At 43.2% G+C, this 72,089-nt stretch overlaps 4 protein-coding genes and 3 non-coding genes across 7 annotated transcripts; 4 read left to right on the top strand and 3 right to left on the bottom strand.

Moving 5' to 3' along the window:
* Positions 1–6,157: 6,157 nt before the first annotated feature.
* Positions 6,158–6,918, bottom strand: LOC136546160 (calcium-binding protein CP1-like). Its single transcript, XM_066538133.1, has one exon. It carries the CDS (start codon positions 6,780–6,782, stop codon positions 6,255–6,257), a length of 528 nt encoding a protein of 175 aa, XP_066394230.1. The 5' UTR covers positions 6,783–6,918; the 3' UTR covers positions 6,158–6,254.
* Positions 6,919–12,640: 5,722 nt separating this feature from the next.
* On the top strand, positions 12,641–12,714 carry LOC136512128 (small nucleolar RNA R66). Its single transcript, XR_010772985.1, has one exon. It is a non-coding gene; the product is annotated as a small nucleolar RNA R66 (small nucleolar RNA).
* Positions 12,715–12,781: 67 nt separating this feature from the next.
* On the top strand, positions 12,782–12,869 carry LOC136512423 (small nucleolar RNA snoR118). Its single transcript, XR_010773086.1, has one exon. It is a non-coding gene; the product is annotated as a small nucleolar RNA snoR118 (small nucleolar RNA).
* Positions 12,870–12,986: 117 nt separating this feature from the next.
* LOC136512356 (small nucleolar RNA snoR109) lies at positions 12,987–13,073 on the top strand. The gene has a single exon (XR_010773063.1). It is a non-coding gene; the product is annotated as a small nucleolar RNA snoR109 (small nucleolar RNA).
* A 6,063-nt stretch (positions 13,074–19,136) lies between these two features.
* LOC136500168 (UPF0481 protein At3g47200-like) lies at positions 19,137–20,553 on the top strand. The gene has a single exon (XM_066495554.1). The coding sequence runs from the start codon at positions 19,163–19,165 to the stop codon at positions 20,480–20,482; it is 1,320 nt and encodes a 439-aa protein (XP_066351651.1). The 5' UTR covers positions 19,137–19,162; the 3' UTR covers positions 20,483–20,553.
* Positions 20,554–51,288: 30,735 nt separating this feature from the next.
* Positions 51,289–62,110, bottom strand: LOC136500177 (uncharacterized). Its single transcript, XM_066495560.1, has 16 exons — positions 61,822–62,110; positions 61,095–61,289; positions 60,943–61,017; positions 60,685–60,849; positions 59,989–60,152; positions 56,165–56,383; positions 55,434–55,560; positions 54,291–54,479; positions 53,637–53,723; positions 53,344–53,498; positions 53,075–53,194; positions 52,738–52,963; positions 52,265–52,324; positions 52,006–52,179; positions 51,805–51,914; positions 51,289–51,709 (listed from the first exon to the last, which is right to left on the bottom strand). The coding sequence occupies exons 1-16, from the start codon at positions 62,002–62,004 to the stop codon at positions 51,544–51,546; spliced, it is 2,415 nt and encodes an 804-aa protein (XP_066351657.1). The 5' UTR covers positions 62,005–62,110; the 3' UTR covers positions 51,289–51,543.
* Positions 62,111–64,339: 2,229 nt separating this feature from the next.
* Positions 64,340–66,922, bottom strand: LOC136466477 (probable enoyl-CoA hydratase 1, peroxisomal; the record flags this gene model as incomplete). Its single annotated transcript, XM_066464906.1, has 4 exons — positions 64,340–64,604; positions 65,008–65,238; positions 65,485–65,536; positions 66,501–66,922. Coding segments are annotated over 4 exons (807 nt in total), but the record flags the coding sequence as incomplete, so codon positions are not given.
* Between the last annotated feature and the right edge of the window lie 5,167 nt (positions 66,923–72,089).

Raw genomic sequence — 72,089 nt, forward strand, 5'->3', positions numbered from 1 at the left:
GCTACGATAATATTTTATATCGGTAGGAAGAAATCTCCGATATTCATTTATTTCGTGCGCCAATAAATTCACGAATAAGTTCCGCCGTATCTCCATACCATCTTGTACACAGGTTCGAGTATATATGTAAATATTAATGCCTGTCACATGGGTAATACTATGTGTCTTGAAAAGTCTATCACAAAACCTAATAACAAAGTATGTTATACTCACCGTATAAATATGTGTGGCTTTAGGATATTCGGCTGATCGGGGCGGGGCAAGGACGACGGCGTGGGTGTGAACGACGACGTCGAGCGAGGGCCTTCTCGGCGGTCCTTCTGCTTCTCGGCGCTCCGTCGGCGGGCCTTCTCCTTCTCGGCACGGGCTTGCGGCGGCAGCATGGCTTCGCGACAGGGAGGGAGAGCAGACGGTGGCGTGGGCAAGCGCGGAGGCGCGAGGGAGAGGGATCATGGGGACAAGAAGGGAGCGTGATTGGACGCTAATTGTCATGTGGCATTTTCTAAGAATCACTGAGGTGGGGTCGGCAGGGAGTGGCATTTGGAGGGAAGGGGTCGCAGGGTTCGACAGATGACCCGAGGGATTTTTTTCGCACGATAATGTTGTCCAACAAAATAATACAATGATGATTCAAGTTTGAACATGTATATCATTCTCACAAAAAAATCTCCTAGGTAGATGATACCAAATGTCTATATTCCCTCGTAATAAAGTGATATGCTGAGATTTTAATTTGTTCTCATATAAGACAAATTCCATACCAACACCGCTCTTCTTAACCCTAGATCCACATGTTTGCATCTCTAACAGAGCTCCACCCTCACCACGCTCGTGTACTCGTGTCTTAGTGTTGCGCCGCCTTGCCATTGCAGGATTGCAATCTGGACCTACTTAAGATGAAGTCAAAAAATGTGTTAGAGAAGGAACATCACATATGTTCTTCTGAGTTTAAAAACTTGTATCGTTACCTTTCTAACATTATGACAATACGAGAAATAGCCCCATGCATGATTTTATTTCAACACACCCATTAGGGGTAGCAAGCAAAAACATTTACAATGGGTACATGGCACAATATGCAAGTCCATTATATAGCGACTCTACTACCAAATTAGGCATTAAAAAACTAATTCTCAACTCAAACATATATCGAGCAGGGTTTATAAACGTGGTTAAAACAATATAGTGGCTCATTGGATGATTTCCTAGAGCCAACCGTGGTAAAGGGTGAAAGGCGGTGCACTACTATTTCTCTCTTCCAAAATTGTCTTTTTGTCAAAATATAAGTGGTTTCATAATATTATTTTAATTTGACAAGTAAGGTCATTGCCGCATGTTTCATTAATGGAGTTTGCTGGTTTACTAGATCTTCTCTTTCTCTTATCCTGATACCTTAGCGGCACATCAGTTAGTCGTCATATACATGAATTAAATAAGAATAAATTTAAACCCAAATTTCCTAGCAGCCTGGTACCTTAGCAGCACATCAGTTAGTCTTCATATACATGAATTAATCAAAAATAAATTTAACCCCAAATATCGCAGAAGCACTGCTAGTTAATAAATCAATCTTGTAAACCAAATCATAGTTGGAATTTGAATGCCATAACCACATACCTCACTGTGGATTTTGCAGGCTGGCGTAAATCTAGAAATAATTTGCATTGCCTTGAAGCAGATTAAAACATGTGATTCATGATTACAATTGCAATCCTTCTGAACACCTAGGACTGGACACGGTGCTCGGATTCACGGGGAGTGCGGATGGCATGATGGGGTCACCAACTCTAGCCACAGTTGTTCATAATGCTGTGCTTGAACAAAAAAATACCATCTCAACAGTCACTGGCTATTGGGATGACACCGCCAGTATGTCCGCATAGCTGGTCATGATCTGCTATTTTGACAAGCTTGCATAGACTGCTGGTTGCAATCAGCGACCTTAGTTTCAGAAAGGGAATAATAATAATAATAATAGCTGCACAAGTAAAAACAAGGATATGACAGTGAAAAAATAATGAAACAAATAAAAGCTAATGAAAAGGAAGTTAGATACATATTAGTGAATCTGATGGTTAGCACATTTGTATTACTCTCAGTATGTTAATAAGCTTCAATTTAACAGTGAGAAAATTAATATACACCCTCTCCAACCGAACCAAATATATATAGATCTCTACATAACCTTATTTTGCACAACCAAACCATCCAATTTAGCAAGGAAAACACTCGTACCATCACATCCATTCCAATGAAACTTAAAGGCTCTCTATAATCATTATTTAGCTGTGTCAAAAACACTAAGCTACATCCATTTATAAGTGATCCAAATTTCTTTTTTAACTGATGTATATAACAAATAAAACTAGGGATGGTGCTCCTAATTTTTCATAACCATGCCTTTATGGATCAATAAAGATGGCTAAAAGCTCACTCTGTTGTGTCACCAAAAGCATGAAGGAGCCATCAAGGATGATATCATGCATGTTTCCAGCACCCTCCAGGAACACCACGACCCTGCATGTGTTCATGCCAGCATTTCATCAAAGAGGAACTGCTCTTGCTGATCCTTCGGGTCTTGTATTGGAAAAAATGCAGATTACCAATACTATTTCTATATAAAGTAAATGCCAATACTATCTCTACATAAAGAAAATGTAGATACGTACTTATGAAGCAAGAGTTACAGTTAAAAAAATTAGTGTGTTAGTAAAGATGATCTTCACACTTAGCAGCAGCCAAAAAAATATTTGAGAACTCATATACGAAATACTAATCGCAATGATTGTTTTCTTCAAATGGCACAAAAAAATACAGAGTTTAAATGAAAAATTGTGGATTCGGAAACTAAATGCTCAATACATCATAAAATTTCACCTCCACTAAAACAATGCATCATAAATAGTCAATCCATACTATAGTTAATTTTTTAAAATTACTATCAAAATCAGAAGTACCTTGAGAGGTAGGTTTTAGTTTCACTCACAGTAACCGTTGTGAGCTCATAGATTGGGTCCTAGCAGGGGCATCCTTGCTCTTCCATGATTGGAGATGTCAGCGACCTTGCTTGCAGGCTTGACCTCCTTTCAGGTTCATACTGCGTCAGCCTCCTCGCTCAGGGCCACCTTCAATCCATCCTACTCGAGGTTGTAGTTGCAAACATTACATATTACCTTTCCTACGAACACTAACGGTAGCAGACGTCTAGACACTCTAGTAAAAAATGAAATATGTACTTTTATAAAAACCAAAACCACTATCTAAAGCGATGTTTTGAATTAAATCAAATTCAATACTTATCTTTGTGTATGCATACCTTTTCTGGATATAGTTTTCATATTCATTCTACTTGGTACTAAAAAATAGAATAGCTGATATCTTGACACGAATGAAGTTTTAAAGGATAGAGTCACAATACAAGCAACTACAGATTTGCTAGTGTATTTCACGAAATCTGAATATGCCATCTTGCTTGACAGTATGGCACTGAACCATGTGGTGGAGATGGTAGTTAAAGGGAGGGGTGAACTGGCACAAACATGTGTTCTAAATCAGGAGGGTTAATTTAGCATCTAGTTATGTGCGGTCATTTTAACAAACCATAGCAGGTAGAATGTAGCTTACACTGCACTTGGCCACAGCTCCGACGTTCATATGAGCACATAAGAAACAATCTTTGGAAGTGCATCTGAAACTATCTGTGCACTATGGATGAAAATGCAAGAATGGGCAGTGTCTAGCAGCAAGTATAATCTGTGCACCCCCAAAATAGCTAAACGAAACAACCAGACAAGCATGGTCAGGTAAATTCAGTAGCAACCTAATGCAGAAGTAGAGGTGTGTCCAAAAGCAATAGCTCCTGGAGCTTTCAAGCACCAGCTAAGTGTTGTGCTGTTGTCTTAGTTGCTAAAAATAACTCTAGGTTGCAGAAGAACAAGTTATGACATGACCTTTCCATAGCATCATAGATTCCAGCAAGGTTAATGTACACACCAATAGTATCATGATGAGAAGCACCGCACTCCTACTTTAGAACTGCCCTTGCCTCCTCCAACAACTATGCAGCCTCAACTACTGATAAACATAGGTGCTTATCAAAACTAGAAATCATAGTGGCGGCGATACTAAATGAAAACTTTCGAGATGTTAGAGATGCTGCTGCTGGTGCTCTATTTTCCTTGGAACAGAAGATAAGTACTACTTCCTCAAAAAGTAAATAGAATAATTACAAAGGAAGTTGTATCATGACCAGAGTTATTAAACATCTAAGCACCACCATAAAATAAATTCTTAATCTAGAATATGTGCTTACCGATGTTGAATTATGGTTTGATTATCACTAAGCGATTCTATCTCCATGAGGTAGTATTTTTCTTTTTAGGAACCAAAATCTTATTGTGTAGCGTCAACAAATTCATAAAGCATCCAGTCAGACATCTTCTAAAACTAACTCACAAGTTTTATCTCAGAGAACTTTCTAATACAGTATGAGGCAACCTGGCAGGCATCTTCTAATCTAAAACACATTATTTAGATGAAGATGGAGAGAGATTTGTTTTATTTTGCACACTAAATTATGAAAGTTTAGACCAGAAGTCTAATGATGCCAAATTAATTAATTAGCAAGAATACATACATAGATGGTGAAATTATAGTTGAAATCTTATATGGTTGTATTTCCAAGACCATAAAATAAATTCTTAATCTAGAATATGTGCTCACTGATGCTAAATTCTGGTTTGATCAGCACTAAGCGATTCTATCTTCATGAGGTAGTATTTTTCTTTTCAGGAACCAAAATATTATTGTGTAGCGTCAAACAAATTCATAAAGCTTCCAACCATACATCTTCTGAAACTAACTCACAAGTTTCATCTCAGAGAACTTCCCAATACAATATGAGGCAATCTAAAACACATTATTTAGATGAAGATGGAGAGAGATTTGCTTTATTTTGCACACTGAGTTAGGAAAGTTTAGACCAGAAGTCCAATGATGTCAAATTAATTAATTAGCAAGAATACATACATAGATGGTGAAATTACAGTTGAAATCTTATATGGTTGCATTTCCAAGACCATATCCTACCAAACCATATGGTTGCATCTATGGTGAATCTATGAAGAATATGATTTCTAAGATCAATGCAGGCGGCCAAAAAAAGATTCAAAATACTGAGCAATAAATTAATAAACATTGATAGTGAACAGTGGTATTTAAAGGATTTGAGTTCTTAAAAAAACTAACAAGCAACAATTATGATCCATTCAATATTAAAAATTATGGCTAGATGGAGGTGGTGGATCTTGACGAACCTGCTCCCCGTCATCGTTGGGCTCTACAGCCACCGCAAGCCACGTTGTGCAGGGGAAGGCAGCGCGGAGGGAGAACGACGGCGGCCACTCGACGGCAAGGACCGCCGGCGACGGCGAGGACGGCGCGAGACCGTGGCGGGTGAGGGCGACAACGGGGAGGCGGATGAGGACGACGGCGAGGACGCAGGCCGCACGACGGCGAGGACCGCCCGTGACGACGAGGACGACGTGAGACCATGGCAGGAGGTGAGGGCGACGACGGGGAGCCGGGTGAGGAACTGCACGTGACTGGCTCACGCGCGTGATTGATTTTCTTTCTGATCCGTAGAGGCAAATCACACGGCCGATGCAAGGGACGGGCATAGGGATACGTGATCGTGACAGACAGAACTATAAGTCCATGGGCTTGTTCGGCAGGACTGAAAAATAAGCCAAAATACTGTTCCAGCTGATTGTTGAAAAAAAAATACTATTCTGGCCGCGAGAGGCTGAGCAGCCAGCCGAACAGCCCCATGTTAAAATGTCACATAAAAAAATATTTCTATTTTATTTTTTTTAGCCGTAAGAGATGGCCCTCGAACCGGCCAGGCCATTCAACAACCACATACAATCGATAGCCACCGCACGTCTGCACCCCCCCACCAACTGAAAACACCAACAAAAAGAATCACCACCGTACAATACTAATTCAATCAATGGAGCTCTCAAAGGGCGATGCCTTCCGAGGCGGCGATTTTTTTTAAATGGTACTATAGCACTTTCGTTGTTATTTAACAATTAGTGTTTAATCATAATTTAATTAGCCTTAAAAAATTCATTTCGTGAATTTTATCTAAACTGTATAATTAATTTTATTTTTTATTTATATTTAATGCTTCGTGCATGCGTCGAAAATTCGATGTAACGGAAAATCTGAAAAATTTTACAAAATTTTGGAAACTAAACGGGCACAAAGTCGACCGCGAGCACTCTGGCGAGCGCCTCGAGCCCCACGCCTTCGTCGCCGCCGTCCCCTCTGCCGGCGACGCGGATCATGGCGCGGACCTCGTCGTCCGCCGCGGGCATCCCAGCCCAGCCGAGGTAGTCCTTGAGGTCCTCGAACCCGACCTTGCCGTCCCCGTCCAGGTCCATGAGCCGGAAGGCGTCCTCCATGGCGGAGCGGCGCCCGGCGCCTCCCGCGGCGGCGGCGGCGCGGCCGGCCAGCAGGCGCTCGAACTCGTCGTACTGCACGAAGCCGTCGCGGTCGGCGTCGGCGGCCGCGATCATGGCCGTGAGGTCGTCGTCGTCGAACCGCTGCTCGCCGGCGGCGGGCCCCGCGGCAGCGTAGAAGGACTTGAGGTCCTCCCGGCTGATGCGGCCATCCCGGTCCGCGTCAAGCACGTCGAACGCCGGCCTCAGGTCGCCGCCAGCGCCGGAGACGGCGGTGACGGAGAGGTCGAGCCCCAGGTACTTGCCGGTGGGACACATGCTCGCCTGCTTCGCCGGGACTCGGGAGGAGATGACAGGGGGAAAACTCGGGAACAGTCTGGACCTCTGGATCGGAACGGAACTTGCGCTCTGCTTTTTCGCTGCTAATCGCGGGCTTGTGCTGTTCGTATCTCACGGGAGGCCGCTATTTATAGGCGCGGGGGGCGGACTCTCCCGTCATTGAGGACGTTTTTCCCGTGGACCAGGTCCAGGATCGGTGGACGCAAGCCCATCGCAATGACGCCGTGGGGCCTGGTGCTTTTGCGGTTTCACCGCCAAGTCCGGTGCAGCGTGGAGTGGTGGACGAGGTGTTTGGGACCGGCCTTGGGAGACGGTGACATGTCAACGCGGCAGGAGATACTTGAATAATAATTGGGGCTTGTTTAGATTGTAAATTTTTGTAATCTGAACATTGTAGCATGTTTCGTTTCTATTTGACAAACTTTGTCTGATCATGGACTAACTAGGCTCAAAAGATTCGTCTCGTGATTTACAACCAAACTATATAATTAGTTATTTTTTTATCTACATTTAATACTCCATACATATGTCCAAAATTGATGTGATGGAAAGAAAGTAAAAAAACTTAAAATTTTGAGACAATCTAAACAAGGCCTGTTGGTTTGAGATCTGTGATGAGCTTGCGACGCACGGAGCCTCCTCAGCTTGACGGGCAGCTGGGGTCACCGTAGTCCGTAGGTTGGACCAGGACAAACTCGAAGACGTGTTGGGTGACGTCTTTGCTGGCACACTCCGCCGCTGCAGCTGGGCGTCGCTCTCCGGCTGAGATCTTCCGTGGCGTCAGCCGCCGATTCCACCGCCCCGCGCGCGCCTGTGCAATTTTCTGAGGCCGTTCCCGTGCGCTGCTACGAGTTTGCTGCTGTAGCCTGTAGCTAACACCGAGCACCAGCACGTGGGCATATAAAGAAAAGGAAAGTTGCGCGGCCACATGGACCCTTTAATAAACATATTCACGTCTTAAACATACATACGTACGATATTATGTTTAGCATTTTCCAACTTACTCCTTCCGTCCAGAAAAAAACGCAATTCTAGCTTTGAATGACATGCGTACGGAAAGAGTAGCTAAATTCAAGGATTTTTTTGCTGAATCTGTTCAAAGCCTCAACGCGGTTTATATATAGCACAAATATAAACATGATTCTCCTAATGTTACCACAGCTCATTCACGTTCTAGACTTCATCAAGTCGACACCATATGGTTTCCCATTTTGAGCAATGTCGCTGCGCGGAAAGAAAAATCCGGATTCCAATTTCCATGGAGGTGGAATCCGGTGGTCCAATACCGACGGTCGAGAAAAAGATAGCTTTGATTTCACGGTTTGGAGAATCGTGAAATGCCCGGGATTACATTCGCCCACAGGCCACAGGCTACGAACGCGGGGTGCCCGGCGCGCATATATTCCTGGACGAGAAGGACGCGACGTGGCGACGTGGGCACTTGGCAATGGCAGACCAACGTGTCGGGAGAGCATCTCCAAGAGTTTACTATCTTAACTTGGTATCCATATAATTTTAGCAAAACAAGAAAAATAGTCTCCAATAATTTGGCAAAACAACTTGACATCAATAGCAACTTGGCAAATCTTCCCTCCGCGCACGCAAATATACGCGCGCGAATACAGCTAGGCATTCGGGGCTCTTTATTTCTTAGCGGGGCTCTTCGTTCGCTTAGTGGGGCTCTTCGTTCGCTTAGCGGGGCTCTTTGTTTTGTTAACGAGTTTTTTTTATTTTACCAAGTCAAAAATGCCAAACTTTTGAAGATGAATTGTTTTTTTTATTTGGCATATAATTTTAGGAGTTAGTAAATCACAAGATTTACTGAGTAAAATTTGACAAACTCTTGAAGATACTCTGACGAGTCGTGTGCCCGCCATTTGTTTGAACCTTGGAGACAGCCAGCCGCTGACACATGCCATCAGCTACGCGACAACCGTCAGTCTGGTCCAACAGCTACGCGACAACCGTCAGTCTGGTCCAAATCGATATGGTACGACGCTAGTCGCTAGTAGTGGCCTGGCTCACTGTAGGACGGCGGTAAGCCGGTAGGAGTACTGGTAGCAGTGCTTGTTTAGGGTGGGTTTAGTGCGTGAAACGAAAATTTTTAGATGTCACATCGAATGTTTTGGGATATCAGGAAAGATTTTTGGATACTAATAAAAAAAACTAATTACATAGCTCGTCTAGAAACTACGAGACGAATTTATTAAGCCTAATTAATCCACCATTAGCGCATGTTAGTACTGTAGCATTTATGGCTAATCATAGACTAATTAGTCTTAAAACATTCGTCTCGCGATTTTCAACCAAACTGTACAATCAGTTTTTTTTCCGTCTATATTTAATACTCCATGCATGTGCCGTAAGATTCGATACGATAGTTTAGAGTGAAAATTTTTAAGAACTAAACCAGGCCTTAGTTCAAAAAAGTTTCCCAAAAAGTGCTACAGTAGCCATCACATCGAATCTTGCGATACATGCATGAAGCATTAAATATAGACGAAAAAAACTAACTGCACAGTTTGGTTGGAAATTACGAGATGAACGTTTTGAGCCTAATTAGTCCATAATTGAACACTAATTGTCAAATAAAAACAAAAGTACTACCGTAGCCAAATTTCTAAAATTCGCGAACTAAACGTAACCGTAGTAGATTTTTTTTAGATGAAATGTCACATGGCTGGCACAGAGCGGTGAGCCGGTGAAAGGAGGTTGGTGAGCAACAAAGCCGAGCACGGCTCGTCACTGATTACTGATTAGGGAGGGCGCTATCCTTGTATTCCCTCCATCAAAAAACAATGGAAATCTTGAGGAGTTAAACATAGAAATTTGACTAAATAGATAAAAAATATATTAATATATTTACACTAAATAATAAGTATAAGTATCAATAATTATTTATGAAGCATATTTTTATCATAAATTTATTTAAAGTTAAAAAAATATAATATTATTTTCTATAAATATAGTAAAACTTACGATTATTTGATTTCTCAAGAAACGAAATTTTCATTCTTTTAGGAGCAGGGAGCCTTGCGCCGGTAGCAAACTAGCCTCTACTCGCTCTGTCCTAATTCCAAAAAGATACAAATCTCGACATGAATCTGGGTGCCCATTTTTTTTATGGAGTGTACTTTCTAGCAAGTCCAAAAGGAGAATACTTCTACTCCCTCCATTCAGAAAAAAACGCACGTGTCCATGTTCAAAACTAGAATTGCGTTTTTTTTCTGGACGGAGGGAGTAAATCAGATTAAAAGAAATTATTTTAAGTTTGAATAGACTTATAAAAGTAATATCAACAATTATAGTTCTAAACATGTTCTTATTTGATATCTTAAATATTTTTTTTGTAGAACTTTGGTCAAAAGGAAGATTGCTTGGCTTAGTATTGTAGCTACAAGTGTACAATAGAGAGGAGTGGCTTAGTATATGTGCACTTGAACTCGCCAGCGATATATTGTGCATCACCTCATGACAATCTGATGCTATGTAATACTAGTATTTTGCCTAGTTGCAATCAGCCGCTAAACATAAGGCCTCTTTACAGGCCAGCGCTTCCAGAAGACCATCACACACACACAACAACACGACATAGCCCCTTGGAACTTACTTACCACTCTAATCCTTACTAAGAATGTAAGTGGGTTAGCCCATGAGCCTGTGTATTAATTCCAACCAAATTTCCATCAGAAAAATTATATGCAAGACATGGCCTTCGTTGACCGTTTCAAAGTGCGCAATGCTCACCATTTTTTAGACAATTTTAGAAACATGTAACGCGCCTCTGAACCTGAGTGTGGACCTAGGTTAATGTGAGTGAGGACATAAGCTGTCACTTTTTTTTAAAAAAAGATATAATTTGCAAAAAAAAAAAACTACCATATGTGCTCCTTCTCAAACAATTTCGAATGCTCCTATTTTTATTTAGTAAGAAAACCACATGCTAATTACTTACTCTTGATGTGTGCGGTGTGCCTCCCTCATTTTTTTTCAAGGCTTGCCCTTGTCTGAACCTCTTCCTTTTGTATCTACTAGCAAATAAATCTCGTTGTTGTAAAAAATGCCATATCATACTATGGACAAGGTGTACAGATAAATTCGAGAGCAACATCTCAATTTTCACATGACTTTTTGAATCTTTTCTGTAGATCTAAAATGAAGAACTTATGGAATCTTCAAAAATCTGTAATTTTTAGGAAGATGAAAAGATCATTGTTTTTGACATCGTAACTTTTGCATTTTTATAAAACAAAAAATTCGCAGAATGTTATATTAAGTTTCGATTAAACTATTTAGTCCCAACATATATTCCAAAAATCTATTAAAAACATGTGGACAATGGTATTCTATCATATAATTCTCACCACATGTGCTCCACTTTCCTTAATAAAGCATATGCTCAAAATTAAATTTTATTTTCAAACTCAAATACAACAATCTAGAAAGAAATTTAATTTTAAAAACACAAAAGCTACGATGCCAGATCTAAGCAAAATGCATCGTGCTGAATTAAATGATTTTTTAGTTTGTTTTGGATTAAAAGAAGATGCTGAGATGTAAATGGGAAAGATTAGTCGGCGATCAGATAGCCGATAGCCGATAGCCGATAGCCCGTGCTTTGACCCAATCGACTGTTCAAGGTCCGACGAATCAGATAGCCGATTAGTACTTGCTGCTTGAGCTCTTTCGCCCTTTTCACCGATCCAGCAATCAGATAGCCGATAGCCCGTGCTTTGACCCAATCGACTGTTCAAGGAATCAAGGTCCGACGATCACAGATAGACGATTAGTAGTTGCTGCTTGAGCTCTTTCTCCCTTTTCACCAATCCAGATCTCACCTCCATCTCTCAGCGCCCTGCTTCTCCACCGAATCTCGGTCTCTCTCAAATCTCAAGTTGCCAGCGATATTTCTCTAGCCGAGGTGCCCAACGACATGTGCATGGCTCGGGTGAGCTAATGCTGCAGGCCGCCGCTGGCGACCACCACACCACCTGATCTACTCTGCAAGGGCATCGAGGACAGCGCGCGGGACCTCCTCCTCGTGACAGCCGCGTCCTCTGCACTGCCGTTGCCCCGACGTCGATGACGAGCAGCGCCTCAGCACTTCAGCAGTCGTGTGACTCTGCCGTCTCCCTCCTTCCCGTCTCCCCGGGCGGGTGCCCCGTGGCCGCTTACGACCCCTTCGTCCACACTCCTCAGCTTGTTAGCATTGCTATAGACTGGTTTACTGATGACCAAACGGAAACGTTTACAAAACGCATTCAACGTGTGGTTTGCACCTTGCACACGTCATCAACGTGTGAGGAATGACCACAAACTAGCCCAAGGGGCGAGAAATCTATTGGCCCCTGAAGAAAAGAAGCCCAGTGTAAAAGTAGGCCTAAATTCTTCGACTACTCTTCTGAACTATGGGAACAAAACAGCCCATACAGCACGGCCCACCAAGAAAAGACACTGAAAACCCTAGCCTTTGTAACCTCAGCTCCTATAAAACGCAGCGCCGCGAGACTACGCCCCCACCACCGCAGCGCCGCCACAGGTAAAGAAGAACCGCCTACTGTTTCCCCTTGTTTCTTTCGTGTTTGATTGGTGCTTGATTCCGTGATGAGAAATCCAACGAGACTCGAGCCCCTTGATGAGTCGATCCCTCAGATATTTCTCTCCGGGGCTCGAATTTTCCAGTGGGGCGAGATTTCCGGAGATCTTGAGTCGCTTCGCCTACTGACCACCGTGAGGCGCAGCGAATAACATTCTCCCAAATTTGCCCGCAAAAAAGTTCTTCCAGATTTCTGTTCGTTTATTTTTGTTGTTTTTTGTGCTCGATCCGGTTGTGTGAGCCCCGTGATGGCACAATCTTTGAGACCTGAGATTTTCTTCCTTGATGAATATCAAAAGCATGATTCCTGAGGGCCACAGATGAGATCGATCACCTTTTCTTACGCTTTTGTATTTAGAGCCTAGTTTCAATTGATCTGGTTGTGGATGATGAAATGCACTGGGCTCCGAGCAGTGAAATTCGCTGTGTTTTGACGGAGATGCACTTGCCTAGAAAGCATTGTCTGACATGCGCAATATAGTTTTCGTCAAACAAATCGTTGCTTTGATGAGTAAATCATTGAAGAAGGCTGCATTGTACCAAGATATGGGCTCAGTTTCTTTACCCTCGTCTTGAATTTGCCGATTCGGCTGCAGCCAAATTAACGAGGAAGAAAAACTGGTCGGCTTGCCCTCTATTCAATGGGTTATCCGCTTACCGATCTTCCCATATGATGCCAAATCTAGCTTCGTTTTCTACCACTTCACTCTGTTATCAAAACGAGGTGATAGTGGAGGGGGATGGCGTATGTTGTAGCCATTCCTGTAGAACACCTCGAGCAGCAATTTCGTGCCACTGTCTTTCTCTTGCTTTTGATTTTTAGTGATCCCGTCTCCTCATGGTCGTTTTAAATCCCGCGAGGAAGACGTGGCCGGTGGTTCATCATCCGGGCAGCCTGATGCCATGGTCGCAGGCTGCGTCATTGATGTCTACATTTTTTGCGTTATATCTGCAAAGCTGTGTATGCATGATAGTACATAACGGAGGGACTGAGATTCAGCTTATGCTGATGCTGAAATGTTGGTTGCCAGAGGAAAAGACTGTTTCAGGGCTGAAAATGGCTGAAAAGTAGGCTTGAATAAGCTCAGCGAACAGGGTGAAATCGTATTGCAATTAGTTCTGAATTACCCTAAGAAATTCAAAATCTTGACATAATTATCTTGACGTAGCTGTGATGGGCTGCACTTCTGCAGCGCTGCTGTTGCTGCTCACTGCGGCCACACCACTCTGCAGCTATTGAACAAATCAAGCGGCCAGCAGCTGCTGTCCGAACTCCGAAGTGCAGCCGAGCACACCGTTTGATATCTCCATGCTTGATCATGGTCAAGAAAAACATGCCAATAATTGTTGGAAGAAAGCCTGGCCTGAATCTGGTTCTGAAATATATGGGCATGGTATTTGTACGTTTTGATTGAAATCTCTTAAGGACCATTGCCAATGGTCAGCTAACATGTTCGCTTCAGGTCAGGTATTTCAAATTGATTAATTACCTAAATCTGACCTGAATCTTTGTTTTGTTCTTGTACGTAAGTTCTACTGTAATACAACTGTAGCTTCATATATACAAAAGAAAAGATCTATGGAATCGGCTTGGTGATAAAAAGGAGAGGAACGTGAATAGTGGTTCCTTTCTCTCCTGAAAGTTTTTTTTTCTAAAATGTCAGCGAATATCTGATAGGTTTTAAAATCATGATGAAAAATATCTGTAAGCGTTTTATTTATTTTTTTTAAATGAAAAATACTAGAGATTTTTATAAGTTTCTTTTTTATTTAAAAAGTCTGCTAAATATCATATGGGGTTTTAATATCATGAGATAGGTATAGACATGACAAACCCTTTGCCTGGTCATGGAGGGACACTTGGGGCGTGTTTGATAGGGTGGCCCGTGGGCCTGGTTGCGTCCTAGCGCTGCAATTGCGTGTGTTTGATATGTTGGGCCCATGAGCGAGCTGGGCCAGCTGCGTGCAAATTCCACACCCCCCCCCCCCCTCTCTCTCTCTCTTGGTCCCGAGGAAACAAAATTAGGCTTCGTTTCTTGGCGGCTTGGCTGGCTTCGGCGCGTGAGCGCACGCTCGAGTCACTCCCGCAGCCGCACGCCTTGGTCTCCGTTCGCGCTCGCCGTAGATGCCAAGGCCGCCGCCGCAACCCCCATCGCCATGGCCGCCGGTGCCAAGCTGGTGCGGGCGCGCGTGCGGCCGCCGCTGCCGTGACCCCCATCGCCATGGTCGCGCCTCTGACCGCTGTCGCCTTGTTGCCATGGCCGCGGCCACCTGTTACTTGTGCTGGCCGCCGTGGTGGCAACGACGAGTGCCTCCTCCTCACGGCCGTCATCTCCAGGAGCTCGCGAACTACCTCCACCATGGACGACCGTAATTCATTTGTACAGGCAAACAAACACCATCTGTGCTCAGCCTGGCTTATTCTGGACGAGTGAAACAAACATACAAGGTTGCACCATCGAAGCCGTGCTCAAGCTGGCCAAAGCCAGGCCAACCGGCCATGTTGGACAGGGCCAAGCAATCAAACAGACCCTTGGCCACCTGGGGCTGGGTCGAGATGATTCACTGATGATGGAGCATCCGCGTTGGAGTCGAGGCTCGATGTTTGTTTCTCGTTTGTGCCTGCAGTGTAGCCACGATGGATGGACTCCATTTTCATCACTGCAGTATGTCTCGTTTGTGCCTGAAGTGTAGCCATTGATGGTTGGACTCCATTTTCATCAATCATCACTGCAGTACAATTTTCTTTTGTCTATCTTAGATCTCCTGCCAACTAACATCATAACTTTGGTCATCGATCCATGTAAAGGCTCCAGTGCTAGAATTTGGAAATTGAATCATGTATAGGCTCCAATGCTAGATTTGGAAAATAAAGCATCGTTGTGCAGTGTTGGCATCAATGCTTGGACGCTCTCTCATTCCCGAGCATCGTCTTCCAAGCACCGTGCTGTGAGCAGCAACAACATGGTGCTGGGATAGGAACTAGGAAGGCGGCGAAGCTCAGAAGTTGCAACATCATCTCCTTTGGTAATTTCCTTTGATTGCCACTTGTTGCATTGACCACGTGGTTGTCATTGCACTCGACTGTTGGCAAACTGCAATGAGCACATTGTACGATAGCATTGCCCGATCTCATTAATCAAGAAAAATGCTTGCCTAGTCCTAGTGTAGAGATCCAGAAAATTCATGAAGAGATGAGTTACCTGACACATAAGGCGCACTGCCAAATGGTTATCTAACATGTGAGGCCAATGCCTATGTAGTATGAAACAACCATTGAACCCAGTGAGGCCAATGGCTGTCCCTTGTTGACGGATCTGAATTCTGTATCGGGTGAACACTTCACCATTATTGTGGTATCATGCCGCTAATAAAATTTGCTTTTCATAAAAAAAACCTAGTGAGGCCCTGTTTGATTTCTCTTAGAACCAAGGGAAATGAGAGGGATTGAGGGTGATTAAATTCTCCTTAATCCCCTCCAATCCCCCCTCAATCCCCATGGTTTAGGATGAAACGAACAGAGTCTGAGGGGTGTGATTTGCACGACATTAGATTATAGAGGTGCACAAATATGGTCTTGTGGTTGGTGTAATATGAAACAACCACCCTACCGGTGTGATTTGCACACCATTAGACAATATAGGGTCATAGGGTGCAATAGATCTGATCTTGTGGTTAGTGGAGAACCGACTTTTTTCGGTTTCGGTTTTGGCTTCGGTTTGAGGAGGTAGAAAAACCGAGCAACCGCAGAACCGAACAAAGGTTACAACCTATACAGGCAGCCCACATCCCCGTCTCCCCATGGCCCAAACAAACAAAAGCCCAATTGCCCTGCTGGCCACGTTGGCTCCCCATCCCCATCCCCACCATGGCCAGTCAGTCCTCACGGCTCACGAGTTCCTCAATCCCTAACCCTAGCTGCGGGGGGCGTCGGCGGTGCGAGGAGACGTGCACGGCAGCGGCGACGCGAGGAGCCGTGCACTGCAGCGGCCGCGGCGCGCGGCTGTGGTGCGTGAGCAGCGGCGGCACAAGCAGGATCGCCGAGGCCGAGCGGAGCGCGGGAGCAGCCGTCACAGGCTCGCGGCGGCATTCGCGAGCTGGACGAGCGCAGGGACGCGGCCGTCGCGAGCAATTTCGGTGGGTTCGGTTTAAACTGAGAAACTGAAGCAGAAAACCGAACCCAAAATTGTCTGTTTTCATTTTTCAACCAGACCGATCGTTTGCTGTTTCTGGAAAACCAAATTTCTGTGAAACCGAATAAACCAAACCGAATTTGCTGTTTAAACCGAATGCCCAGTCTGATATGGCCAGGGAAGTACTCGAGTCGCACATCTGGCCTACGACGCGAGCGGTACTTGACTGAATCTTCACTGGGGCCGTCGGCGGCGGCCGGCACGCAGGAACAGGATGAGGACCCAACTCAACTCAGCTGGTTCCTTTTCCAAAAAGTAGTTGGCATTTTCCATTGACGATTTGTGCCTGTGCGTCCAAGAATGCAAAAGACACGCATGCCATCCAGGAAATCAACGTATACCATGACGAGAGTAAGCTGTGCCTGTGCTTGTAATGTCTCCTCCCAGGCCAGAGAAGTGCAGCGCACGGTCTACAAAATGACACCTCCCCGCTTGACGTGAGACCCAGTCCGACTCGGCTCAGACTGTCTCAACGATGAGATTCTAAACACAACACCCATTTTCTAGTTTGGGTTATGCACAGAAAAAAGAGTTCGCATCTAAAATTTAGCTTCTCCAACAGCCAACGCAAATCACTTCCCCGTCATCTACAGTACACCTGTGAAAATATCTCCTCCTCTCCTCTCTCTCTCTCCCCCCTCGTCACTTCTCTTCCCCTCCCTCCCTCTTCCTCCCGATCTCCCGAAACGAACAGGGCGGCGACGCGAGCGCACCTCGGCGCGGAGACGGCCGCCCTCGCGGGTGGCACGCTGGTGGCCCCCTCCCCCTCCCCCTCCCCCTCCCCCTCCGCCTCCTTCCTCCCTCTCTCTCTGCTCTCGACCTCCTCTCTCTCTCTCTCTCTGCGTCTCTCGGTCTCTCCCCTTGCCCTCTCTCTCTCTCTTCCTCGCTCCTCGCCCCAAACGCCACCGATCCCCGCGTTGCCCGCGCGGTGACCTACCCTGGCACGTCGGCTAGCCGGCCGGCCCCTGGCGAGACAACAACGCCGGCCTAGGGTTTCGCGTCTCCATCGCTCGGCTGTCCCCGGATCGACCAGGGCCCGGCATGGGTGATGTCGTGCCTTCCGCCTGTGGATGCCCTCGTCGAAGGCGCCACCTCACCAGTGGCCCGCTCATTCGCTCCGCCGCCGCCGCGACGTCCAGTCGCCAGATCCGCGCAGGGGGAGTGGCGGCGGGCGCCGGAGGGCTCGCCCGGGGACTCCGTGAGGCTAGAGACGGAGGAGGAAGGGAGTGGTTCCGCGGTGGTAGATCCGACGGTCCTGTCGCCGAAGATGGACTCCTCCGTCGAGAAGGTGAGCTCTAATCCGTGGTCTCCCCGCTTGATCTGTGTCCCGGATGCGGGGTTGGTGCAGGTGTTTATTAATCGTGCTGTCTGTTTCATTCTTCTGCCGACGCAGCAGGGGAGCAGGGCGCTGAATCCGGACGAGGGCCCGCCGGCCTCCGGCGAGGCCAAGGCCTGCACCGAGTGCCACATCTCTGAGCTCGAGTACTTCCCTCTTCTTTCCCCTCCCGCGAAACGGTTGTGTTGGCGCGGCAGAGAATTGGGTCGAGGAGAGAGACAAAGGCATATTTGGGTTCTCACTCGACTCCGATGCAAATTGAGTCTTTGGTTTGGGTACTTCGTTGGACCGTCGTTTTTTCAACTAAAGCAACATGGACGACGTATATTTGGGTTTGGGTGCCGTGATGGCTGGGCTGTTGCCTGTTGGAGACAGTCTCACGCTTGCCAGCCGTCGCGAGCAGTGCAAACTCCGTCGGATGCTTGGAAAATCCCGGCCGGATTGCTTACGACGTGCCGGGGCGGCGTCCTGGACCGAGCGCGATGTGCTTTTCTACGTTTTCTTGCTGCTAGGCTCAGCAGTTGCCATCTGCCCGTGCTCGTCTAGACCGCGTCCATGCTTCAAGCTCCAACAGGGTTTTACTAGTATTTTCCATGACATCTTTCGCTAAGCTCGTAACTGCATGTCTGACATGCCTGTGATGGGGATTTGTCGAATAACATATATGGGGCGTTCGCAAAAAAAAATAAGAATAACATGGGGCATATATGGCTCTCCGATAAGAGCTGCGCTGTAGACCACTCCAAGCATATGGTATCCCTTCTTTCAATGTCCAGGCTAACTAAAAAACTGTCCATGGACAGGCCCATTTCATTTGTGCACCAAGTAACAATCCACTAGTTTAAATAGAAAATAACACTTTTAGATTCCGACACATACAGGTGCGCTTTTGGAATCCACAGTAATAAGCAGAAATTTACCAGGTCAGATAGACAATATTTTCCCAACATTTCCAGTCCAGCTTACCGGTACGACATCAGTGAAAAACCACGGCACCTAACTCCGTAGACCAAGCGCCGGACAGCTGCAACTTTCTCAGCCAATCTGCGTACGTACTCGGCAACACGCTCCACAGGAATATTAGCGTACACACACCAGAGAGGCAGAGACGGTGCCGCCGCGTCAGGTCAACTCCTGTAGCCGCGCGTTCCCGTCCTTCAAAATCTCCGTCCCCTCGGGCCTCGGCACACGTTTCTCCCCCGCGGGCGTCTGGTGTCGTGTCGTGTCGCCCACCATGGAGCGGGAGACAAACGGCGGCGCGGCGACCGCGGGCGAAGGGAACGGCTTCTTCTGCCACGACGACGCGCAGGTGGAGGCCATGCAGCGGCGCGTGGACGCGGCGGCGCCCTTGGCCGACGACCCCTACACCATCTTCCGCCTCCCCTCGGCCGTGCGGGAGCGGCACCGCGACCTGTACGAGCCCAAGGTCGTGTCCGTGGGCCCGTACTACCACGGCCGCGCCGGCCTGGGCGCCGCGCAGCAGCACAAGTGGCGCCTCCTCCGCGACTTCCTCTCGCGGGGCGGGAAGAAGCAGGCCGCCGCCGGTGGCGGCCTCGGCGCGTACGTGCGCGCGGCGCGTGAGGTCGAGGCGGACGCACGCCGGTGCTACGCCGAGGGGGTCGGCCTGGGCGCGGACGAGTTCGCGGAGCTGCTGGTGCTCGACGGCTGCTTCGTTCTCGAGTTCTTCCTCAAGAAGAGCGAGGGGCAGCTCGCCGCGCCCGGGGGCGCCAAGTGGGCGTGGCACCACATGTACCACGACGTCCTCCTGCTGGAGAACCAGATACCCTTCTTCGTCATCGAGAAGCTGCACGGCGTCGCCTTCGCCGGCGACGACGGCGGCGCTGATGAGCGCGACGCGCTCCTGGACATTTTCTGCAAGGCCTTCGCCGGCGACCTGCCGTCGAGCCGCGTCATCCGGCCGCGCAGCGACAAGACCATCCACCATCTGCTGCACCTGCACTACGAGTGCAACGTCCGCAACCCAGCTGCCGATAGCGACAAGGCCCGCCGCAACAGCATTGGCGACGCCAACGGCGCGTCGCTGGCCATCTGGAAACAGCCGGCAATCCCGTCGCCGCGCTCCGGCGAGGGCGCCGGCGCCGGCAGCAAAGGTCGTCTGACGTCGATGATCCCGCCGGCGGGCAAGATGGAGGAGGCCGGCGTGACGTTCAAGCGCAAGGCGACCCCGCGGGACGTGTTCGACGTCAGCTTCCGGTACGGCGTGCTGCACGTGCCGGCGTTCGTGCTCGACGAGGGCGCCAAGGTGCTGCTCGCGAATCTGGTGGCGTTCGAGCAGGGAGGTGGCCGCGCGGCGCGGCAGCTGGACGAGGGCAACCTGGTGACGGGCTTCGTGGCGCTTGTCGGGTCGCTCGTGAACTCGCGGAGGGACTTGGAGGTGCTCCGCCGGTGCGGGATCATGCATTGCATGCTCGCCGACGACGACGCCGTAGCCTACTTCAACCACGTGGTACAGTACACGACCATGGACTACGATCGCCACCTGCTGGCCTGCCTATTCAGGGACGTTAGAGAGCACTGCCATTGGAACAGATGATCGCTCTGCACTACCGTGTTCCATTTGGCATTTGTGTAATTATTTATTTGGAATTATATATTGATTTTGTATCCATCAAACTAAAGACATCTACTCATTACTTCATGCACTGACAATTTAAATGGGGAAAACTAAAGAATAATTGATTTATTTAGAGAGGACAAACCATTTATTTTTCTCTGAACAAGAGAGACGGCGCCGGCTTCGATGGACTAGTGGGCAACAACAAACTGACCCCTGCAGACCATAGCTTGGTGGGAGGAGGCCACACGCAAAGCGCCTAGAGCGGATCGACAGTTCAATATATGCTCCCTGTTTATTTGGGTTTGTTTAGCTGATAAGATATGACTGAAAGTATTGTTGGCTGATTTGGTGTGAGAGAAAAATACTATTTGTTAGCTGAAAAATACGGTTTATAAGCCAAACAAGCCCAAACGAATATGGCGATGGTGATAAACACCTTCTGAGGCCTCTGGAAAGAGGTTCAAAGGAGAATCTTCGTCAACACTACAGAAACAATGTTGTAGGTGGCTGTTAGAATTAAAGATGACATAGAGTAAAGAAAGGGAGCATTCGGTTAGGGGTTGCTTCATCTTTTGAGAAAAAAGGCTTTTCTCACTAACGTGTCTCCTGTTCTTGGCCTCGAGGGGCGTGTTGTCTTTGCTTGTACATAAATACCTCTTTCTAACTCTTATCTTAATTGAAAGTCAGAGCTCCTGCAATTATTATTTTTAGGTAGTCGATTAAGCGGAGTGTGGACAAGGACGCTAAAACGTCAAGAGATTGGCGTGCTATGACTATGAATCATGCGGTAGAGGTACATAAAAGCAGGAGGAAGAGAGAGACGGTGCCGTTACAGATAACTAGATGATATGTTGTGCATTGATGTGGGATTTTGTAGAGTTGGATGAAAAGAGAGATTATGGACACTACGTAAAAAACGATTTTTAGCAACGGTTCGATTTTTTTGTAGGGGCGGCTGGTGATGGAGCCGCCCCTACAGTGGCGTGATCGGGTGCCCAGACACCAGCCGCCCCTACAAATGGAACAGCAGGAGCGGCTGGTGTTACGAGCCGCCCCTACAAATGAGGTCTGATTTGTAGGGGCGGCTCAATCATCAGCCGCCCCTGGAAATGCTATTTGTAAGGGCGGCTGGTGATTGAGCCGTCTCTACAAATAGCCCCGTATTTATAGCACCGATTTGTAGGGGCGGCTCAATCACTAGCCACCCCTACAAATGCCCCCATATAAAACAGATGCATCACCTTTTTTCTCCTCGGGTCACTCACTCCAACCCGTGAAAGAAAGGTGGGGAGGCCTTTGGCACCTCCCAAAAATTGATCTACTAAGGGGAAAGGTTTTGGTCTCAAATCCTTTGGTGGAGAGGTTGTAGAAGGTAAGAAAATGCTATTCCATACTTTTTTGAAGTTTTAATGGTTGGTTAGTGAGTAATTAGAATTTTGTTTTTCTCTCTCTTCTATGGTGCTTGAGCTATTTATGAAGCAAATTAGATCCAACTTTTAAATGTACTAGGGTAAATTAGGGAGGGGAACAAGATCATACCCTTATTTGGTCCATGTTTCTTGATTTTAGTGAACAATTAATTAGTTTTATGGATGTTTTATGTGCATGTGGATCTAGATCTAGGGTTTGGTTTTTTTATTAATTTTGTTTTTGTAAATTTATGTTTGATGAAATTGGACTAGGGTTTGTATGAAAGATATTGGGTAAAGTATAATTGTTGTTAATTGTTGTCTTTGAAATTATTTATTGTAATCAATAAATATGTATTTTAATTATTTATGGATAAATGGGCCGTTAATTAATTTTCTTTTACCATGGTATGTTTGTATGCTTCATGTGATTATATTAGATTTATATTCATATATATCTGAAGTATATACAATTATTCTCAAGTAATTATTAATTTGTTTCATTTTTATATATATCTGAATAAGTACTCCTTTAATGTTTGTTTTGTTGTTGTTGTAAAAGATGGAGTACAGGAACTCTTGGATGTATGGTTCGTTAAGGTTCAAGGCAGGTTTCCGTGAAGAGGTGGATAAATTTATTGAAGCCGTAAAGAAGCATGCAACGACATTGAAAGAGAATAAGGATACAATTATTTGTCTATGTAAAGATTGCAAGAACCGTATGGCATGGACAGATGTGACTATCATCAGATCACATTTGATTATGTGAGGATTTGTTGAGGACTACACAGTGTGGATCCATCATGGTGAAACGGTTATTGTTAACGACGAGGATGAGGAGGAATACGACGACGAAACCATAGAATCCCTGTCCCAATATTCAGCAGAGCTTGATGCACGAATGGATTTTGAGTTTGGCAATGAACAAGGTGGTGATGCTGGTGGTTGGGATGATAACGACGATGGTGGTGCCAATAATGATGGTGGAGCACGTGTCGGGGATGAAGATGATTTGAAGGACATGATTCAAGCCCTTAGACCAGAGATTTTACTAAATAGCCCGAAAGGTCTAGAAAATTTGGAAAGAGTGACAAAAGCATCAAAGGAGACTGTGTATGGTGTTGAAAAGGGTTATCCGATACATTGGACATTGCTACGTTTTGTGTTTGAGCTACTCATCCTGAAGGCTAAGTACGGCTGGTTAGACTGTAGTTTCAATGATCTATTGCATCTCCTATTATGGATGCTGCCATAACCAAACTCAGTTCCCACCAACACATACCAAGCGAAGAAGGTCATAAGTCCATTGACAATGGGGGTTGAAAAAATCCATGCATGCCTCAACCACTATATACTTTTCGTGGCGAAACGTTCAAGTCACTGGATAAATGTCCCCGGTGTGGGGCCAGCCGGTACAAGAACAATGCCCTTTACGGTGGGGATGAACCCTCCACAGGGAAAAAGAGGAATAAGAAGGGTACCAAAAAGGTGGTACAAGAATCTCAGACCCTAGAGGACACTCCATTAGGCAACGATGCAAAGTAGAGAAGAATTCTTGCCCTGGTAATGTGGTACCTGCCAGTGACCGACCGCTTGAGACATATCTTCCTAAACCCTAAAGAAGCCGCACTCATGACATGGTGGGATGATGAGCGCAAGGTGGATGATGATAAGATTGCACACCCGACTGATTGTAGTCAGTGGCAAAGGTTTGATGAGAAGCACAAAGAATTCAGCGATGACCCAAGGAATGTATGATTTGGCTTGAGCACCGATAGAATGAATCCCTTTAATGAGAGGATAAGCGACCACAACACATGACCAGTGATCTTGACCATGTACAACATCCCAACATGGCTGTGTTAAAAGAGAAAGTACCTTCTCCTCACTATTCTTATTTCTGGCCCTAAACAACCAGGCATTGATATAGACGTGTTTCTCGAGCCCTTGATGCAAGAAATAGAGAGGCTATGGAGGCATGGGGAGCAGATGTACGATGCGTTCTGAAAGGAGGACTTCATATGTAGAGCTATAATATTTGTTACTACCAATAATTATCCTGCGCTGTTTGCTTTGTCTGGACAGATCAAAGGGAAGACGGGATGCTTGGTTTGCTTGGATGGTACTACATGGGTGTACCTAGATGCATCCAAGAAGATAGTTTACCTAAGGAACCAACACTTCTTAAAGATAAGTCACAAGTACCACAGCAAATTGTTCTTTAGATTTTATGACAATGCCTCGGAGATTGAACCCCTTCTGGAGAGACGTCATAACAGAGAACACGTGTACAGAATGGTGAAAAACATACGCATCGTCTATGGAAAGAAGAATCTGGATGGGATGAACATAGATAGAAGCACACCTCCTGTCGAAGGCGTACCTTTCAAGAAACAATTGATCTTTTTTCAGTATCTGCCTTATTGGCTAGACTTGAAGGTCCCCCATACCATTGATGCTATGCACGTGTAGAATAATGTCTTTGAGAGTCTCATTGCTACCTTGATGGACATAGGCAAGTCAAAGGATGGTCTGAAAGCATGGAAAGACATGATGCAACTAAACGTGATGCCACAGCTTCACCCAGTACCTAAGGCTAATGGAAAATACACTCTGCCCGTGGCGTGCTTCAACCTAACACCAGACGAGAAGAGAGCTATATACACTTTCCTGAGAGGGATCAAAGTCCCGACTGGGTTTTCAGCAAATGTGAAGAAGCTAGTGTTGATGAAGGACTTGTCAATAACACACTGCAAGGCTCACGATTGCCATGTGATGCTGACAGTATTTCTACCTATTGCAATCAGGGCTATAAAGCCGGAGTTCTTGAAAATAGCCATCACCCGCATGTGCTACTTCTTTTCGAAGATCTCATAAAAGACGATTGGCAAGGAAGAGCTAAGTGACCTATATGAATTTATGGTGGAGACACAAAACCAACTGGAGATATATTTACCTCCTGCTTTTTTTGATATAATGCCACATCTCATGATTCATATGGTTCATCAAATACAGGCGCTTGGCCCTTGCTACTTGCATGAAATGTGGTCCTATAAGCGGTTTATGTCAGTTCTAAGTCGATACGTGCATAATCGAGCATACCTAGAGGGCTCCATGATAGAGGGTTACAGTACTGAAGAAGTCATCGAGTGCTGTCAAGAGTACCTAAAAGTATAGAAAGGGATTGGTAAACCCGATTCTCGTCACAAGGGTAGGCTGGCTGGGAAGGGCACCAGTGGTAGAAAAGTGTCCATCGACCATGATTACAAAGAGGTAAGTCAGGCGCATTACAGTGTCTTATAGAGTACACAACTGATGCAACCGTATATTGATGAACACTTGGCTATCATTATGGCGGAGAGAAATGGCCGTTCGGATGATTGGGTCATGAAACAACACAAGCAACGACTAACTACATGGTTGAAGGACCAAAACATACCGCCTAGAGAAACCATAGACTCTATTACCATCAGTAGGTTGGCGGAGGGACCATCGAGACAAGTGACATCTTGGAATGCTTATGACATCAATGGGTATACGTACTATACCCACGCAAAGGATAGTAAATATGTGAACCAAAACAGTGACGTTCGAATAGAGACTCTCGATGGATTAGGGCGAAAGATCCAATACTTTGGCATCATTGAAGAGATATGGGAACTTGACTATGGAAGGGATATAACGGTGGCCCTGTTTCGATGCCGCTAGATCAAACAACACCAACTGAACGAGATTGGATTGAGAGTCCTAGACCTCGAGAATCTAGGCTACCAAGATGACCCTTGGGTGCTCGCTTCACGTGTCGCATAAGTTTTCTATATGTCTGACCCACAAAGTAACATCCCCCCGAAGAAGAAGACAAAGCACATGGTTGTCTCTGGGAAACAGCACATTATTGGAGTTGATGGCGTGGACGATGTTGAAGCTTACAATAACTATGATGAGATGCCACTATTCACAGACTTTCCTAAAAAGATCAGTGTTGTGGAGAAGAACCTCCCCAAAGACATAATGCCATGGGAACAAAAAGGTGTCAAGGGAAAAGTCGTTACAGCGGGCTAGCTAGTTGTTGAACGTGGAGTGTTTGTGTAAGTGTGTGTTTGTAAGACTTCATTTATGCATGCGTGTGAGACTATATATTTATATACGTGTGTAAGACTACATATTTTTGTATGTGTATGAGACTACATTTTATGCATGTGAGACTACCCTTTGCAACATCCAGATGGCTCTATTTGAACATCCACTCTATTACTAGTAAAATTTTATGAAATCACTTAACACTTTATGAAATGAAGAAATGACCAAAATAAAAGTATGCGATCTTGATGTGTTTTTCATCTGAAATCATTTACTCTTTCAAAATATTGTTTCAAGTTGAAATTGTTTGATTTTCAAAATTTGAATCGTTCAAACAAAGTCACATGACAAGATGACCAAAATAAAAGTTGTACATGTCGATGAGTTATACAACTTTTATGTTTACAACATTTTCATTTTATTTAATTTAAAGTCATAAAATTGTAGTTGAAGTTTTAAAATTCAAATTTATAATTTTTGTTTTTTTTATTTTCTATATTGTTTTGACTACAATCGTTTATATATATATTTCTTCATATATATTATAATACAAAATATTATATTTGTGCATATACACAATTTTTTTTATATTACTTTTATTTTGGTCACAATTGTTTTATATATACACAATTGTTTTTATAATATAGAATTAAGAATTTAAAAAATAAAAATATATTTCTAGGGGCGGTTGGATCAGGAACCGTCCGGCTGGATCAGGAACCGCCCCTACAAATGCATTTCTAGGGGTGGCTGGATCAAAAACTGCCCCTACAAATCATCATGTCTATATATACGAGGGCACATGGGTGTTGTCTTCATTTGGGCGCTCTCTTCTCCTCCGACGCCGGCCTGCGCCCCTTCCCCACCGACGCCGGCCCGCGCCACTTCCCCTCACCCGCGCGCCCCATCTCTCCCCCACGCGCCTGCTCCTTCCCCGCACCCACGCGCCTGCTCCTCCTCGCCCTAGGGTTTCTGACCCTGCCGCCGACGCCCGCCCGCTCCCCGGTGGTTGGCCCCCGCCGGCCGGCCGCTTCCCCTCACCCGTGCGCCCCATCTCCGCCCCCGCGCGCATGCTCCTTCCCCATACCCGCGCGCCTACTCCTCCCTGCCCTAGGATTTCTGACCCCACCGCCGACGCCCGCTCGCTCCCCGATGGTTGTACCCCGTCGGCCGGCCGCCCCAGGACAGCCCGTGCGGGGAGTTTCCCCTATGCAGGTCACCCGCCCCAGGACCTGCTACAGCTCTGTTTCGCGTGGTGGTTGATGTCCGTCTTCAACCTGTGCGTGTCGTCGGCACCTCGTCTCCAGCTTCCACTAGTCCCCGCCACATCTCGATCTGCTGGAGGAGCTGAGCCCACCGGTGATGAAGGTATGCTGCGTGCTAGTTATGATGATGATATTTGCAATGTTGCGGGTGGTGGCTGTCTCCTAGACTATCCCTGATCTGTGCATTTTGACTATCCACTGGATTATCGCTGAATTATTCTAGCATACTGCTTGAGTACAGAATTATTTCTTTAATGATCTGTTCTGACTTCCTGGATTATATACTATAGTAAAACTTAATTATTTGTTTTTTATCCGCAAGTACACATGTTATTTCTTATTTGCAGTATGGCATAATATGATTTGTGGTAGGTTCTTGCATTGTTCTAGCATGCTGGCTTGATTGTATTTTTTTATGAAAACTTGTGCTACTTGCTGGACTGTGATAGCATTAGATTAAGAAGTCACATTATAGAAAAAATAGCATTAGATTAAGAAGTCATATGTTGCTGTATCTCGGCCTAAAGCTCCAAGCTAACTACTGTTAGTTGACTAAACAATTCCTGGTAAACTACCCTAGCTATGTACCAGCAGGTTGCTAGTAGCAAGTTACATGAATAAGATATCTCCATCAGTCCTTCTATGTTACCACTCTTTCTCTGTCTTTTTGGTTATTTTTCATGGCTGTTTCTTGATGCAACATCAACACTTCTTGGTAGACTTGCAGCTTCTTCCTCCAGTTGGCTGCACACTTGCATCAGCTTCTTCTCGTATTATACATATACTGTATTTGCTTTGATGCTATTGTCTGTACTCTTACTCTTACTCTTACTCTTACTCGTACTACTCTCTATACTACTCTACTACTACAAAGTTAACTGGATATGTGCCTACTACTTCTCTTACTACTACATAACTACTGCCACTGCTCTATACTACTACTACTCTGTACTACTTAAGTGCTACTGATACTCTATACTATTACTTAACTAATACTTAAGTTGTCCTTGCTACTACTTTATACTCTTACTCTTACTACTACTTCACTACTCTTACACTACTACTCTTACTACTACTCCACTGCTCTTACTACTCCTCCTCTTACTACTCCTAGGCATGCTTGTACAACTGGGCATGCTTGTACAATTGGATGCCCCAATTTGGATCCACCACTGCTCCGCTCTGCTTGCTGCTCAAAATTGAAACAGGCTTCCAATTGTAGAAGCTGTTAATGCTTATCTTGGATATGATGATGGCTATTTCGATTTTTACACGCTGAGCAAAGTGCCTAGAGTAATGGACTAATGGGAACTATACACGATGTTCATGCCCATTTTGATTCACACTGAGCAAAGTGCCTTAGGTCAATGATGTTAGATTTTTAGGCGTAGGAGGAGCACCCTTAGGTGCGGCAGCCGCACCTTACTTATGATTGTTGTCTACAATTTTTGCTAGCTAATAATCAGTACACCCCCTCAGTGCATCCTCCCTGTCTAATTAGCACTATTTCCTAATGGTATCTATGGACTGATTAGTAGCTTTGATGAGAACTTGGGTTATTAATTAAGACTTAAGGCACTTTGCAATGATGTTTCTATACATTCTTAATAGTATTATTTCTCATCTGTGAACTGTTGGTACTCGTTTCCTGCCATTTGCAACAGCTCATTAGCTTATTAATCCTAGCTGTTCTTTCATTGTATGCTTGCAGCCTTGCACTTGTTTATTTAATTAGTGGGACTTTGATTCATCCAGTTTCATTTTTTTGGGAATAAATATCTGCTGAGTAGAAATAATCCTTGCATTTATATTCTTCTTCTTACATTGTCATTTGTATGCTTGTAGCCTTGCACTTGTTTGTTTATATTATTGTGGCCAGTGGCTACTAATCTTCTCTGTACTTGCTGTCTTCTCTGTACTCCTCTTCTAATACTACTCTCGTCTACTCCACTCTACTCCTCTCCTCTCCTAAGCAGCTGTTGCTTTTTTTGCTACTTCTACTACTTCCCTACTACTACTGTCTACTACTTCTGATTGTCCGATCTGCTTATCAGGTTCGGAAGATATTAAGCATATGATGTTCTTACATTGTCATGTTGCTTTTTCTGGGAAGCAGCACCTGCTTTTTTTTGCCAAATCTCCCATCTCCTCTATTTGTTGCCACCTTTCCTATCCTCTATGTTTTGGAAGCAGCACCTGCTTTTTTTTGCTAAATCTCCCCTCTCCTCTCCTCTCCTTTGTTTTGCCGATGATGAAATCGTCCAAGTCCATACATTATATGGAATATGAGCTGATGATCAAGAACTTATGAGGAACTTGGCATCATTAGCAGCCGCCCCTACATTACCTTCTTCTCTCTTCTCTGTTATGATGCCTTGATGCTCCAAGTTCAAGATCAGATGATGTTTGACATGTTTCTGAGGCCTCTACCACTGCTACTTATCATTTTTTATATATTGTTGTTTTATAGGACTACTTTGGTTTATAGACCTTTTTAATTTCTTATACCTTCTCGCGTACCTAAAGCACACTTTCTTGCATCTATTAGAACAAAGCACGAAATAATATCGTGGACACCAGACAGTGTAGCCCGATGCCCCGAGCATGATGAGCAGCTAACCCTTGAGGAGCAAGCACTAGAGGACCAGCTTACTTAGGAACAGTTCAATAAGGAGGTACAAAATGATCTAGAAGTGATGCTTACTCAGGAGCAGTGTGACAAGGAGGAAGGCCCCAAAGGAGAGGCTACTGAAGGCGAAGAAGAAGAGGATGATGCTGATGATGACTCAGAAGAGGGATATGTAAGTCCTGAGGATCCTTTCCCACGTGAAGCTAGAAGGAGGCCAACGGAGGAAGATTTGGACAAGGACTTTGACCCAAACGAGGAGGTAGGGAAAAAGCCTTAGCTTTTAAATTTTGCTAAAGCTTTGGCTGTGTTACCTCTGCTAACACTTTGACCTATCGTATATACAGGTCCCTCCTAAAACTCGGAAAAGATGACGTCGACGTCCGCGACATCTCGCTGGACAAGACAGAGTAGAGGAAAGGAGAGGAGAGGCAACAGCCACAGAGATGGATCACGATGCCTCTGCTCCACAACCTAAAGACACAACCACGACTACCAAGCCTAAGAGGAAACGAGGGAATAGAAAAGGAAATCTATATCTAGATAAGGCATGCTATGTGATAACAGAGGTTGGGCCAGTAGGGGAGGTCCTTGAGCCGAAGGAATTAAGAGGATGATTCCGTAATGCGATCGGGGCCCTAGTAAGAGATAAATTAAACCCAGCAATCCCTAACTAGAAAGAGGTACCAGAGAACAAAAAGAATAAACTATGGGATAGGCACCTGAGGGTCAATTTTAGATTTCCGGAGGGTAAGCACGAACTGGTAAAAAAATGCTGTCAGGATGATGGGAGAGGTATTCCGATGTTGGAGGTTGGAGCTCAACACAAAGTATATCCAAAAGAGGTTAACTCCCTTCAAAGAGTTCGGCAAAATAACTCCTAGTCAATAGGAGGAGCTCGTGGCTCAGAAGACTTCACCGGAGGCATTGGAGCTCAGTGCTCGTAACACCGAGCTAGCGAAGAGGAACAAACACCACCATCATCTAGGCCTCGGTGGCTACTATGCCAAGGAAGAGTAGTTTAGGAAGATGGACGAAGAGGCCACAGCTGCTAGGAATATTGATGTGACGAATCTGAAGGTACGCTCAAGGAACTGGATATATGCGAGGAGTACAGAATCATCCGGCAGTAATCTTAAGTTTAATAAGCCGGAGACCCAAGAGGCGGTATCAAGGATACTGAAATATGCTGAAGACAAGGAGAAGGGCTCCTTCAATCCTTCCAGAGAGAGGGACGAGCTTAGCCTTGGCTTGGGAAATAAGGAGCACACAGGCCGCACCAGGGGGCTAGGGAAAAGGACAACCTGGAAGTAAGGATTCGAAGAGGACAGGCACATGTATAAGAAACATGGCCGAGACTAGGAGACTAGTCTTGAGCTCCAAGTGAAGGCTCTAGTTGCGAAGGCGTTGGAGGAGCAAGGACTGTCTACGGAGCCACGGATATTAGTGACGCCGCCGAGAGAACTGGCATTAGTTGGCAGCCCTCCGAAAGTTCCTAGCAGCCAAGGTTCCACTGCAGCCATAACCCCCGTCGATCGCATACGGGAACCAACTAGTTGCATCTTGGTGTTTCTCAGCGGTCGACAGAACACTATGATGGAGGTGGCAATGGGTGTGGCACATCCTCCCGGTGGCTTACACCACAATAATAAGATACCACCGGACTACACTAGGGTCGAGGTGCATACCGTGAAGCCCGAGTTCATGCAGTGGAGGATAGACTACGCAACTCTCGAGGGGCTGGTGTTACTCAGAGACGTTATTGGGCAGTTTATCCTCTGGCACAAACGGGACATTATATTGACTGTTTCTTTACCGCTTCCCCTTCTCCCAAATTTGGAGCGAGTTCTTGTGGTTGGGGAGATATTTTCATCGTCTCATGACCACCACGTACCTGAGATGCCACATTCTTCCCCGCCTCCTAGCGAGCATGTGCATGATGAGATGCCACAACCTTCTCTAGCTCGTACCAAGCAAGTGCATGATGAGATGCCACAGTCTTCTCAACAAGCATAGTTGATACATGAACAACGAGTGCCTCCTAAAGAAGGTGATGCATAAGAAGACGAGGACGTGCCTGAATGGGAACTTCGAAAGAAGATTCCAATCAACATAAGGCCAGTTTATGTTCCGATCAAAGACGTCTTGTCGATGTTCAAGTGGTATTCCCATGACTAGTTCAAGCCTGAGAACCAAGTTAAAAAAGTCTCATCACAGGGTTCTGAGGAGGCCGTCACTAGCAAACTCCACCAAATTGCAAAGCAGTATCCAAATGTTGATGTCATCAAATGGTCAAAGGATTGCCCGAAAACATATGAAAGAGGCAAGCCTTTCCTACCAAACCGGGACATCCAGCGCCTACCACTTGGAATGAGAAGGTTCCATGATTAGTACTTGCGTGTTCTCCCAACAAGCATAGACCTCATACAAGCATGCTTTCCCACCGGCACATTTGGAAGCCCAGCCGGGAAAATTGTCTTTGACTTCAATGACATGCACACATGCTTTCACCTGGGAGAAATGGAGATGAATCTAATTTGCACGTGGTGTCTATAAGTCCTTGTCCTCCCGATATGATATGAATGTAATCTTTGAATTTTATTGTAACTAACCAACGCCGTGATTTATAGAATGCAAGTGCACATTGTCAAACAAATGCCAAGTGTGAAAGCCGGGTATGTAGACCCTCAAGCTATAGCCCAACCAAATTTTAATTACCCTAAACAGTGGACAGTGGATGCCAAAGAGCTAGCTGCTGCAAAGACTCTTCAGGAGAAAGAGCGCATCTGTACGGCGAAACTAAAGGAAGAGTCCCTTAAGGTTGCGGCATACATTGCTCTGGCTTTCAAAAATCTACAACAACACTCTACTATATGGCTACCATACAACTTTGAGTAAGTTCAACTATATACTTAAAGCTTTGTTCGATATATTTTATTCGATGCAAAAGAGCTTATCTAGTTCTATGATTAAATCCATGCAGCAATCACTGGATTTGTATAGCCGTTGATGTCGGGAGGAGCATGACATGGGTCTTTGATTCAATAGATAAGGACCCAGCGACATACAAAGACTTCATATCGATTATCAAGACGTATACATATCGACAATTCTCATTAGCTTATATGTTTGTATACATACTTGTAACGTTCACTTATGGATACTAATAAGTTGTATTTGCTAAAATAATTCGAATAGGGCATTTAGGTTCTATGTCACTCATCATCACGGAAGGCATGATCCAGCGAGGAAGGAAAAGCTGGCTATAAAAACACTATATGCGTTAAGTGTAACTTACTTCTTCAGTACTCCGTTATATGGCTGTCAAAAGCATTACCTAACATTTTCATATGCAAAACACACAGTGCCCCGAGCAGAGGCCTGGGAGTGTACATTGTGGATACTATATATGTTCTATGATGAGTAACACCAGTGCCTATAGGAGACACCCCTTAAGGATAAGTTTGAACCTCTTCATCAGTAGTATAAAAACTTCGTACATGGTATGAAATACTAAACCAAAACTTGTTCTCTTGTAGTGGAGAGAAGAGAAAGGAATGAAAAAAGACCCATACAAGGATGACCAACTCTTAGAGCTCGTCGGTGACCTTTGCAACTTCATATTGGACCAGATTGTACACATCAAAGGCGCCTACCATGACCGAGAGTCTGACTTAGATAGAAATCCTCAATACCAACACCTTCGTGAGACTGAAAGGCTAGCTCTAGGAAGTTGATAACAATGTTTATGGAATTTGTATATTAAATGATGGATTGTTACGAATTGGACTTGTAATTGTAGTTTATATAATACTATTGTGCTTGTAGTCGCGTTCGGAACGTTGGTCGCGGGGCGTTCGGCAACGCGAACGCGGTTCGGAACGTTGGTCGCGGGGCGTTCGGCAACGCGAACGCTGGATGGAATACGTGGAAACAAACAGTTCTGGTCGAATTTGAATTGTAAATTTGATTTTTTTGCAAGAAAACGTATTGTAGGGGCGGTTCTAGATTGAACCGCCCCTACAAACAGGTATTATAGAGACGGCTGGCACTACAGCCGCCCCTACAAATCGATTTGTAGGGGCGGTTGGTAATTGAGCCGCCCCAACAAATCGATTTGTAGGGGCGGTTCATAATACCAGCCGCCCCTACAAATCGATTTGTAGGGGCGGCTCAATCACCAACCGCCCCTACAAATCGATTTGTAGGGGCGGCCTGGGAACCGCCCCTACAAATGCATGATTTGTAGAGACGGTTCGGTAGGGGCGGTTGGCCAAACCGCCCCTACAAAGGGTTACCAGCCGTCCCTAAAAATGTTTTTTTGTAGTAGTGGGAAGAAGTGCAGAAAGCTCAGATATATAAACAATGAACAATAACGTGAATATGATGGTTCACCCCATTTTACAAACTTTTGCAGTGATAGTTTCTGACGTCATTTTCACAACTATCTTAGCACCACTCTTCTCTTCACCTAGAGAAAAATGTCCCAAAGTAGAACAATCTTGTCTTTTTAGCTTGAAATCATGAGTCTGTTCGCTTGCTCGTATACGATCGTGGATTATAAGCTGGAACAGTATTTTTCTCTCACATCAAACCAGCCAGCAGTAAATAATCCACGACCGTTTACGACGAAACGAATAGGCTGCTTAAACTTGGGAGACAATGACCCATCTTCAATGACTAAAAAGCTTGACAAAACGCCTACCAATCAAACGGTATCTGTTGATAAAGAAATATATATAGAGAGACGAGGAAACCATCTAAATGCTCACGTGAAAGCAGAACGTGTTACACTACGAAAGTGAGCATTGTTTGGGTTGTCACCTGGAGCTTATTATCAGCTAGCTGCTAGGCACATGACTAATAGACTGTATGAAGAAGCAACGTATTTTTTTTCAACGGACGGCAAAAGCTTTGCTGTAATTTTTATTAGACGAAAAAAATAAAAGGGATTTACAACCGCAACTCAAAAAGTGGTAGCATGTTTGCATGGGCTCCAGGCAGCAATCGACCTCGGCATTTCTAGGGTGGTGATGGCAACGGACTCACTTCTACTGAACAGGCCGTGGAATCCCAGGCATGGAGTTTGTCCTCGTCAGACTTTCTGATTGAAGAGATACAGGAGTTAGCTCGGCTAAACCTCCAATCTTTTCATTTCCGTGCTTACCAAGATCTTGTAACAAAGTAGCACATGGCTTAGCAGCGTTGGGACTTGGGGTGTGCGTGTGGGGAAGATGAGAATCCCTTAGAGGATCCATCTCCTGATTGTATTCAGTTTTTGGTGATTGCCGATCGTGCAACACCCGAGTAATGGAATTCTATTTCCGCTAAAAAAACTCAAAAAGCAAGAAGCAACACATAGAAGTCAAAATAAATTAATTACTACTTTTATTTAATCGGCCGCCAAGCCCGCCATACTGAAGTACGTAGCGGAATGCTTGACCAATTCCCATGACCAATTCCCATGCATGCGAGATGCATTCATGGAGAGAGGGACAGGAACAGAAGTTTTTTTAGATTAACCGGAGCTTTATATTAGCCATGAGCAGAATTACAGTCATCATCATATATGATCTCCCGTGGTTATAAGCCACTCCACCACCAGGTTTTCAACTTTTTACGGGAAGCCATTTTAGCACACTCATGCGCTACTCTATTACAGGATCTACGGACCGGAACATAAGATTGGTGCAGCCTTCAGGGTACATGCATGTTGTTCGCTCCTCTGCCTTGTCCGTTCGCCACCTCTCCGCTGAGGCACAAACGCCGCGAAGCCACACATGTTGTCTGCTCCTCTACCGTGTCCACGCATGTTGGGTTGTCGTGAGCTTTGGGGCCGGGTGAATTATTTTTCGGTAATCTTGGGCGTAGGGTGTCTGTCCGCGCCGACGCTCCCGATGGAACGCCCGCGCTAGCCCAAAGACCGCCCTCAACGGTAATTCTTATCTGCTCATCTACTCGCACTCACTTCCAACCGTTTAAAAAAAACTCACCTCACACATTGCCGCCGCACGCCCGCGCTGCCTCGGTTACTACACTCTCCACCGTGCCTCCGTCTCCACGGCCCCTCTGCTCCGCCAGCCGACATCTCCACCGCGCCAGAGCGCAGCAGCCCGTCTTCCCCCCCCCCCCTCTCCACTGCGCCTCTCGCCCGCCGCGGTCTTCTAGAGCGTGTGGATCCGCCGTGGCCTTATCCACCGGAGTGACAAGCTCCGCGCCACCGGTGAGCTCTACACCGGTGAACTCCACACGCCGACGAGCCTCCATTCCCAAACAACAAGGAGATCTTACGCTGAAAGCGCGTGTTGCAAACGTATGTTTCAAGTGTTTCGGATGTTTCAGAGGTGTGTTGCAACTGTTTTATATCGGTGTTTGCAAAAATAGATCGAGATGTTGCACATGTTGCAATGGCTATACACGTATGTTTTAAGTGTATGTTTCGATTGTTTCATCTGTTTCAGATGTATGTTGCAAGTGTTTCATCTGGATGTTGCAAAAGCATATCTAGATGTTGCATATATCAGGGCCGTCCCTAGGGGCATGCAGCATGTGCGACGGCGCAAGGCCTCCAATTCCCATAGGCCTCCAAATATATAGTTCATTACCCATATAGCTAAGCAGTAAGCACAGAAGCCTTGGCCCAATAGCAACATCGCCCATTAGCAAGCCTATTAGCCCAATAGAAAAATGATTTCCTGGCCGCTGGACGGACGTCATTTTGTCTCCCGATTGCTGCAATCCCAAGTCTCGACTCGACGTCTCCTATGGCCCTGACGCCCTATCGGCTGTGTATCGCGTCGAGCATGCTAAACTGACCTGACGGCGGTGAGGCACCCAAACCCAGGCGAGGCGAGGCGCTGAGGCCCTAAAGGTAAATAGTAATCATTCGTATTTTTTTTCAATTCATTCACAATCACAGCAAACTATATAGCGAGTAGTGGGTCGATCTCTAAATTTTGTTCTTTTCATCTTTTCATCTAGACGCCTACTACAATAGTGTTCAAATATTGAAGCCATGTCGTCTGCAAATAGGTTCGGAAAAGCGTAAGAAGAAACAAAGAATAGAGGATTTAATCCAATTCATACACAATGGGTTTTGATCTTTTCTCAAGCTAGTAGGCCTCAATTTTTAGTTTCGTACAAGGCCTCGGATTTCCCCGGGACGGGCCTGCATATATATGCATGGTTGCAAGCGTATGTTTTTAAGTGTTTTCGGTTGGTCTATGTTTCAAGTGTTTCATGTAGATGTTGCATATATTTTTGCAATGGGTACACACGTGTTTTTCTGGTGTTTCAGACGTATGTTGCAAGTGTTTTATCTGGATGTTACAAAAGTAGATCTGGTATTGCACATATTGCAATGGGACCCACCTGCCGTCGTGCATATGCGTGGGAAGCGGAGGGATGGAAAGCGGCGCGGCAGCGGGTGAAGGAAGCGGAGGGGGATGGCAGCAGGGGCACGGGCGGTCCCCGCCTGTGCATGTAGCAGGGCACGGGAGCGGGCTGTCCCCTCTGTTACGGGTGGAACCAGATAACTTTACAGGCCGGGTGGAAGTTACGGGTGGAACCAAATAACTTTACTGGCTGGGTGAGAGCTGCGTCCCTTGGGTTCGGACGTCCGGGCGCTAGCGTCTCCTATTATTTTCAAGGGATATTGTGAAAAGAAGACGAGGAGGTGGAACCGTGGAGGAAGACCTGCGGACTCCAACTGTTATTCAATTTACGCACCAGGATTGGATGCGGAAGGCGTCTCCTGAGCTACTAAGGTGGGGACGCTTCGGTTCTTTAGCTGCACTTGCTTGACAGAAAGTAACGTACTTGTGATGACGTGGCTTTACCATATTACATAGAAATCTGTCAGTGGTTGTCTCCTATTTAGGGATATAAGATAGAAGATAAGGCCTTTTTTAAGGCTAGTTTTTTAGACTAAAATACCACCGTAAAACATAGGTCTATAAAATTATACACGTGGATTGAAAAATGTTGCTTGGAAGGCTAGTTAACCTACTAAAATTACAAGTGTTATAGGCTGTTGCAACCGGACAAATATAACGACCTCCTGTCGTGAAATGTCCCAGCAACGACCCGTCTTCCCGTGCGCCGCAGCAACGATCCCCATCTTCCCGTGCGCCATACCCGTCCACTCTTCCATGCCTCTCTAACGCCCCAATTCCATTATGACGGTCGTTCACCCGATTGAAACGCGGCGAACGATCCGACCGCGTGCTCTCTTTACTTTTTGGTCACGCGCTCCTTTCCTTTTCCGTCTACATAGACCGACGCTCGAAATATCCCCCTCCCCGAAACTTCTAAGGAACACAACTCCTCTCCCCGTTCTCCTTCCCTTCCTCGGCAGATCCGCCGCCGCCCTGTTGAAAGGTCCTTATTTGGTTTTGGTAATTGAGTGACAACCTTAGGTGGACTAATATGTGTTTGAGTGAAATACACATGTGATTAGTCCATAAGTACATCATGTGTGAGCAACCTATGCCATGGAGGTAAAATGGCTTGGATATGTTGCAAGGCTCACACATGTGATGAACTAGCTCATTATTGCATGAGACATGACATGGAGTCATGTGACTAAGGTGAAGAAGATCAAGACAAGACTTGACTTGATGGACTGGTTGCAAGTGTGAATGGCAAGTTGGAGGCTTTGGAGCGATGGACCGCGTGGCGGTGAAGCTTGAGCAAGACTTGGTGCTGATGGACGAAGGCAACGGTGAAAAGCAAGTGAGGTCAAGATTGATGAACCAACAAGGTCACGTGATGATATGAAGTGGATCATATCGTTCGTGATATGGTTGGTGCATGTGTTGCATCAACATTAGAGGAGATGGAATGGAATGTGCAATGCAAAGGTATAACCTATAGGGCATTTTATTTCACCGGTCATAGGTGTGTAGAGAAGTTTATGACTAGGTTTAGGATAGATGGCCGTACTATCAAGGGAGGGACTTGTTTGTATATCGGTCATCTAGTGCCACTCGAGTGATCTAACTTTGCATCATTGCTATGATCGAGTGGCGTGGCAAGTTGAGTGACTAATCCTTTAGGAAATGATTGTGAAAATGCTAACACACTTGCATATGGTGGTGAACAATTGGTGGTGTTAGCACATTTGCAAAGGTAGTGAAAATGGAGAAGAGATAGCACATAAAATGATGATTTTAATGGTGCAAACTCTCAACAAGCGATTCCCATTTCTCAACAAGAAATTCTTGTTGAGGAATAGTGAGTGGGGACAAGCTTGCATGTGTGTCAGCGAGGTGTCAGTGAGGGAGAAATGAGCTCAACTGGCAATTCTCCTCTCTCAGCAAAAAATTCTGGTTGAGGTATAGTGTATGAGAGAGAGGTGCAGAGAGTGACCGGACGTGGGTCAGTTGGTGTGACCGGACTCTATCGCATGAGTCCGGTCAGCTTCGTGACACACTAACGAGTGGGCACAGTTGTGATCGGACGCACCTAGGTACTGTTCATAGTCTAACACTACACGCAGAAGTACGACCGAACACTAGGAGAGTCCGGTCAGGGGTGACCGGACATGTCCGGTTAGTAAAAGTCATCTCTGCAACCTCTTTAGATTCGATCGGACGCTGGCATTTGAGAGTCCAGTAATTTCTAGTGTCGAGTCCTGTTAGTTGCTGACTGTGCGCATGCGTTGGGAGTCATTGGGCGTCAACGACTAAATTCAAATGGCTAGTACACGTGGCGGCGTTGCAACGACCGGACACTGTGACCTGCGCGTCCGGTCGATTATAACAGCGAGTCCGATCATGTCGATAAGTGCCTAGTGAAGGGGTACAATGGCTCTATTTTCTTGGGGGCTATAAAACCAAGCATTGGTCGGCCTTAGGCTAGTTGCTGAGCACCCTTAAGCCTTGGTGGCTTGTGTAGGTGTGCTTGGGAGCCCTCTAACTCACATACGCTTGATAGAGATCATCCGATTGAGTGTGAGTGCGATTCTAGTGCGATTGCATCATGAGGGTGCATCGAGTGGCACTAGATGATCATGTTGCAAGCCGATGGTGCTTGTTACTCTTGGAGGTTGCCACCTCCTAGATGGCGTGGTGGTGGTCTTCGTCGAAGCACGCAAAGAAGATTATGCGGTGCTCCAGAGAAGTGATTGTGAGGGGGATTGTACTCACCCCGTGGAAGCCGCGAAGAGCAACTCTAGTAGACCGAGACACGAAGGGTGACAAGTGGTCCGACCGGGTCAAGTGCTAGAGCTTGTGGTAAGCACTCTACGTGGGAGAGTGTGACTTGCGGGTCACCACTAGCAAGAGGACCGGCGGCAACCTTGGAGCTTGTCTCAACGGGGACTAGCGTGTTAGCAAGCACGTGAATCTCGGGTTAAATCACCGTGTCATCCTTATCTTTCCTGTTGGTTTGCATTCCCCTTTACACAAGCTTGTACTTACATCTCATATATTATGCTTGTGTAGTTGCTCTTATAATTAGTTAGCTTGTGTAGCTTGCTAGTTACCTTCTTGCTTGTGTAGCATAGAAGTAGCTCCCTCGTGTAACTAGTTTAGTTTTGTAGTAAATTAGTTGCCTTGCTTAGTTTGTGTAGCTAAGTAATTTATGCTTTCAAATTTGGCTTGTGTAGCCTTGTTATTGAGCATTGCTAGTGAGCTTATGAGCTTTGTGCTTTTGCTTACTAGAATTGTGTAGGAGCTCCTCCCGTTGCTTGAAGTACTAGTTGCATAGGTTTGTGCGACCTTGCAAGCTAGAATTGTTAGATGAGCTCTAGCTAGCCCGACACCTTTATTGCCTAATTAGGATCTTTGTAAGGTGCTTGATAACTTAGATAGAGGGGTGTAGTCTTGGCTAGATCAATAGTTTTAATTTCGCACTTATTTCGATTAGAAAGGACTATTCACCCCCCCTCTAGTACGCCATCTCGACCCTTCACCTGTGCGCCATGTGCCAGTGCCCCTCCGCCCTGCACTGCGCCACCATAAGCCCCCGTCCTTGCCTCCATCCCCCTCACTCTCCGCGTCGCCGCAGCTCCTCTCCTCCATCGCCGAGGCTATCGGGGATGACCACACCGTCGACCTCCCGAGGAGTTCCTTGCCCTCGTCTTCGGTCTCCTCGGCTCCGGTGACTACATGTGATGCTCCCTCGTGTGTCGCCGCTGGCTAGCCATAGAGGCCACCTCCCACCTCCGCCTCATGCTCGATGCTAGGGCACCGTTGCTCGTTGACTCCATCCTCCCTCGCCTCCTCACACGCTTCCCCACCGTCTCTAAGCTCACGCTAAAGTGTGACCGCCGCGCCGAGAGCGTCGACGATCTAGCCCTCGCACAAGTTGCTAACCGCCTCTGCCCAGGCCTTTAGTGCCTCAAACTCCACTCCCTGCGTGCGGTCACTGACGATGGGATCACCGTGCTCGCCGCCGTGGCCATTAACCTCTGCAAGCTCTCCTTCGGCTCTTGTGCCTCCGGAGTCAAGGGAATCGAGGCTGTCCTCCGCTCCTGCCTCCACCTCGAGAAGCTGTAGGTTAGCGACCATATCCACCTTTTGCTGCCTTTTGCACCTGCTGCCGCGCCGCTACCAAATCCGGCGATGTGCTACAAAATTAGAGGAGCATATGTGTGCAATTGAAGATTCAGTAGAAACACACATTGGTGTTTCCCCAAATTTGAGAACCGATCAATAAACATCGATTGAGTTGCATGTAGAATTGAATAGATTTGTTGTTTTGTTCTAATACTGCTGGATGGTCTCATATATGATTCTATAAACCTAAGTACTGGTTGTGATTACTTATGATTTAGTTCTCAATCCATTTGCTGCTAGAATTTTTGGTTGGACTTGTTTGCGTTGCTAGCTTATTTATTAGTGATTCTAATTTTTTTATGAAGTACATTTCGTTTCAGATGGCTGATCAGGGAGATAGTGCTTCTGATGCAGCAAATTCCATATCAATGGATGAGTTGGAGTCTTCCAGAATGATGAAAAATGTTTGTCTTGTTTGCCAATTTCTTTCTCAGTTTAGTTTAGTTCAAGTATCGATCAGATATGCTTTGTATCAGTTTTTAGTTAATTAGTTTGCGTAGCTAACTATGTTGTTTTATTTAAGAAAATCATTCTTCTGGAAGTGGTGATCATAGCTCTGCTCATAACACCATAGATGAAGATGGGAGTGACAATGACAGTGGGGACGACACAACTGAATCTTTAGTGAGTGATGTTTTGGTCTGTTAAATCATATGCATGTAACCTGTATATGGAACTTGGTTTATTAAATTATATGCATATAACTTGTGTATTGTAGTTAGTTCAATACAAGTTAGTATGTTCAACTTGCCATTCTAAATTATATGTTTAAGTTTTGTTTGCAAGTTAGTATGTTCAACTTGCCATTCTAACTTATATGTTTAATTTTTTTTGCAAGTTAGTATGTTTAACTTATCATTCTAACTTGTCATTACTATGAGACAATCCGTGTAGTGAGAAAGATGAAAACTTATGATTGGTGTGATGCAATGATGAGTTGTCTGAAATATGCGGCTAGAGGCAATACTTGTGGGAAAGTGACGTCTAGTTTCATTTTCGTCCTATTTGTAAGTATTTCTTTTTAGTCATCACACGTGCTTTTTATTACCTAGTTAAATTGTGCACTGTTTGCTAGTAAATTATTGTTAGAGAATTTTTATTATTTAGTTGATGTCTCCAGAGGTAGAATTGCTGCTATATCTTCCATACATTGTAGAGATTTTGGCATGTTCTTAACTTAATAGTGTAAGTCATATGAATAAGCCAGTAGACTGGATCTTCCATGCACTGTAGAGATTTTAGTTGTTGAATTTGATGTTGAGTAGCTTCTCTCTTTTTTTTGTTAATCAGGTGTTATCGAATGTGAGAAACTTGTGCCAAACTTTCTTCAGAGATCCATTCAAGCAGTATATTTCATCTGTTGAGCTAGTCCTTGTCAGTCAATCGTGTGCATTGGTCAATTCTTTTATGTCTATTCTTCAACAATCCCAATCTGGTGGATCTTCCAAAGAGCATGAAGATGCTGACATTCATTTTGCATATACCTAAGGTTTTGCAAATATGTCAATTGACACTAATAGAACAGTTGGTGGTTGTTGCACCCGGTTTCAAGAACAAAACCAGATACGCACCATATGTGAGCCCAGGAAGTCAAACCTCACATATAGCTACAAATAAGGGTGATATCAAAAGGCAATGCTCAATATATAACGTACTTAGTATAAAGAAAATAAGCTTAGACAACAAACAATGGAAAGACAACTCCGATCTTCGAGTGAAGACTCCAATCCACAGAGACGACTGGTTGATCACACGCCTAACTTCTCCAGACTAGCAATCTGGTACCCATCCGGTATTTTTATCCAAATAATAAAAATAAACAAGTGTAAGTACATGTCGTACTCAACAAATATAACATGGGGTTCATGAGGCTCAAAAGGTTGATACTGGTTAACTGTGATTAGTTTTTAATGAGTCATGATTTTAGCAATAGGGTGGCAATAAGTTTATCCACAAGTCCACATAAACTCATGATCAGGTAAACATGAATAATGAATAGCATAAACAGTAATCATTAGTGAGCATCTTCATCATCAGTATCATCAGTGTTCATCATCTATTCCGTAAGGGTCCAAGGCCGCCCATGACCGTGAGCACGACTGATATACCAGTTTTACACTCTGTAGAGGTTGTACACTTTCACTGTGAGTCGTGATTTACCCTTTCGCCCAAGGTAGCTAATCTCTTGACCCACTTTAAGGAAGGTCAGCAGGGTTCACTATGAAGCCTTTCAAAGGTTCATCTAACAAGTTAGGGCCATTAGATTCACTTGGCAAACAGATATAGGAACCCCCTGTCGAATGGCACAATTCCATCATGGCTATACACATAAAAGTAGAGGCTATCCTATACCCGATTCGTCAAGCCATTCTTATGCCAATAAAGGTAACCACTAATAAGCTAGAAAAGGTCCTCATACTGAGATAAAGCTAGAGCCATGTAGCCCTCATAGTTGTATTGTAAGTCCTAGATGATCACTTACAGATAAGTCTTTAGGGAGAGGAATTTAGAGCACCATAAAAACAGCCCAATGCTCTAGCCCCCTTGTTTTATGTTGCTAAAAAGCATCTTTTAATGTTTATTGCATATACCATTAGTCAAGTTACAAGATCATGGTTATTCATCTTGAGCACTAGCATAATACTACCCAATGCATAATCACCCATGGTGTCAAGGTACAAGATATCAAATATCTAGGATATCTTTATTGGCAACAAGGTAGACACATACAATATGAATTAAGTGATTAAAGGTGAATAGGTAACAAGGATGGTCCCATGCTATACTTGCCTTAAAACTCTGATCTTCTTCTAGTCCAAATCTTCAAAGATCTGCTTCTTGATTCATCACGTATAGCTCACCGACTAGACAAGATCATTAAGCACCACACAAGCATCCGAACAAACATGCATAGCATTCAAACATAACTATATTAGAACAATACATCAATTAGTGAAAAAGAATTTGAAATCAAATCTACGTGTTGCTACGATCACACAGACGCGAAAAGCACGCTAATCGGAACTATGGTGAAAAAGATACACCTACCGATAGATTTGCTTCGAAAAGAAACTATAGGCTTTATTTTAGCTATATAAAACATGTATAAGATACTTCAGAGAAATACCTTAATTGAGTTTAGTCAAATTATACTTGATTTAGAAAAACAAGGTAAAACTAATCATATAATTGACCAAGGTGAAAAACCTAAGTTACTTTTAATTAGAAAAATACAATTGCATAATCATTATTCAAGTTAGGCATTAAACCATAAAATTTCAGAGCTCTTAACATGGAAAACTTTGATACTAATGCATAGATTATGTCATTACAAATCTAACGCAACTTGAACGGGTCAAATCGAAGTTAAAATGGAGAAGATATGGCCTAATGAAGATAGTGGCAATTTTGTAAATAGATGGAACTTGATTTTCAAATTTAAAATAAATAAAAATCGGATTTTAAACCGGCTGAGGACTGCGGGTGTGATAAATAAAAAGAACATGGGCTATTTAGAATAAAAGCAGGGACGGCGGGTTCTATATTAAAAAAAAGCAAGGGACTCTTTAGCAAATCTTCCATGCGAAGGGGTATCGATGGATCTGGGCGGTTGGATTAGATCTGGATGGTGGAGAAAGAAGGAAGGGAGATGGGGATCTGCACAGGGTCAGCACGGTGGCGCCATGGTCGACGATGCTCAGACCTCGCCGGCGTAACTAGTTAAGGCCTATGGGTTACTGCTTCAACTGATGACACGGGAAGATAGAGCAGATTACGACGAACTCGATGGGAGTATTAGTTGAAGCAGGGGATGAACAGATACGGCGACATGCGCTATCTTGCGGCTCGACTTGGTTCGGCGATGGCGCGCGGATGGAGAAGGAGGAAGAGAGGGCAAAAGCAAAGCACCGGGAGCTTCCTTATCGGGATGTGAAGGTCGGGGAGCGGTTTAGAGCGATGATGGGGTATGGTCGTGGCGAAATTGCATGCGGTGGAGGTGTTCTAGGGTTGCGGCGGCGCTTGAGAGCTCGGGGTAGGGCTAGCCGAGGGCGGAGCAGCTTGGGGCGTTATTTATGGGGGCTCAACAGCTTGAGGCGCAAGCCAAGGCGAGGAGATGGAGCGGGGAAGGACACGGACTCGGCAATGTCCGCACTGGTGACGAGAGGAGGAAGAAGGGACAGACAAGGCAGGGCCGGGTTGTCGGCGTGAGAGGGAGCGGAAGAGGAGCGTGCGCGGCGGCTTCTGCTGCTACAGCTGTGGGCTAGGCCATGGCTTGGGCCGAGAGAGAATTAGAGGAAGGGAAGATTGGGCCACGAGAGGGAGATGACCACGGTTGAGCTGCTCGGGCTGAAAGCCAGAGAGGGAGGGAGAGAGAGGAAGAGAGGTTTTCTAAATTTTTTATTTTCAAATACAAATTCTAATCAAATTCAAATTCTTTTGAAATTTTGATCAACCCAAGTATCACAAAAAAAATATGCATCAGCATGAATGCACAAACATGTTGCTACCTTATGATAAATTTTAAATTAAGGAAATTTTTTATTTTTCCTATGTTTTCATGAGCACATAAATTCATAAATAAATCATTTTAATCCTATTTTCAAAAGTACAAATTTTAGGGTGTTATAGTGGTTCTTTCAAAGTGTTCATATTCAATGTCGAGAAGAGTTGATGTTTACAATATTAGCATTGCTTTTGGTATTGTGTCCAATTCAACTAGCCAGTATGGTTCTTTGACTTCTTGTCCAAATTTTGGAAAATTCATATCATTTGTTGAACCTTTAAAAGATTAACATTTCAAAAAATTCATTATTTTTTCAGAAATGACAGTGGAGTATTTGTTCTTCAATTCTTTAAATCTTATTATGGCTAGACTCACCTTTATTTCAAAAAGGTATTACTTTGTGCAAAATTTATTACATATTTTAAGTATTGTAAATTATTTATTATAATCTGAAATTTGGTTGCTTCTCAAGTTCTATTTAAAATTGTGATTATTAGTGTAGGACATATTGCCTACATCTTCAGATTCGTTGATAAGGAGTTTTTAAAATTTTCATGTCATATAGGAGTGCCCCCCAGGATGGACATGCATTGTGGATTAATCTTTAAACTATTAACCAGCCACTTATGTATTTTTGCCTTTAATGTTGGGTAAGCTTTCTCCGGTCTGTGTGAGCACAATGTTTTCAGTATTAATCATTGGAGGATGACCAACTTTACTGAGCAGCCAGAAAGCTGAATAGATAGGCTGTTGATGGGAATGCTCAATCAAACACGAATATTATATGTACATTACTAATCGAGGGAGTGGTTAGAGTATATTACCAATCTAGAGTATTGTTATGTCAAGATCTGATTTAGTGTAGTTTCAGTCTTTTTTTATATGTCATTGTTCATTATTTCTTTGGGTAATATCAATCTAGGTGGAATCTTAGTTTTTATTTATTTTAAAGAACAAGGTTTCTTTCTTAAACCATAGGACTAGTTCATCTGTGCTGCAGAAAGTAGTGAATGTTTTTTATTTTCTTGTATGATTAGAAGTGTTTTTGAGACCATAATTCACTTGTATGATTATGAGTGTTTTGGGGCTGTGTGACTAAAAGTATGTGCTTTTGGTATAGAACCAAGTCTTATATGTGAAGAGCATTTGACATATGAAAAAGCTGAATTTTTTCCTGCTTGTACAGTTCTAGTGAAGAAAACATTGGGTGTATGTAAATAACCTTTTTTTGTCAAAGTTGGTAATACAAAAGTTGTAGAGAAATTATATACCTTTCTTGTCCTAAAATTTCATTATTTTATCCTATCATGTTTGGGAGATATGATTTTTCGAAATTCACTGCCAAGTTTTGACGGTGTGCTATGCAGTTCTGGACTTTTGTCTTTTTCGACCATGTTAACTTCAAAACTAGCACATGTTGATAACTAGGAAGTTGTAATGTTTTTCTTAAGCTTTCCAAATTACTAAAGAACTATATTTTTTGTTGTCTACAACCGTAGATATGAATTTCTGAAGTTTCATGTCAGGTTTTGTAAATTCCAACTGTCCATGGGTAAACGGAGTACTTGTAACAAATCGACCTTGTCTGGCTGTATTTTTGTCCTATTTCTAAATATTTCTTTATAGTGATCACATGTAGCTTTTATTTTCTAGTTAAATTGTGCACTGCTTGCTAGTGAATTGTTTTTAGACAATTTTTACTCGTATTGTGATTTGCATGTCTCTGTTATAACTTTGTTATTATTTTTTCATGCAGATTGCCTACTTTGATTACTTGGGTTCAGAGATGAATATTGTTCCACAAACAATACCTCATATTGATGCTTGGACTGATGATTTTGTTAATAAGTATATGTTACATTACTCATATTTTAAAAAGATGGAGGTAATGTTTATAATACAAATGTTGACTTTCTAGTTTCCTTTTCCTCTCTTTGTGAGTTATTTCTGGATTGTAGTTTAATTATGTGTTGTTCATCTTGTAGATTAAAAGACTGTACTATTTTTGGAACTGTGCTAATATTTCCTTATATTGAACTTGGCTTATTAAATTATATACATGTAACTTATATATTGTAGTTACTATGCGGTAGTTTCTGTAATAAGTTGTAAATTTTTGTTAAACTTTTTATGTCTACCATTGTGCACATAACTTGTAGATATTAACTTTATGTCTAACTTTTTATATCTAACTTTCTGCTCATGTCTAACTTTATGCACATAACTTTTATCTCTAACTTTCTGCACATAAGTTGTAGCTATTAATGTTTGTCTAAATTTTTAGCACATAAGTTATTTGGTTTATTATATTATATTTGTACATAACTTGCAGTTATTAACTTACGTGTTGAACTTTGTTTTACTAAATTATGTGCTTAAGTTTTGTTAGCAACTTATATGTCTAACTTAATGTTTTCAAATGGATACTTAATTAGGCATTGTGATAATGGCTTTTCGATATGTTTTTGTTAAACCTTATATGCATATTTGTCAGGTTCAACTTCAAGATGCCGAACTTGTTCCAACTGCTATTTTTCATCACTTCTCAAAAAGATGCATTGGATACAATCTAGACAATGCCGACCTTGTAAGTTTTGTTAATTAAATTCATTCCATATTATCTTTATGTGTGGCTTTGTGATATACATGTCCTTTTCTGTTTAAAAATGAGGAGAAATGTTATGTTTTATGAATGGATTTTGTCATGTTTATTCCATATTGGAATTCATAAAATTTGTTTGTTTTTGTCTAAAGGTTTTTGTCCCAGCTTGCAAGAATAGATATTAGTATGTTGTGATTGCAAACTTTAGGGAAAAAAGATTTGAAGTCATGTATCCTTTTAAGGACTTCAATATTGTCAAAGAAGATGCTCTTGTAATTGTCAGTAACTTTCGCATAGTGTAAGTGTTCATATTTAGTATCGAGAAGAGTTAATGTTTATAGGATGGGCATTGCTTTTGCTAGTGTGTCCAATTCAAGTAACCAGTACGTTTCTTTTGACTTCTTCACTGATTTTTGCAAAATGAGTATCATTTGTTCAACCTTTAAAAAATTAACATTTCAAACAAAAAAATCATTATTCATTTTTTTTGCAGAAATGATAGTGGAGTATTTGTTCTTGAATTACTTAAATCTTATGACGGACAGACTAACCTTTATTTTAAAGAGGTATTACTTTGTGCTAAATGTATTAAAACTAGTCATTATACTCTGAATTTTTTAAATTGCTCAAGTTATATTTAAAACTGTGATCATTTGATTAGGACATTGCTAAGCAACATGGAAGATTTCATATTTGTACCTATGATTTTTGTGTTTGATGGAATCCTTATCTTTGCTCCTTGTTAAACTTGTCATCAGGGTATAAACCTTTCAAATTCCGCATCAACCAGGTATAACAAGTATAATTTTTCTACTTAACTTATTACATTCATTGCTATTGAAATAGTTTCTTTTTTATGAGTTTTTTTCAATCATTTGTGCTTGTTAATTTGCTCTATACATTTGTTCTATATAGTTATTTTTTTGTGGTGCTATGTTAAATAACAGAGTTATTTGTTTTTTTTTGTTTTCATGAGTGTGTTATTTAACTTAGTTGATTAACTTATGCTACAGAGTTAAGTTTCTAACTTGTGTTTTCATGTGTATGCTATATAACTTTTTTGATTTACTTTATTGTAGAGAGTTATGTACCTAATTTGTGTTTTCATATGTATGGTACCTAATTTATGTGATTAACTTACTGAAAAGAGTTATGTATCTTATACTTGTGTTTTCGTGTCTATGTTATATAGTCATCTTACTTTCCCTACTAACTTATGTTTTTCCTTGTTGTGAACTTTGTTTTTTATTTGTTATTTTAAATATTAAATATTTTGCAGATGTTCCAATTGAAGACACATATATGCTTAATGTCATAGCTACAGAGATGCTGAGACTATCATAGTTGCAGAAGTTATGAATGTTATTATTTATCTGGTGTTTGCAAGTTTGCATCATATTATGGAATTTGTTGTGTTTTATTGGTTATAAAAGTTACTTTTATTTTGCTCCCCCACTCTTTTTTTAACCCTATTCTCATGTTCCCGAATGATTTAGTTTCTGAAAAGAAAAAAATGCTAATGAAACCTAAAGAGAATGTTATTCTCGTAGCTGTTTTAAAAATGTAAATTTTGCGCAAAAAGAAATGTTGTATAACTTAGAACTGTTAAGTTAATCCTGCAAGTTATGCTGCGTAACTCAGTTTTCTAAGTTATGCGTGCGGTTCTTAGAAAAAAAAAAGAAAATATGAAAGTGAAACTAGCGTCGCTCGTGCGGCTGCGCAAGAAAAGAGAGAAAAAAAAACGCGCGCAACATCCGCCTGAAATCTTTGAAATTTGAAAGAGAAAGAGAATAGTATACTATTCTAAAATGGTGTCAGGTAGGAATAAATGCTTTCTTATTAAGGCAACTAGTATGGTCGGAGAATTGATTGCTAGGTTCACTTTGAATGAACGTTCGCCGTTTAGTGGCATCGCATGAATCCATGCCTAGATCCATCGTCCATGTCTCACGAAGTTGTGCCTGAATCCACGCCTAGATCCATCGTCCATGTCTCGCTAAGTTGTGCCGGCTAGCCCACGGGGAGCTCATTCTTGGGGCCAGGAAGCTTGGGCTTGATGATATGGAGCTCAAGTTAGGTAGCGGGGAGTTCGATTGTGGTTATTCCACACTAGCTACGTCAAGTACTAGGTCAGAGACTCACAATTGCTGATCCTCGAGCTTGATCCGGTGTCTCATCGCCGGATTCGACGAATCCGCGGTGGATGTTCACCATCTGGCTCACTTCTCAGTTCTCACATGTTCAGAGAATGAAAAGCCTGTTCGCTGCGGTTTCAAGCCGCAGCCGCTGCCAACAGGCCCGAAATACATGAGAAAGTCAAGAACATTGAAAGTTACATAATTCGAAACAGCACAAAACCGGATCACAGCTAAGTCTTCAAACCGAGTTTGCGAGCTGAAAGTTCACATTTAGAAGGTTTTTACACCTGCAACCACGGAGTTCCCAAAAAGTATAGATTACAATGAAGCGACTTTCATACCCTTCAAGATGAGCTTTCTACGAATTGAGTCAAAGAAAATTAGACAAGTTTCAGGCAATTTTTGAAAGGTGAAAAAAATACACGAACCATGGAGCATAATTTTTTCAGAAATGTTGCCATGAAATAAAGCGACTACTTGCCCTTGCACAACTCCAAGGCCACAACATGTCTGCTGGCTAGCCCTCAAGAAGCTGGGGGGTTTTATTAACAAACGGGTTTCTGTCAGTAATGTTATGTGCAGTAACAAGTTGCAAAATGAGGGGAAACTATTTCATATTTTCATAGCCTGCACCATATCTTATGTGAAATCGACTATAGCTTATCACGGACAAATGACCCAGTTACATATATCAGCCGTCTGACTGCTTGTGTATCGAAAAATTGCACTCAAACTGTGCCGAAGCCCTCTGTATCCAACACAACTTAGATCATTCCCTCATGAAGATTGACAGCCCAGACAAACCTTAGCTTACCATAAAGCATCCACGACTTTCTGCATCTGGACATAAAATTAGCGAACAGGTGAAGAGAAGAAAATAACCAGTGAATACACAAGAAATCCAGACAGAAGGATCCCTCCATAGACAAAAGCTTGGGATGACTGCTTTGGATGACTATATTCAATGCTACAGCATTTCATCCTGTCTCTCTCGTTAGCTAGAACACGTTCGACATACCTGTCAAGAGAAACAGAATGAAAACAGAGAGTTTCAAAAAGACAGCACAAAAGAGTAGTGCTTTGCAGGATGTCGGTACTGTTGTGTAAACATACTGTTGTGTAAATATAGTGCTTTGCAGGATGTCGGTACTGTTTTGATATGCATCCACCAGCCGGTGGTCATACAGTAAGGAAGACAAGTCCACGAGTTGCCCTTCAAGTTTCTACAAGGGCATCATAAGGAAAATCAGAACATATATATGCATCTTTTCATCATGAAAGTACACTTATGCAATATATGAGATATATACTTACATCCAGGTACTCTTCTAACTTCTCAACAAGATCATGGGGGAAAGGCTCCGGCAGAGTGGTTACCTTCTTATAGAATTTCTCTACCCATAACTCAGTGGTGGACTTGTTTTTATTACCTTTCACAAGTTCTCCTAATGGCGTCTTAAGATGCTCTGATGCAAAAGATTGGACAAACTGCACCAGACCAGAGAAAGTAGTTATACTTTCTGTGCAATTGAGGAAATAGGTGAATAAATGTACGCTGAATTGCATGTAGGACCTCTGATGTGTCTCTTATTTTGCGAAGAGCAGCATCGACTTGAGCATAAATTGTAGTTCTCTACACACATTAAAACATGGGTTATATAGTGGTAGTGGATATGAAAGCACAGAAAAAACAATTTATGCCAGTGAAATATCAACAAACTAAAAAACTATGTGACGACAGTTATGACTAATGCAGTAAGCATAATACCAAGATTTCTTGGATTTGGATAATTGGATGCATTGCATAGCCAAGTTATGTTGATCCAAAAATTTGAAACTGGCAAAACTCGGACACAAGAAATTGGGACATAGTTTGGCCTCTTTTTTTTTTGGTCAGTTTGTACCTATGCACTGTGCAAACCATAGGAAGCATGAACAGCTTTTCTACTTTGCCTCACTTCGACATAGGAAGCATTGACCTCCCTCACTCCCTGCCTACTCATTGTACATTTCATAGAAATGAAAATTTATTGCTGATAACATTACCAGTGCTACATCCTGGAGAATTTGACTGATCTGGGAGGAGTTTGAGAATGGTCCAAATGGGTGACAGCCTGCAGCCCACAGCCAGTTCACTACATGTCTTTCATGAATACGTGATGCCCTTTCATATGGTGCACTCAGACCGCCAACTGCTGACGCCAGACCAGCCAAGATGTGGCGCTGTGCGAGAGATGGAAGAGCAAACTGCCTAGTCGTTTCTGACACATAGCTGTGACAGCAAATGGATGATATAAAGAATTAAATATAGAAGCAACTTGAGCAATGCAGTACATACAAGAATTCATGGAATATCTTTGCCTGACAGAAACACAAAAAATACCTTAGAGGAATCTTTTCATTGTTATGCTCAAGCACAATAACAACATCTTTACTTGCCCAAACAAGACTTTCCTCTTCCATGAGAAGTTCAGCATCGACATCGGTCAGTGATAATACAAAACTGAAGGGTTATTAAGAAAAAGGGTCAAATTTTAGATCATTATCAGAATTAAATTTTGAGGCATGATAGATTGATTTTGTAACCATGTTCTACTAGAGATGGAGAGATAGAGGGAGGAAGAGGCGCCTGCCCATGCAAGTAAAGCTTACACTGGGATCACTCTGGTCCCATAAGTTCTGTACAGACTTCCATGTTTCTTCTTTCCAGTTCCTCTCCTTTCTTTCTTATTTTTGGGCATGTAAGATTCCCACAAGGGCTTGTGCTTAATAGAATCTTTTACATCATCTTCTCCATCGGTCCAATGCTGTAGCCAATGCCAAAAAATCACAATAAAAAATCCATAAGACCACTCATATAAATAAAAGTAGAAAAATATTTAGTATAGAGGCTCATGAAACAGATGCTAGTTTGCAGGATATATCAGACAGAACATATTATGCACCTGCTTTAGGAAGAATCTACTTGAGAGAGAAGGATTTGCAACTTCTAATAAACCAGCAGACAGCACATCAGCAGACCGCTCCATTTCCTGTACATGTCGAGAGCACATCATTGCAATGCTGCATTCAAAATTTAAGACAACAGGAAATTTAGACGGATCTTTATAATTCTCCTACTCTGCACCATCTTGAAACTGAGTTTTACTTCAAGAAACTCAGTAACACATCCATTTGATGATGGCCTTTTACATTTGGTGAGAACATGTCTGTTATTTGCACTTGATCCAATCCTTTCCCATCACAAAAGTATATAATCAGGAGATGAAGATTATGAATCATACAATTGTGCTTGTTTATCCTTAAGGCATGATTAAACAGCTATATGACAGATGGCAGGTCAGGTGAATACAAGCCTACTTTTTTTTTAACGTAAATCCAAGCCTACTTCTATGTGTGTCAAATTCTCATTTAGACATTAATATATGCAAAATGTGAAAATTGGACAGTGTAAAAAATATAAAGACTGCCAGAAGTGTCCATTTTGTTTAAGCATACAGAAAACATACAAAACCTGCAGGTATGTGCACTAGCAACGATTGCAAATTTCTTCTGCAGTTCAAACATGATCACTTGGATAAAGCCAAAATCCAACAGACCTCTTTAAGTATTGCTCCATCCAGGTAAGTTTTGGTACGGACATGAAATCGGCCATCACTCTTTGTTTCATGAAGAGAATGGCTACGTGTTGCTTTGGAAACTGCAACAGCTAACTTTTCATGCTGGTGCAGCGCATGCGAACCAGAAATTATTATTACCTCCTGACCAGGGTGGACCATCTTTTTAACCTGAAAAATGTGAACTTCTAAGAAAATTTGGAGGATGCATAATGGCATGTAATAATCCAGGTCACAAGTTGAAAGAAAATAGATTATATATACTATATGGATCCTAATCAACAAACCATATGTGGTTCTTTGCTGTACAAAACCAACCAAAACATAATTTGTCCAGGATATGTCGCGTAGACATAGGTTAAGCCATCTAATTGTACTGGTATTCTTTTTCAGCTAAGGGGCCGTTTGGCAGCGCTCCTTGGAGCAGATTCACCATGAGAATCACTCCTCAATCAAACAGTAAAATCCCGCACAGATTCTGGTGGGGAGCAGAAAATAATCACATCTCCATTTACACTGGAAGCGGTGGGAGGTAAAAACTGCTCCATTCTCACCTGCTCCCCACCTTGCCCCCCACCCCAAAGAATCAACTAGAATCACTCCAACAAAATCAAGGAGCTGGATCCAAGGATCACGGAGTGAAGCTCTACCAAACAGGCCCAAATATGCACTAATTTGACAGACTAGCTCATAAAACAACAACAACAACAACAAAGACTAGCTCATAATCTGATTAATTTTAACAAGATAGCAACTCGAGCACAGATTGTTACTATACACTCTCCTAAAGGATAATGCATATGGCAATTAGATAGACAGAGGAAAACAATTTAACAATTTGTTGCATTTGCCACAAAACATTGTTCCTTGTAACTGGTAAGTCGTATTGATGATGAAAAACTGTTCGGATATGGATTTGAAGCAGCAAAGTTGATTGATAGTAAACTATGCTGGAATTAACACTAATTGCAAGTTGTGCTAGCAGAGCAACTGTGTTCCCTATTCAGGACTAGTTTTGATGTCCCAAATAAATAGTCGTTAGTCTTAACTAGTACACTGGCAAGGCAACCATGAACCCATGTAGCTTCAGAAACATAAAAAATCATACAAGAAAAGTCAACTAACCTCCCTTTCTATAGCTTGAACATCTATGCTATAGTTATGGCCTTCTTGAAGAATGTTGTACCTATTGTGGTTCTGTAGCACAATAATAGGTACAAGCAACCTCACTGCCATGTCAACAGTTTCGAATCTTGAATGCAAAAAAAGGGTAAATTAGAATAATTAAAAAAAAAATCATGACCTCTAAAACATAGGTTGAGCTAGAATGCTAGATATCATGTATCGCATGTGACCAACATAATCTAGAAATGCCTTGAGTTAGCATAAGTTGTAATTCATCTATAACTTGTTCATTTTTTGTCCTTATTTGCAAAGTTAGCTATCATTTGTTGTCCTTTTTTGCAAAGTTAGCGGCATTGATGGAATAAACGACAAATATAAAACGCCAATCTGTAATTCATTAGGTTAGGTGATAAGTTGTTAGACATTTAATACAATCATACAAGATAGAGTGACCTAGTTAGCCTGCACGTTAACAGACAAAGATATGCATGAGGAACTAAAGACGATTGGCCATACACAGGTACCAAGGTAGCATAATATGAAAATTCTTTAGTACTTGGGACCATCACATGTTTCCAATAAAAACGCTGAGAAGTGAACAATACAAATAACCAACTGCTTGCTGTGAATACTTCATCCGATCAAGATAAAATATTCTAACAGTTTCAGTCATTCCTCAAATAATGAAGAAACTTTGAATGAAGCGAGGTATTTCTACTTTCTGAAAATACCTTATATCAGGAGCTATCACATGCTCAATGGTAGTTGAAATTAAACCTCCAAGCTGCCCAATGAAAATATCTTGCGTTGAACTAGCACTTGGGGCAGCAAGTCCTCTTGGGAAGATTATTTGTGATAGCCGCGGCATTGACCTATAGCTGACACTGCCTTCTTCAGTTTCTATTTTCCCATATGTACAAGGGCCTGCTGAAAGATCTATTACAACAAATCTGCAGAGGCCAATCCAGTGGGAGTTTAGAGCACAAATAACTTAAAGCTGCTTGAGCAACTGAAGTGCATCATAAAAGAAAACAACTCCAAAGTGCAATGAATAATGGTCTGGTACGACAGCTCTACATAAGCATTCCTTATGGACAATGTCATACACGTGAAATTATCTATGGCATGCAAGTAAACAAATCATAAAACCCGTGTCAATTTTTTTTCCTTGTTCAAATCTCGACCTTATCCCGTATTAGTGGAAACCGTCATCGCTTCCTCCTCTCTGTGCACAGTTCTGAGTGTCTCGGTTTACCTATCCGTTATAATCGTTGGCACATGGTAACAACCAAATAACACAAAATAAATCTGAATTTCAGCTAGTTTTACAGGCAGTTAAATATGCAAAATACATGACTTTATAAAGTAATCACGGAAAACAATCATCTAAATATTATCTCCGCTACATAGCTGAGTACACTGATGGGAATGACTACAAGGTGGGGTGTGGATATAGCTGCAAACCGATCACGCAATTGGCAAGACTAAACTTATCACCTTGACACCTTCCCTTTAAAGGCCAGAAGTTCCCATGATAATGTAAAGGGGGTGTACCCTGTGCTTATTTTGAGAGAGGATTCCCTGTGTGCCACCAAAAAAAAGTTGCTCCCCCATCTCTGCAATCAAAAGTGTGTTTCCCTCCGGTACCACAATTCAAGTTTTTTCTATCTCCAGACCACTACCGTTTGTTTTTGCTGACTTGGACTTAATTGGATGGCAAAAGACAAATTTACTGCTGTGTGCTGTAGGTTGCTAATAGATTCCATTTCCGTCGGACGCCAGTCAGAGCATTCAGGTCAATGGAGCGCTCAGGTCAGGGGAGCCCATGCGTCCGCGCCGCCGGCCCCCTCAACGCCACCGCGCTGCCATCAGGCACCGCCGCTGGCACGACTGACCCATCAGTTCCCTCTTCTCCATCCACGCCCCGGTGTGGTCGCCATGGAGTGCATCTCCCTGCCGATCCTGGTCAGCACCTCCTAGCCCCTGCCGCCTGCTCTTCCGGACGCAGCCAGGAGGAAGCACTCCCGGATGGGTAAATGGGAGGCCCCGATGCGGACAAGGCTGGGGCACATGGTGGAGCTTCTCACGCCCCCATCCCTAGAGATGGCTGCTTCCACCTAACGACGGCGTCCCCACAAGGCCACAATGCTCGCTCCGCTCACCTGTGGTCTACAGGCACGACAGTGGTGAGGTAGCACTAGCATCTGCTTGATTTCTGATCATCAGTGCTACAACGAGCACTACTGGCTCTAGTGTTAGGTTGGGTTTGGATGTCATTAGATTAGCTGCAGACTGCGGTTTCTTCTGAGATCTTGTTTGTTGTTTCGGTACAAAGGAGTTGTGATCAGTAAATTATGGTGGTCTTGGGGAACCAGGGTGAAGTATCAAAGGTAATTAAGCTTGTTCTGCTAATGCTATTCCAAGGAGCTTTTGTGGAATTTGTGGTGAGCTTCTGGTAATGTAAGAGTACTAATTTCTAGTAGTCTTGTTGATTTGGAGTAGTTTCTTTCAATCCTGCTGCTACATATAACATAGAAAAGCAGCAGCAGTGCTTCATCAATGAGTGGCGTAGAAGGGAAACAAAATCTAGAAGGAACCTACAGCACACAGAGGCAAATTGGTCTTTTCCCGTTGTAACGCCCAAGTCACCAAAAACAGATGGAAATGGTAGTTGAGGTAAAAGAAACTTAAATTGTGGTACCAGAGGAAAACACACTTTTTTTGTGGCAGAGATGGGAGAGCAATTTTTCAATGGCACACAAGGAATTCTCTCTTATTTAGACACAAGGTGGGATGTAGGGAATTGTTAGTTAGCCTTACCCTTGCTTATTTTGCAAGGAGGTTGATTAGAACCACGACCTCCAGGACAAAGTGGAGAGACTCAGCACTGTGCCAGGTTTGCCCTCCAACTTCCCATGATAATATAAAGAAAATAGAATTGCTACAATATCTATGCTTATCAGAGAGAAAAGAGAAGGATTCACACTGTGCTTGGTGGAACCTGATTATAAAGATGCAAACTAGCCTTACGTCTACTAGAGATGTTAGAAGTAACAAATACACCCCGTTCTTTTCCATTTGATGTTTCGGGAATGAAAAGACGTTCCTTTTATTTGATTTCCTATAGGCTTGTAAAAATGCCAGTCAAAACATGTGCTTCTTGTTTTCTCTGCCATTTTACCTCTTTTTTTCTTTTCCCTTTATTTCTCCTAAAATCAGCCACACAGGACAAAATTGCCCCTAGAACAAATTCGCGGAACCGAATCAGACGATCAATCAGTCTTTGGCTTGTCTCCCCGCCGCTCATCTGGACGATTGTTGTCTGCCGACCCTATGAACAACGGCCACCGGGCTCGGCCCCACCCAGCCTATGCGCCCCCGCCGCCCGATGCTTCCCCCCGCCTAAAATCCATAGATCAGACGGTTCTGGTTTCAAGATCGAGCGGCTTCAGGAACTCACCGAGGCCCATGGTTTCCCTCTCCAATGTCATCAGCGTGTGGCGCAGCCACTGGGTAGGGTCGTCACGGGAGAAAAGCAGCAGGCTCTTGTCTTACCAGAGGGCACACGTCGCGGCATTCCACAGCGTGTCCCCGGCACCGGCGGCATGCTGCCTGCTTGCTACATCTGCTGCCTCCTAGGCCACGTGCTGCTGCCCGAACCTGAAGAGCCACAGCACCTTGTCACCTTCTAGTGGTGGGGAGACGAAGTGAACGACCAATTGATTGTTGATTCGGCTCCAGGAGAGTGAATTTGCCCCAGGAACATTTGTCCATCTGCGTGGCTAATTTTAGGAGAGATTAAGGAAAAGGAGAAAAAAAGGTAAAATGGCAGAGGAAACAAAAAGCACATGTTTTGGCTGGCATTTTTGCGAAACCCACGATTAGCATGGCAAATCTGCGAAGCCCACTGTTTTGGCTGGCAAATATGCAATTTTCTCTTTCAAGAAGATACATACCTACACCTTCCTGACATAATCCCCACCTCATTTAGTGTGTGCAACATTTTACAAGACTCAAGTCTCCTAGTTCATTGGTCACAATGGCTGGTTAAGGAGACAAACTAATTATATGAAGTAACAATAACAACTGATACAAATTAAATCTTGTGCGTTATCCTTGAAGCTGCGTAAGTATGAAAAAGGAGCCTGAGTACAAATTAATGGTGTTAAGACTTAAGAGCTATAGCGCTAATACAGCCATTTTTATTTTTGTAAAGATATGCGATTGTACCATGTAACTGTGCGATTGCGTGATGGTTCACATCTACACATCATGAATTTGAAAAGGGACACATGTCCAAAAAAAAAGAAAAAAAAAGTATAATTTCATGATTGTTATGAAGTGAAGCAGTCAATACTTCAAAATGGTAACGCTTGTTTGTTTTCCCGAGATTACTCTTTGAATCACTCCTGTACTGACCATGTGGCCACAACAGGGTTAATTTACTTCACTTCTAGTGGTGAATGAAAATGTGGCTTTTTGATAGGGAAGCAGCGGAGCTTCACTGTAACTTGTAAGTTGTAACAAAATAGTAGCAGATTAGAACAATTATCACCTTCCAGAACTTAGCCAAACTTGAGTTGCCCCACCGCCATTGTAACGGTAACGGTAAATGTATTCTGCTTCTTGTTTTTTAAGTTCTTGTTCTGTTAGTCCACCAATTGTACCATACATTAAACTATCAAGATTAACTTCTTTGTTTCGAGGATCCATTCTAACCTGCCAAGGAAAATATGTACCATGTTAGTTACAAATCTCAAAAGAATAAGAAAGGAAGATGAAGATTAAGAGCACTAGTTTTCTCCTTAGTAAAGTAAGGATTGTGGAGCTCGGATCAAAATCTTGTAAGATTCAGCTCTGGTTATTTCCCAGATGTTACAGAAAGTAAGTAAGCTGAAAGGACTATCTAAATGTCCTTTAAGGAGAACAAATTAGTTTCAATGGAGGAAATTACTATAGACTTTAATCTGTAAAAGGTGAGAGTTTCGCCTCTTATTAGGATACATTTTCCCGCTGGTGGATTTTTTATTACAAATATCCAAGTTGTTATTATGTATATTTCTTCTCAACTTCTCATGTACTGTTTCCTATAAAGTACAGGACGATGAAACAAGATATTGCATCTTGACTCCTATATAGCCATGAAGGACTGCACTTTCTATAATCTAAAATTTGCATGCAGGCATCAGAGCACAAAGTACAGACAGGAAGCAGACAATACAATCAAGAGGGAGATGGTACAGGGTTTCACCTTATCAAAATTAACAACAAATATCGCAACAGGAACAGGCCTATCCATCTCGTTTGCAGGATAACCAGGCTCCATGTCAAAAATGAATGAGTATAGCCTCTGAAATATCGATTCCACTGCAGTCGCTTCTACTTCAAATAGAGGCAATTCCCTGCCATATTCACTCTGTGAGGGACAAAATAGTTAGAGAGTGTATCATGACAATTATGAACAACTGTTAATGATCACTGTATAGGAAAATAATATATTCCTGCTTACATCTCTTGCAGTTCCTGCAGGTTGCATGGCCTCCTTCAGTGACTTCTCAAGAGAAATCAGCTCCGGTTGTCCAGCCTAAAAATCGCACTGGGTGACAATAGGATAACACAGTTGTGAAAAGCAATTCATTATTATCTGAAATGAGGAATTACCGCTATAACATTGTACATAATATGATGCTCGATGTCAATTGGCTCCCCTGTCTCGAAGCAAGAGGGCCTGTGAAGTGGGAAACCCACTTTTAGGAAGTCTTCGAGCTTGTGCCCATCCAAAGAGTATCTATACCCTCCATCGCCATTGAAACCAATAAGAACAACATTAACCTCAAGAGGCACTTGAAATGGAACCTGAAGAACATTCCTGGTGAGTTAAATAAACATGGAAAACCTATAAAAAGAAAAGCAATAACATACATGTTTCAGATAAAAAAGGAAGGACAACACTTAACGATTGTTGTTTAGATTACACTAAGTTTAATGTCCTTTGTTATGGTGTAACGATCAGCTTAACTGTAACAACTTCTTGATTACACCATAACACTTCGGGTGAGCAACGTAATCCGCCATCCTCAATTACAGATTTCCAGCCAGGATTTGTACAGTCATATCATGTAATTATGCTTGTACACGTGACAAAAATCTGAATAAATTGGCACGACACACTTCATAACAAAGCTGTCAATCTCACCGAGGAGAGATGAAATCCAAAGGGCAGATCCCACATAGGGAGCAGAGTCATGAGGAACTATGCTCCGACTCAGCTCGAATCTAGTTGAACTGGGCTCCTATTCGCGGATCGCACCGGTACACGTGAGCCATGGATGCGCCGGCGGAGAGGTTTAGTGTGGAAGGCGAGGAAGCGGAGAAGAGATGGGAGTACCTCTGCTCGGGTGTGGAGCATGCGGCGGACATCGGCGCGGACGCTGCCCTCGACGTCATGGAAAGCGCCGTGGTGCCAGTGCGGGTGCCCTGGGTCCCGGCGGAAAGCCTCCCGCCGGGCGGCCGACGACACGACCGAGACGGCCGTGAGGACGAGGAAGAGGAGGAAGATGGGAGGCCCCATCGAAGGCTGCCCGGAGAAACCCTAGGCTAGGAATTCTGGAAGCTTCGCCGCCGCAGTATACTGGAGGCAGCAGTGCAGGGCGCGCGGAAGGCGGGGGGGGGGGGGGGGGGGGGGGGGGGGGGGGGGGGGCGGGGCAGCGGGCGCGCGGCGGCACCACGGTCCACGTTGTCTCGCCCTGACGCCCACTTCGGCGTGGCCGTTGCTTTGAGATTGGTGATGTTTGACTTACGTTGACTGTGGAGTTGAGCAACTCCAATGGACTTTCTATATTTTTCCTAATTAATATATAGAAATAGATATTTTAGTAAAAAAAACTCTAACAGTCTCTTTATTTAATATCTAGATATAGACAATTTTATTCTGAATTTCTCGTTACATAGAGAGCGGAGATGGCTCTTTAGACTGTGCACATGATATAGAAAAACTATTGGTACAAAGATATAGAAAGCGATTTTTACTCAAATTTATTCTTTAAATGATGATTTTTAGAGAGTATATTTTAGAAAAAAATCTTGGAGATGCTCTAAGCAAGTCAGTTTTGACCTTTTCAATTTTTCCCTTTGATTTGATCTTTGAGATACTCAATTAGACAACTTAGGATTGTTTGGCAAGGCTTTGGGCTTTAGTTTACTTGGCAGAAACCACAAAAACCAACCAAATAAATTTGAAACTAGTTGTTTTGATATAAAAAAACAATTTCTCGCTTCAAGAATCTTAATTAAATAGAAATAGAGAAGTTGGTTTACAAAACGAAATTCAACACCCTATACCAGATAGATGTTCTTTAGGAGAGAGAAGATTTTCAAAAAATTGGATCACTAATTACCTGCCTTCCAACATGTCTATTACTAGTGTTGATTCATTGTCACAACTATCTCGACTAACCTAAGATCCTAGACAAACGGTTGAGTGTAGGGTGTGCAAATTGTTGTACTTATGGTTTCCACATATCCTCTTTAATTTAATTATTAGTAATAGTTTTCTAAAATACGGTCACTCAATTGACTATTTTTAGTTAATTATTAGCACTAGCTTTCTAATCTGTTACCATATTTTAAAACATTAGTACTAATAATTAAATTATAGATGGTCGTTCGAGACTCTTAGAGACACCAATTCACATAGCTAGTTGATCGGTTCAACATCTTTTTGTGAGTCTACTGTACATATGTAGTGTAATATTGTTGTTGTACTATCGAATTTTGGGTTAGAGAAATAGGATACCCATTCCTTTTCATGGGTTAGACTACCTTCAACAAGAACACCTAAAATACAAGACTCATTCGACCTTTGGGTAGCGCTACAGGCAAAGGGTTCAATACTCATTCGGCATCTTCTCCAACAACATGATCAAAAAGAGAATTATTTTTGCAAATAGGTTTCTAAGAGAGAGGATGCTCATATTTGGGTCGTACCTCTCAGGCAACCCAAAATGAGTCTCCCATATAGGTAGTTTGTTGGAGGTCGATTTTGGATCTCTTGCTACTTATTTTAGGTTTAGGTGCCCATATAAATCACTTGGAGACAGTCTAATAAGGCATTGGAAAATGTTGATTTGCATCGGTTGCTGTTAAGGACATCGCCCTATTGCAGATCTAGTGATTGGAGCTTTGCTAGTGCATCTCTACAGATACGGTCAACGTTGAGCTTGTTGCTAGACGTGTTCACGGCTTCAGGCATGAGCCTTTTGAATCTTATATATTCCAATCTAATGTTCAGTTGGAAAAATGACCCACTGTAGTGACAGAGATTCGTTCGCATGAACTTATCAGCCGGTTTATCAGCTAGAATCTATCATATTTTTCTCTCACAACGAAACAGCTTCAGCCCGCTTATGTATCAGCCGATCAGAGGGTCAAACCATTTAGGGGTTGTCTGCTTCGCTGAAACTTCGCCAATAATATACATTAGCAGCCGTACTTACTCTGTCGCATGTCACTTTCTTAGCGTTCGTCTTGCCAAGATTTCTCAAATATTTATCCTAACGAAGATTTCCAAATTTTACAAAAATATGTTCAACGTAAAATGTAAGAGTACACCTCAACAATACCAGCCAACTTACTACACCATTTTCCATTAAGGTCATGTTCGCTTCTCTTGTAATTCGTCTTTTTCAGCTTGTTTTTTCAGTCGGAACAGTATTTTTCTCTCACAACAAATCAGTCGGAACAGTGTTTTTACTTGTTTTTTCCGCGAAGCGAAGGGGCCTAAACCACTTGTGGAACATGGGAGACAGGGGAGATACAAAATATCCCAGCACCTGATCGGTTTTAGCATCAGAAAAGAGAAAGCAACCCAGGTTGGCAGCTAACTACAACACGTGTTTGCAAGGTCGTGAGCGCTGATCAGTAAACTTATGTAAAAAGTATGTCTCTTTCCATAATATGAGAAGACGGTATCTGTATATTGCCACACCGGCATCTTTATTTTTCAGACTACTGAACACGCTTTCAGCGGCTGTACATCGTACACGGACCACGGAAAATGTCATCAGCAAGCTACAGCTTTGATGGTGTTTTAGAACTCCGGCCCTGGATGAATTTCTGCATATTCGTGAACTGTTCCTTTGTCATTCCATTGTAATAGTTGTGACCTCTTTCCTGAAAATTGGAGCCGTAAAGATATGAGCATATGCATTTTCTGAATATACTCATCAATGAAATTGACACGGTATAGGAAATTTGTACTAATTTCTATTTGTAATTGTAATACCAATAGAATGCCATAGACCACAACTGGCTTCCAGGATCAACCAACAACTAGTAGAAACAAATATTCAGCTCGAATTTTTGCCCAGTATCACCAAAAGAGAATTGAAGTGTCCATTGTTAATGTCCCTGAGGATATTAGGTGAACATTTCCTACGGAGTACCCATGGTTTTCCAATGATATATACGCATTTTGTAGTTAAACTACCACACAAGATTAGCTAAACTTGATAATTTGATAAAAAAAACCATTAACATGCAAGTAAAATGCACCACAAAATGAACAGGCTCGAACCTTCTCAAGTGCCTGAGCATGTTCCAAATCCAGCTTAAACCCATCATTTATAACCGATTTGTATAATACAACGAGGTTGCGGTTGTTCCTCGCAATAGCCTCGGCAACCTTTATGGCCTTACTCAGCACCTCATTGTCATCCACGATGTCGTTGACAAGCCCCCACCTCTCTGCCATTTCAGCAGTAACAGGCATGCAAGTTAGTGACACTTCCCTTGCTCTATTTGGGCCCTGTTTAGTTGCACCACAAAACGCTAAATTTTTCAAGATTCCCCATCACATCGAATCTTTGGACGCATGCATGAAGCATTAAATATAAATAAAAAATAAAACTAATTACACAGTTTAGACGAAATCCACGAGACGAATTTTGTAAGCCTAATTAGATTATGATTGAACAGTAATTGCCAAATAATAACGAAAACGCTACAGTAACGTTTTGTCAAAAAAAATGGCATCCAAACGGTGCCTCAGCCCAATGATGTGAGAAAGCTTCTGTGAGAGAACCCAGGAAGGAAATATCCCAAACCTATGGCTTGTTTAGTTGGCGAATTTTTTTGAAAAATGGTATTGTAGCACTTTTGTTGTTATTTGACAATTAATGTCCAATCATAGTCTAATTAGGCTTAAAAGATTCATCTCGTGAATTTCGTCTAAACTGTGTAATTAGTTTTATTTTTTATTTATATTTAATGCTTCATGCATGCGTCCAAAGATTCGATGTGATGGAAAATCTTGAAAAATTTTGCAAAATTTTGGAAACTAAACACTACCCTACATCACAAGACCAGATATTGATTAGAGCACAACAGTGACGTGAACAGGTTAAAAGGCAATGGCATAAATAAATAAATTGGAGTGGAAAGGTACTGAGTAATGATCTGGAGAACAAGCGCAGTGTTTCAGTGCTCTGGCCAAAGCTGAAAAGCGCAATACTACAGCTTGTGGAACTATGTTCAGGCAATCTTGTGTTCTACTACAAAATTACCAAACAAAAACACCGAAAGCTCTAGTTTTCCGACCAAGCTTCCGTAATCCTAGAGTTCTAAACACCGAATTATTCGCTACCGCCTAGCTGAAAACTAATCGATTAAACTAAGGTTTGGTTTAGTTCGCGAAATTTAGAATTTGGGACTACTGTAGCACCTTCGTTTTTATTTGGCAAATAGTATCCAAACATTGACTAATTAGGCTTAAAACGTTCGTCTCGCAATTTTCCACCAAACTGTGTAATTAGTTTTTCTTTTCGTCTATATTTAATGCTCCATGCACGAGCCGCAAACATTCAATGTGACAGGTATGCTCCATGCACAAGCCGCAAACATTCGATGTGACAGATACTGTAGCAACTTTTTAGACTTTGGGGTCAACTAAACAAGGCGTAACAAAGAGTGCCTCTAATTGCCATCCTAGTCGCGAGAGCAGCTAAGTTATAACACTTTACTGATTCGAGCATATCGTGATCTGTATGAAGTGGAGGACGATAGACGTACTTGGCGTGGGTGTCCAGGAACTTGGCGGAGCGTCCGGCGACGAGGATGTCGCAGGCTAGGGCGATCTCGAACCCGGCGGTGACGGCGAACCCGGCGATGGCGCCGACGATGGGCTTCCGGCAGAGCACCATCTGCGCGACGGGGTCGGTGGCGACGTCCTTCACGTCGCCCTTGAACACCTCCGCCGCCGCCGTCAGGTCCACCCCGGAGCAGAACGCGCGACCGCGGCCCGCGAGCACCGCCGCGACCACGGCGTCGTCGGCGCCCAGCCGCCGGAACGCAGCCGCCAGGGAGATCATCATGGGCTTCGTCAGCGCGTTGAGCGCCGCGGGCCGGTTGATGGTCACCACGGCTACCGGAGATCCCGGCCTCGCCGGCTCCACCACGATAAGCAGCCTGTTCGTTCCACCGTGGCTCGTCGTAAACGATCGTAAATTTTCAGTCGAAACAATATTTTTGTTTCACATAAACCAATCAACAGTACTTTTTCATAAACCAGCAACGGTACCACAAACGCTGAAGATCGCCGGAGTCGAAGATCGCCGGAGTCCGGTGATGCGGCGCCCATTCGGTCTGATTGGGTCTGGGTTAGCGTCTCGGGCTGGTGTACCGGTTCTTGTGGGTTTGTGCCTCTACGCTGCATCTAGCGGCCACTTTTGACTTGCCTTCTTGCCTTCTTGCCTGGAATGGATCACACTACGCATGGATCCCATGGGACAACACTACTCGTAGCATCCAAATCATGGCTTTCATGTTTTGTCAATTTTATTCGTTTATATTATTATTATATTATTACTAATATATTGACTATTGTATAGCTGATGAATAAATTTAAATTAGCAAATGTGTTCATACGTTACGACGGAACTTATATCGTTAATATGTTTTAAAATCAGACTCTATAATAAGGTTAGGCGCACACTATTCTAACTCGTATGAGCATGTACATAAGTTTATGTTACAAATAGGACAATACATCAATTACAACTCTAATATCTAATTTATCATGATCGTCAGTTCAATTGTTGCACCAGGACAAGATTAAAAATATGCTAAGATAAAAAAAATGCACACAAGTGTAACACATACGGTTGGCTGGCTCAGATGGCGTAGACACACAGCGGTCACCCAGAGAGGGATATTTATTGTTTTTCTCTTTGGATTTCACCCCCTCTAAACTCATTGTTACAATGGCACCTACATTTTTGCCACCATTGAGATAACCTTTGCTCGTATTTTTGCCATTACCGATGTGACAAACCACGTATGCCTACCAGGATAGAAACGCCATGCGAAGAGACCCAGATGCCACTGTAATTGTAAATGGTCTAGGTATGGATTGGTTTGCAAAAATCCAACTACCACGTGGTTATGACAACAATTATGGACTAATGACTTCATGTGAGATGAAAGGTTAGCACTAGTCCACAAAGGTATCTTGGAGCTACACGAAGGCCATGGTGGAGATAGCAAGGACCATATATGATGCAAAGGCTCAACAAGGTGGAGAGATGAGAAACAAAGGATGCTAAAAGTGGAGAAGATGGAAGACAAGTGCAAGACAAAGGTAGAATATAGAGCTTTGTCTTTCACAAGCCATGTGTTGATCAAAGAAGTGCAAATGACCGAGTTGATAGGTTAGATAGTTGTACTGTAAAGAGCGGCAAATCATGTTGCTAATGCGTTATCTAGTGTCACTTGAGTGATCAAACGTTGCATATGCATTAGGATCGAGTGGCGTTGTGAGAACAAGTGAAAAAACTTTGAAAAATGTTTCTAAATGCTAACTTTGTGCTAAAGGTGATGGCTATCCTGTGAGAGACTTATTGGAGTTAGCTATTTGAAAATGTTTCAAAAAAAGAGTTCGGTGGAGTGTTTTTGCACTTACCAAAGCTCTCCAATGTGCATTGGAGCTTGGCAACAATGACTTTGTTAGGGTGTTTTCATGTGTGAGCACCTTACCTTCCAGTGGCACCGGAACAATGCTATTGTCAGACAATGGCAAATTCAAATCAACCCACCGGAGCTCTCTAGTGTTCGTCGAGCTCATACACACACAAAGAGCACACCTGATTTAATGGCTAGTTTTGAGTGTCGTTGGAAGTTAGTGTTGCGATGGTGCATCGGAGCTCTCTTGTGAGACCGGAAAGCTACAATGAGTGTGTAACAGCTAGTTTATTTTGTGGAGCTATAAATAGAGGCTTTGAATGGGCTTAGCCACTCTCCTAGCCCCCTACGGATGTCCACACATGCACTAGAGCTCAAGTTAAGCTATACTCTCATTTGCTTACTAGTGATTGCATTGGAGAGATTGGTGTGGTCTTAGTGCATTTGTTTTGAGACTGGAGTGCAATCTCGAGTGTCACTTGTCGATGTGGACTCACCACCAGGAGTGCTCTTGTCTTCACTAGAGGAATACAGTCGCTTGATGGAGACCACAAGGTTGGAATTGTTCTAACAAGTTGTGTAATAAGGTAGGAGTAAGATTGGGACTTGAGTCCCTGTTTCTTTGTTCCGTATTTTGCACCTCGTATGGTGGATCATAGTCTAAATACTATGGATGCATTGTAATAGGCTATACTCATTCATTATGCTGTTGTGCACAAGGTCGGAATGTTATATTCCTTAATAACTAGAAAAAATCATCGGTTGAGAATTGAGATCAAAGATAGTTTTCCAATTTGCTTAGGATATGTGCAACAATATAGCAAGCAAACTCTATACGAATGTCCACCAATATAGTCAAAGCTATAGATTACCTATCCAACCATCTTTATATAGCCGCTTGTGTGGGGTCTACAAGTTGAAAGTGCATCTAGCCCTTTAGTGGGTTTTGGATGATTGAATGACAACGTGATTAAAGGTCTAACCCGTTTGCTAAGTGTGGACAGGTAATAGGTTATCTCACCGGTACTTAATAAAAGCCAAAATGATGTGTTGTTGTATAAACAATCTAGTTCAAGCACAAGACAACAATACAAATGGAATTCATATAAAGACTTATTTATTGTGGGATTTTCATGTACCATGTGAAAGCAAGCTCGTAAGAATTATTTAATGAGACATGAGGGATTGCATATGGAATGGTCTCATATTTGAAGCTTGCTAAATTAAAATAAAAAAGATAACAATACAAATGAATGGATGATTCAACACAAGATGTGACTTGATGGCTTAAGATGGTGAAGATAGCAAGGAAATACTTCGAGGTACTAAGCAAGGGTGAAGGGCAAGCGATGGCTTGGCGGCCGAAGAACCTAGCTAGGGTGAAGAATGAAGTACTTGCATTTAGTTGAGGTACTAATCAAGCTATAATGGTCATGTAAATGTGGAGGATCAAATCACTATTGGAGTGTTTGATGAAAGTGACTTGATACATTTGAGATTATTCAAATTTGAAGAATGGAATCAAGTCACGTGCTCAAGATGGCCATGCTCAAGTAAAAAGATCAACATCAACATGTTGGCACCCTCAGTTGATGAAGATTGGTATATACGGCTTTGGTTGAAAAAGATCAACTCAAAAGGTTTAAATTTGTTATACTTTTAAATTTGAGTTAATAGGAATGATGTACTATTAAGAGGGATGCATCATGTTGATAGATAATATTTCATAAGTGCTCAAGCTAACCCATGTGAGTTTTGAGTGTTTGAGAGACAAATGAGCTAACATGTGTTTTGCTGATCTGGCAATACCGGACGTGTCCAGTATGTGCCCAGCCATGATAAATTTCTTGTTGTTCTCGGGTTGGTTCGTCGGGAGTTCCGACTTCTCGCGCTTAACTGACTTGGAGAGTTCACTGTGGTGGTCATACCGGACGTGTCTGGTATGGACGACCAGAGGCCAATGGCTAGTTTTCAAATGCCTTGAGGGTCGAGAGTTCCGACGGTCGAAAGTTCTAGCATACGTTGGGAGTTCCAACACCTCACAGACTTCACTCAGTTACTTAGTTTTTAAATATGCTGAGGGTTGGGAGTTCCGACATGAGTTGGGAGTTCCGATAGTCGGAAGTTCTGGCATTCATCGGGAGTTTCGACGCCTCACATTGTCACTGTAACTTAGTTACCGTTGGAGCAGTGTAAGTCATACCGGACGTGTCCAGTATGGTATGGCAACGGCTATAAAATGGCTAGTTTTTCCAAGTGGGCTATAAATACCCTCAAGCCTCCATCTTTGGAGGCTGCTAATTCTGCTAATACACATACATGTTTTTGAGCCTTGCCAACTCTTCCAACCCTCTCTTAGTGAGTGATTGATCAAATTTACCAAATCAAATTGTGGGTTGAGTGAAATTCAAAAAGAGAGCAATCCAACCACTTGAACACTTGTGCATATTGTCAATCTCGTGATTTGCATTTGTTACTCTTGGACTCTTTAGTCCTAGATAGCTAGGCGTCACCAGAGAGCACCCGAGAGATTGTGGTGTGCCTCGAACAGTTTGTAATGGTCGATTCCACCGCCTTAGAATCAACTAGTGGAAGGAGGAAAAGGAGTTGGAAAAGACTCCGGCTAGAGTGACCTTCGTGGTACCCTCTAGGGCTGACCTTCGTTGGGTCGCCTGCAGCCCCCTCAACGGAGAGTAGGACTCAAACGAGTCTAAACTTCGGTAAAACAAATATCGTGTCTCAATTCGCATTTCATTTGATATTTGTGTTGCTCCAGCTCTTGTGCAGGCTCTCTGTGTATATTGTCATCTCTAGTAGGTGTCTGCAGTTTGGTTTGAAGATAGAAATCAAAAGGAGCAAGTTTGGAGCTGATCTGCAGAAATCATGTATACCGGATACGTTCGGTATTCATATCGGACACGTCCGGTATTAGAGCTCAGGGCTGAATATTATTTGATCTCTGTTCTAACTTTGTGTTGCAGGGTTGCAGCTTCTAGATATATTCTTTATACCTTGTTAACTCTGTGGCTAACTTATGAGGGGTGGTATTACTCTTAATTTGTCTCTTTTCTAATTGTTTCCGTATTTAAAGGTGTTAATTTTTAGAAATGCCTATTCATCCCCCTTTAGGCGGCATCCTAGGTCCTTTCAGTTGGTATTAGAGCGAGGTTCTCACCTAAAGCTTCACCGCCGTGAGAAAAGGATATCGATGCCTATCGAGTTGGAGCCGGTGCTTCTCCAAAATGATGGTTTAAACTTTCTACCTTGGTCAATACATGTACTCAATGCTTTTAGAGATATTAGTCCTCTTATTGAGCATATTGTGGATGCAAGCATACCTCTTTCTATAGTTGATTGGAGCAACTACAAAAATTTGTCAAAAGAGGAAGAGATATGCGTGCAACTCAATGCTCAAGCTATTAATGTCACGTTGAGTACATTGGGTGCAGAGGTTCAAGATGAGGCAATCTTCAATGGACAACCACCTCTAGAGAGTGCTCATCTCATTTGGACTAGACTTTTTGATTTATATGGAAAATCCAAATGTGATGATACACTTGAGATCAAGTCAATGGAAAGTATGTCCATTGTGTCTTCATGCAGCGAAGAAGCCTCACAAGACCTCAAGAGCGCTGAGCCAGAGCAAGAAGTACAAACAGCGCATGACTTGCTATCTGCCTGCACATACCGGACAGATGTGTC

Source organism: Miscanthus floridulus, chromosome 1 (genome assembly GCF_019320115.1).
Source record: "Miscanthus floridulus cultivar M001 chromosome 1, ASM1932011v1, whole genome shotgun sequence".
NCBI lineage: Eukaryota > Viridiplantae > Streptophyta > Magnoliopsida > Poales > Poaceae > Miscanthus > Miscanthus floridulus.

Excerpts from the sequence above, each read along its gene's own strand:
- LOC136500177 (XM_066495560.1), bottom strand. The coding sequence starts at position 62,004 with ATGGGGCCTCCCATCTTCCTCCTCTTCCTCGTCCTCACGGCCGTCTCG. Across the intron at positions 53,195-53,343 it reads GGGACCAGAGTGATCCCAGT|TTTTGTATTATCACTGACCG; the intron begins GTAAGCTTTACT and ends ATAACCCTTCAG. Across the intron at positions 52,180-52,264 it reads AAATAAGAGACACATCAGAG|TTTGTCCAATCTTTTGCATC; the intron begins GTCCTACATGCA and ends GGTCTGGTGCAG.
- LOC136546160 (XM_066538133.1), bottom strand. The coding sequence starts at position 6,782 with ATGTGTCCCACCGGCAAGTACCTGGGGCTCGACCTCTCCGTCACCGCC.
- LOC136500168 (XM_066495554.1), top strand. The coding sequence starts at position 19,163 with ATGGAGCGGGAGACAAACGGCGGCGCGGCGACCGCGGGCGAAGGGAAC.